Raw genomic sequence first — 72,089 nt, 5'->3', positions numbered from 1 at the left:
TATTTAGCAGATCATTCAGTGGTTTCATGATAGTAGCTAAATTGGGAATGAAATGTCCGTAATAGTTCAGCATTCCTAGGATCGAACGTAGCTGACTGACATCCCCAGGTGCAGGTGCTTCCACAATAGCACGTACCTTCTCTGGTGATTTGTGGAGTCCCTCTGCGTCAATAATATGACCTAAGTATTCCACAGACTCCTGGAAAAACAGGCACTTCTCAGACTTGAGATGCAGACCGTGTTCCTCTTGCCTGCCCAGGACTGCATCCAGAGTTTTTAGGTGTGTCATTTCGTCTGGACCACTAATCAGTATGTCGTCCAGGTAGCAATGTGTATACGGCAGTCCGAGAAGCACTTGGTCCATAGCCTTTTGAAATAAGGCGGGTGATGAAGCTACCCCAAACGGTAAACGATTAAAACGGAATAGCCCTTTTTGTGTCGAAATAGTCAGCAGCTCCCTAGACTTCTCTTCTACCTCCATCTGTAGATAAGCGTTTGATAAGTCTAGCTTACTAAAGCGTTGGCCTCCTGCTAGTGAGGCAAAAAGATCCTCAATGCATGGAATCGGATACTTATCCACGCACAGAGATGGGTTGATGGTGATCTTGAAATCTCCACAGAGCCTACCTGTGCCATCCTTTTTGCTGACAGGCACCACGGGCGTGGCCCAATCACTGTGCTCCACGGGTGAGATCACTCCTGTCAGTCGCTTTAGTTCAGCCTCGACTCGTGGTCGTAGAACATATGGCACATTACGTGGTGGGCAAAATTTTGGAACACTGTTAGGTTAATAGTCAGTGTGGCCTTAATTCCCTTCATTGTGCCTAGACTATTAGAGAAAACAGCGGAGTGTCTCTTTAACACCGTCTCCAAGTTGTCTTTCTCTTTTTGCTCAATTGCATGCACAGTCTTTAAATCTTTCCAGTTCAGTTTAATTACTCTCAGCCACTCTCTGCCAAACAATGCGGGTGCATCCCCTTTAACTACATACAAAGGCAAATCAGCACATTGCTTGTTTAACCTTACTTGCACTTTGATGACCCCTTCTGGTGCCAACAGCTCTCCTGTGTATGTCTTGAGCATTATATCAGTGGGTTGCAGTGGTAGCTGGCTCAGCGTGCTTTTATACTGTTCCCAAGGGATCAACGACACAGCAGCCCCTGTATCCAATTCCATCTCCATTTTCTTGCCATTTACAACAGGCAGCACTGAGATTCGTGAATATTTCCCTTTTTGTGACATGGCATAAAGTCCCAACTCACAGTCAGTGTCAGATTTATTTCCCTCACTTTCACTTTCATCTTCTCTTGTCTCAACGTGATAAATTCTCTTCTTTTTACTTTTTACACTGCGCTTACTTGTATTACATTTCTGTTCAGGTTTTTCCACTTTCTGTTTCTATTCTCGGTCACGACCGTTCTTTACTTTTCTTTTGCACCTGCGCTTCGTGTGGCCTTTCCTCCCACACTGATGACAGTCACGATCCTTGTACCAGCAGTTTTCATCATTATGATTAGTTTTCCCGCAACGCCAGCATTTTTGAGAAAACACCGCGTTCACTTTCAGGGAGCCACTTAACTGCTGCACGTCACGCGCGGCTGTTTCAGCCGATATCCCGTAATCGACTGCTTTCTGAAACGTGAGATCTTTCTCTGTCAAAAGGCGCTTCTGTACAGTTTCACTTTTAAGTCCACACACAAATCTGTCCCTTAGTGCGTCTTCTAAGTAAGCACCAAACTCACAATGTTCTGAAAGTCCTTTCAATACCGCCACATATTGTGCCACTGTCTCTCCTTCCCCCTGGTTTCGCTTGTGAAAACGAAATCTCTCCGCAATCACGAGTGGCTTTGGAGCGAAATGAGCCTGCAACGCTCCCACAATACTGTCATAGTCCATCTCCCCAGGCTTTTCGGGAGCAACTAAACTACGAAGCAGTCCATAAGTTTTTGATCCGAGCACACTCAACAGTACCGGTACTTTTTTGCGTCCCTGATCTCATTAGCCAAGACATAATGCTCAAAACGTTCAATGTACGTTGCCCACTGCTCACCGGACTCATCGAAGGGATCCATATGTCCAATTATTCCAGCCATGATGTGTCTGCTTCTAGTCTCTGTCACTGTAGCGTAAGACTCTTCGGAAGAAGACTGATCCATCAACTCTTTACAGCTACCTTGCTCACTAGCTCGGTGCTGTTTTAGCGTGGTTGTTCTTTTATTATCCAAACTTGACCAACACCGGCATTTCTCTCGCCGATGCAGTGAAAAGTCTTCCGGATTATCCCATCCTCGTAGCCAGTTTATATTATGTTGCCGACTCAGGACTATAGATAAACACTTTTATCTACACATATAGAGCAACACGCACACGTTGTTTTCTCGGTTCACTGCTTCTTCAACTGCTTTATTCAATACAGACTTCAACCAATAATAGAACACTGCTGCCCCCTAGTGGTTCAGTCTTTATATAACACAACATTTAGCTGCATACATAACACCACAAATTCAGTGGTTCAAATTCGGCAGAAAATTCAACATTTCACATCCGGGAACTGCAGGAAAAGCAGTAGAGTACCGATGCATGATCTCTATCTGCTTTTAGTCCTCTTCACCAGCAGGTGCCGCTAGCGGCTGTTTAAGACCAGAGCAACGGCTAGTAAGTCAGCATTCATTCATAAAAACGAATTTACAGAAATGGAGCAAGCAGTAAGTGAATGTGTGATGATTATCAGGGCCAATAAAATGCAGAAAAGCTGATAAAGACACAAAAGCTGCATTTATGTTTAATTCAGTGTCTTTATGGTTACCTGTGTAGTCTACATGTAAGCAGCTTTCTCTCCAGTGAACGAGATTATAACGTTATTCCCGAAGCTGGTGTACAGATCAAATGTTAAATCTGAGGTAGACATATATTTCTCTCTGTTGTTCAGTTTCCTCAACTTTATATCGCGGCACTGTGTTGTAATACTAGGGCTTCCCACATAGCAACATTGTGTCGGCCCAGATCCGGCCCACATCTGGCACATGTGGCATGATGATCTGGCCCACATGCTGCAATGAATTACGGCCCTTGTGTGGGCTGTTTCTGTTTGCCAGATCTGAGCCACAAGCAAGCCACAGCAATGCCACATGTCAGCCAAGAGCAAAGAAATAAACCTAAACTGGACCTTATCTGAGCCACAAAATCTGTGTATATTAAGTATAGAGTGATCTCAGCCTTACTAAGCCTGTTAACAAGCAGAATCATTGAAGGAAAGAAGAGAACAGAAAAAGAGACGAGCAGAAACACAAGAACTACAACTGACTTCAGTCACAGCCTTAAATTAAATCAACTGAAGATAAAAGACATTAAATCTCTCAAGATCTCAACAGATGATGATTAAACAACTCCACAAACAGCATTAACAGATTCACTTATTACTAACCAGATTGACTTTATTTCTGTTAGACATCAACAAAGGTTGTTATTGAGAATTAACAGAGGTTTAACTCTTTTATTTGAAGTCACCATAATGGTGAATAGTTGTTCCATTAGTTGGGCTCTTAACTCTTGTTATACATTTGTCTTTTCTGATCACTGTGATTGTTGTTACAGTAGCAAAGGAGGGTAAAGCAAAATGTCATCAGGTGATGATAGTTGTCTGTTGGTTGTTTTGTAGTCATCATGAAAGTCAAAGTCAAGCCTGTTGTCTTTTGAATCTAACAATTGTGTTGCCGCTAATACATTTACATTATAACCCCGTGTTACTACAGAATGAACTATTGCACCAATCAGAAGATTAGCACTAAAAAATAGTCTATGATGACACACACAGACATCAAGAATCAGCATATTAATCTCAACTATGGTGACAATCAAAAGTGCCATGCTGCAATGCATGCTGGGTGTTTTGTAGTATGCTTGTACCCAGCATGCATCCCACTTTTAATTGTCACCACTGTTGAGATTCATAGGCTGATTCTTGATGTCTGTGTGTGTCATCATGAACTAGCTTTTAGTGCTCATGTCTGTTAAAATCACAGGGTTATAATATAAATTAATAGCACAACACAATTATTAGATTCAAATGACATCAGGCCATTTCATGATGACACAAAACAATCAACAGATAACACCATATGATGTCATTTTACTTCAGCTGTCTTTGTTACTGCAAATGTGTTTAACAAACACACTGTCACAGCAGCCAGAGAAAACTAAAGCATAATAAGAGTTAAGAGCCCAACTAATGGAACAACTATTCACCATTATGGTGACTTCAAATGAAAGAGTTAAACCTCTGTTAATCCTCAATAACAACCTTTGTTGATGTCTAACAGAAATAAAGTCAATCTGGTTAGTAATAAGTGAATCTGTTAATGCTGTTTGTGGAGTTGTTTAATCATCATCTGTTGAGATCTTGAGAGATTTAATGTCTTTCATCTTCAGTTGATTTAATCTAAGGCTGTGACTGAAGTCAATTGTAGTTCTTGTGTTTCTGCTCGTCTCTTTTTCTGTTCTCTTCTTTCCTTCAGTGATTCTGCTTGTTAACAGGCTTAGTAAGGCTGAGATCACTCTATACTTAATATACACAGATTTTGTGGCTCAGATAAGGTCCAGTTCTGGTTTATATCTTTGCTCTTGGCTGACATGTGGCATTGCTGTGGCCTGCTTGTGGCTCAGATCTGGCAAACAGAAACGGCCCACACAAGGGCCGTAATTCATTGCAGCATGTAGGCCAGATCATCATGCCACATGTGCCAGATGTGGACCGGATCTGGGCCGACACAATGTTGCTATGTGGGAAGCCCTAGTATTACAACACAGTGCCGCGATATAAAGTTGAGGAAACTGAACAACAGAGAGAAATATATGTCTACCTCAGATTTAACATTTGATCTGTACACCAGCTTCGGGAATAACGTTATAATCTCGTTCACTGGAGAGAAAGCTGCTTACATGTAGACTACACAGGTAACCATAAAGACACTGAATTAAACATAAATGCAGCTTTTGTGTCTTTATCAGCTTTTCTGCATTTTATTGGCCCTGATAATCATCACACATTCACTTACTGCTTGCTCCATTTCTGTAAATTCGTTTTTATGAATGAATGCTGACTTACTAGCCGTTGCTCTGGTCTTAAACAGCCGCTAGCGGCACCTGCTGGTGAAGAGGACTAAAAGCAGATAGAGATCATGCATCGGTACTCTACTGCTTTTCCTGCAGTTCCCGGATGTGAAATGTTGAATTTTCTGCCGAATTTGAACCACTGAATTTGTGGAAGCGAATTTGTAAAGCGAAATAAAATGGACTGAAAATTGCTAGTCGAATTTTATAGGTTGTATTTTTAAACAGAATGAATATTTTGGAAGTGAAATCTGAAAGGTGAATATAAATTATTGAATTTTTAATAATGAAAATGTGTGTGAAATATTTTTAATTGAAATATTCACAGCATAAATATACAACCATGTTGAATTTCAGCCCATAAAATGCAAACCTTAAAAATACAATGCATAAAAATGCAAGCACAGTTAATGTAATGCATTTTTTTTTTCAATTAGTGCAATTCAACAAGCTTTTTATTTCAAAAACATTTGGCATTAAATTACTTCCATAAATTTTCTTAACAAAAATTGATGTGTATTTAATAATTTTAATTATAATGTATAGTTCATTACAGTTGCATCTAAATGTCATGAACGATCATTACTCTATCATCCTCAGTGAGCCAAACTTCAACATTTATCAGTAACATGTTTCCCAATCCCAGAAAAGACATTTCTTAAAACTGTAACCACAAAACAAAAACAAAAGGTTTTCTCTTTTAACAAGCAAAAGCAAGTAAGAAGTGTCTCTAAATGGTATAGACAGTAGTGAAAATGTGCTTTATATTAATAATATATAAATTAAAATGGACTTTTGTTGCTATAGTGTTCTTTGCTGTAATGGACTATTTTTCTAAGTGTTATATTCAAAATACATATATACATATAATACAGTAATCTAATCGTTTCCAGCTAAATATTAATACTGCAACAATTATGCTGATTGGCTGCAGCTGGATGCAACCAATCTGTGAGATTTGCCACTTGCAGTTGAAAAAAACTGAGACATACATGTATGCTATTCAAAATCACCCCTTATAGTAGGCCTACCCTCATTCACTATTCCCTACATTACTCCACTAATATAGCCCTTTGGAGGAGTGAATGAAAACAAGTGAATGAATACGAACACTAAAGATTTTCAAACAGATCAAAATGTTGAACTCTGCCATGGAAAGTAACATGTATAAACCATTAAAAATTATTTTATACCTGTATGTTATTATGCTGTAGCCACAATGGACCAGCGATTTTGCAAATTAATGGATAGATGGATGATTTAGCACCATCTTCTGGTCGGACGCAGAAATTAATTTAACGCGTGACCCTCACAGTACATTATGCATATTCTGTATCCATTAAGTGTGCATCGGTTGTACACTCATCATTTGCGGTGCATTGTGGGATTGGATGAGTCCACTATAGTTTGGACACAAATACAAATGGCTGTCTCCTCAAACAGTGTCCTATTTAAGGGTATAGGAGGTAATTTCGGACACAGCAATGAAGTTGGACACTTTCTGCTTTCCGTAGTGTCATTTGCGTGATTCTCGCATACGTTAATGTGGATAATGTGTATTCAATACAGTATTTTTTAAATAAATACAGGGATGTTTTCATGTAGTAACTGTCATGATCACCAGTGAGACTGCCCATCATTGCCACCAGAGGGCACTCCATCCTGGATTTCACACATCATTTTATACATTATACAATCACTCATTTCCCATCTACCCTTATACCCTGGACTGATCACCCTGCACCTGCTACCCATTATACAATCACTCACTCACACATAAAAGACACTTGCACCCACACCTCCATGTGAAGTCTTGATTTGCCCCTGTGATCATTTCTGAGCGTTATTGTGGATTGCTATTCTTGTGTTTGACTGGACTGTTCCTTGTGTTTGATTCTCTGCTGCCTGCCCTGACCATTGCCTTTTCCTGGATTCTGTACATTTGCTGCCTGCCCTGATCTCTGCCTGTCCCTGTTTATGCCTCTGCCTTGTCCTTGCCCTGTTGTGTTTGCTTATCAATAAAAACTGCAAATGGATCCTAATTCAATACAACCTGGTGTACCTTTAATTAATGAAACAATGAATCACCATAGCAACAAACGATGCATGTGAACACAGACCAAAGGGAAGCAGGAAAACACAGAGAAGCAAACTAAGTGTCCTTAAATATGTAAGTAACGAAAATACAATTAAAATGTGACATTACTCCCCCATCCCAGAAGCCTGGAGTGGCAGGTAATGGGCAGATGACATGGGTAGTGCCAGCAGGCTAAGAAGCCTCCAGGGCAACACTAAAAAAAAGGCGCTAGTAGCTCAGAGAAGTGCTGGTAGCTCAGGGAGCCAGGGAGGTGCTGTTAGCTCAGGAAAGCGCTGGTAGCTCAGGGAGCCAGGGAGGCGCCAGTAGTACAGGGAGCCAAGGAGGTGCTGGCAGTGGAGGGAGCCAAGAAGGTGCTGGCAATTCAGGGAGCCAGTAAGGATCGGAGAGGTGTCCGACTCATGGAGCAGACTCATGGGCTGGAATGCACTCTGTAGTGGGCTCATGGGCTGGAGCAGACTATGGTGCAGACTCACGGGCTCTAGCAGGCTTTTAACAGATCTCTGGGGCTGGAGTGGGCTCCTGGGTGGAAGACTGGAGGAATGTTTGTATAACCCAGACACAAATAGTAACAGCTACATACAAAAAAGGACCACATCTTCAAATAGGCCAGGGTAAATAGGAAGAATAAGCTCTGATACAGATTTCTCAGGAGGGGGCTCTGGAACAGCAGTCTCTGGAGCGGACTTGGGGTTTTCACTCTCTGGAACAGACTCAGGGATTTCACTCACTAGAAAAGATTCTGGGTTTTCACTCTCTGTTACTGCGCTCAGAGGTTGGAGCCAACACTGGACTGTGCTCAGGGACTGCAGCTGTCACTGCACTGTACTCAGAGGCCAGAGCCAACACTGGACTGTGCTCTGGGGCTGGAGCTGACACTAGACTGTGCTCAGGGGCCGGAGGCAACACTGGACTGTGCTCAGGGGCCAGAGCCGACACTAGACTGTGCTCAGGGGCCGGAGGCAACACTGGACTGTGCTCAGGGGCCAGAGCCGACACTAGACTGTGCTCAGGGGCCGGAGCCAACACTGGACTGTGCTCAGGGGCCGGAGCCGACACTGGACTGTGCTCAGGGGCCGGAGCTGACACTGGACTGTGCTCAGGGGCTGGAGCCAACACTGGACTGTGCTCAGGGGCCAGAGCCGACACTGGACTGTGCTCAGGGGCTGGAGCCGACACTGGACTGTGCTCAGGGGCTGGAGCCGACACTGGACTGTGCTCAGGGGTCGGAGCCAACAGTAGACTGTGCTATGGAGCTGGAGCTGACACTGGACTGTGCTCAGGGGCCGGAGCTGACACTGGACTGTGCTCAGGGGCAGGAGCCAACACTGGACTGTGCTCAGGGGCCGGAGCCGACACTGGACTGTGCTCAGGGGCCGGAGCTGACACTGGACTGTGCTCAGGGGTTGGAGCCAACAGTAGACTGTGCTATGGAGCTGGAGCTGACACTGGACTGTGCTCAGGGGTTGGAGCCAACAGTAGACTGCACAAGAAGGAACTGGCTACCAGAGAATAGTTACTTAGTGGAATCGTTGTTGTTCACCTCACTGGCTTCACCAACTGTAAAGGGAGAGCCACAAATCCATAACACCTAGATCCTATGGATCCAATTCCGTTGACCCAATCCTTATTGCTGAGGATTCAATTGCCTGGTAGTATCAGTTATAAAAGGTGATGGTCTAATCCAGTGGTTTCCAACCACATTCCTGGAGGCCCCCCAACACTGCACATTTTGCATGTCTCCCTAATCAAACACCCCTGATTCAAGCCATCAGCTTATTAGTAGAGACTGAAATGGGTGTGTCAGATAAAAGAGATATGAAACAAGAACATGGTTGGGAACCACTGGTCTAATCCAATCAAGAACAAATCCATGAGAAATTGTGACAACCAGTTACGTTGTCACATCCGTAAAAAGTGAAATTCCTGGATTCATTGCTACAACATAACTTTGTGACGTTGCAATAATTAATAATAAGTAGGGTCGCAGAGACATTTACAATAAGAAACTTCAACTAATTGTTTTGTAACTGCCCAAACTAATCAGTATGACACCAGATATTTCCAAAACTGTTTGATCAGACATTAATCATTTGAAACTTAACAGTGTCTAGCAGTCTGTGTGAAAGATCTGCTTTGAAAAACAATTAATATTTGTGTGCAGTGTGTAAGAATTATAACAGTAAGTATAACAGTAGAAAAAACATTAAACCTTTTCATTTTTGTCTTTTTTTATGCCAGGTGTTGTATGGTCTCTGCTGACTGTCATCTCTTTAAGCCTCTGTAAGTGTAATAAGAAAGTGTGAAAGTATTACATTTTTGTTTAAATAATTGGTTACATTCATATCTTCAGTATTTGGTCACTGTCAAAACTCTAAGCAGTTGTCCATATAAGAACACAATTTAACACACCTGTTAATCTCCCTTCCAAAATGCATTACAAATTCATACGTCCAAATGAGATATTTTGAAAATATTTATTACATTTTAAATTATGGATTCTATGAATCAAAACCAATAAACAGTGCCTGAAGCACGTGTGGAAAATATCCTAATTTTACTGGCTGACAGAATGGTCAGGTGATGTTATGTAAGTGAGTCACCAAGACAATAAATAGACACCTGAAATACATGTCACCAGAGTCTAATTGTCTGAAGGAAGATGTTTCAAACATTATATCAGTATTATACCCAAACGTTTCCTGCCGGGCCCCCCTTAAAGGAACAATTTGAACTTAAAATGTGTTTCAAATTAAAATAAGTGTGCTAAACATGCTGGAAATTCACCTGGTTTGGTTTTTGTGTTTACTTTGATCACATCTTTCTCATCCTCAGGTATAATATCCACCACTGCCGCTGAATCAAGATCAACAGTCAGTTCAGTTTTGGACTGTGAGCTTGATAATGACACGTACATCTGCACTGGTGCTCAGTACCGCATGTACTGCAACTCAAGAATGCATCATTTCTCCTACCAGAGATACCAAAACCAGAACCAATACCAGTGCATGAGTAATAACTGTATCTGTGTTGGCAATAAGGACACCTGTACATGCTACAAAAATACTTCATCCTGCTTCTGTGAGAATTTTCGCAACAACATCACTATCCCTACAGCAGTTAGTCCAGTCTATGACTGTGGGCTTTATAACGACATGTACATCTGCACTGGTGCTCGGTACCGCATGTACTGCAACACAAGTGTGCATGACTTCCATTACAGTAAAAACCATTACCATTGTTTAAATAATAACTGTAGCTGCATTGGTAATAAGGACAACTGTACCTGCTCTAGTAACACTTCCTCCTGCTTCTGTGAGACTAACAGCAAAAGCATCCCTGCAGCAGTTAGTCCAGTCTATGACTGTGGGCTTTATAATGACACGTACATCTGCACTGGTGCTCAGCACCGCATGTACTGCAACACAAGATTGCATAGTTTCTATTACCAGAGATATAGATACCCAAACCAATACCAGTACCAATGCTGGAGTAATAACTGTTACTGTGTTGGTTATAAGGATACCTGTACATGCTCTAGTAGCACTTTGTCCTCCTGCTTCTGTGAGACTTATGGCAATAACATCACTGTCCCTACAGCAGTTAGTCCAGTCACAGACCCTGACTGTGTGCTACAAAACAACATGTACATCTGCACTGGTGCTCAGTACCGCATGTACTGCAACACACAAATGCATGATTTTTCCTACCAAAATTATCAGTTCCAACACCAGTACCAGTGTGTGAACAATAACTGTGACTGTGTTGGTAATAAGGACACCTGTACATGCTCTAGTAGCACTTTGTCCTCCTGCTTCTGTGAGACTTACGGCAATACCATTGCTCTCACGACAGCAGTTACTCCAGTCTATGGCTGTGTGCTTTATAACGACACATCATACATCTGCACTGGTGCTCAGTACCACATGTACTGCAACACAAGTGTGCATGATTTCCATTACGATACATATCATGACCATTGTTTTAATAATAACTGTAACTGCATTGGTAATAAGGACACCTGTACGTGCTACTATAATATGTCTTCCTCCTGCTTCTGTGCTAATTACAACAATAGCATCACTATCCCTGCAGCAGTGAGTCCAGTCTATGACTGTGGGCTTTATAACGACACATACATCTGCACTGGTGCTCAGCACCGCATGTACTGCAACACAAGAATGCATTATTTCTACTACCTGAAATATCAGTACCAAGACCAATACGCGTGTGTGAGTAATGACTGCATCTGTGTTGGGCATAAGGACACCTGTACATGCTCTAGTAGCACTTTGTCCTCCTGCTTCTGTGAGACTTACGGTAATATCGTTGCTCTCAATAGAGCAGTTGCTCCAGCTTATGGCTGTGTGCTTTATAACGACACGTACATCTGCACTGGTGCTCAGTACCACATGTACTGCAACACAAGAATGCATCGTTTCTCCTACCGGAAAAATCAGTACCAAGACTATTACCTGTGCATGAGTAATGACTGCATCTGTGTTGGCCATAAGGACACCTGTACATGCTACAGTAGCACTTTGTCCTCCTGCTTCTGTGAGACTTACAACAATAGCGTCACTATCCCTACAGCAGTTAGTCCATTGAGACTCTCTCAATGTGTGTTTTTTAATGACAAGTACATCTGCACTGGTGCTCAGTACCGCATGCACTGCAACACAAGTGTGCATGATTTTTACTACTTTTATCAGAATCAAAACCAATACCAGTACCAATGCTGGAATAATAACTGTAACTGTGTTGGTAATAAGGACACCTGTACATGCTCTAGTAGCACTTTGTCCTCCTGCTTCTGTGAGACTTACGGCAATACCATTGCTCTCACTACAACAGTTAGTCCAGTCTATGGCTGTGGGCTTTATAACGACACGTCATACATCTGCACTGGTGCTCAGTACCACATGTACTGCAACACAAGTGTTAATGATTTCCATTATGATAAATACCATTACCATTGTTCCAATAATAACTGTAACTGCATTGGTAATAAGGACACCTGTACGTGCTCTAGTAACACTTCCTCCTGTTTCTGTGAGACTAACAGCAAAGGCATCCCTACAGCAGTTAGTCCAGTCTATGACTGTGGGCTTTATAACGACACGTACATCTGCACTGGTGCTCAGCACCGCATGTACTGCAACACAAGAATGCATAGTTTCTATTACCAGAGATATAGAAACCCAAACCAATACCAGTACGAATGCTGGAGTGATAACTGTAACTGCATTGGTAATAAGGACACCTGTACATGCTCTAGTAGCACTTTGTCCTCCTGCTTCTGTGAGACTTACGGTAATACCATTGCTCTCAATAGAGCAGTTGCTCCAGCTTATGGCTGTGTGCTTTATAACGACACGTACATCTGCACTGGTGCTCAGTACCACATGTACTGCAACACAAGAATGCATGATTTCTACCACTGGAAATATCAGTACCAAAACAAATTCCAGTACGAATGCTGGAGTAATAACTGTGCCTGTGTTGGTGATAAGGACACCTGTACATGCTACAATAGCACTTTGTCTTCCTGTTTCTGTGAGACTTATGGCAATAACATCACTATTCCTACAGCAGTTAGTCCTTTGAGAGTCTCTCAATGTGTGCTTTTTAATGATACATATATTTGTACTGGTGTTCAGTACAGCATGCACTGCAACACAAGCACGCATGATTTCTTCTACTGGAGATATAGATACCTAGACCAATACCTGTGCATAAGTAATGACTGCTTCTGTATTGCTAATAAGGACACCTGTACATGCTACTATAGCACTCTGTCCTCCTGCTTCTGTGAGACTTACGGCAATACCATTGCTCTCACGACAGCAGTTACTCCAGTCTATGACTGTGTGCTTTATAGCGACACGTCATACATCTGCACTGGTGCTCAGTACCACATGTACTGCAACACAAGTGTGCATGATTTCCATTACGATACATACCATGACCACTGTTTTAATAATAACTGTAACTGCATTGGTAATAAGGACACCTGTACGTGCTACTATAATATGTCATCCTCCTGCTTCTGTGCAAATTACAACAATAGCATCACAGCAGTTAGTCCAGTCTATGACTGTGGGCTTTATAACGACACGTACATCTGCACTGGTGCTCAGTACCGTATGTACTGCAACACAAGAATGTATTATTTTAACTACCAGAGATATAGATACTCAAACCAATACCAGTACGAATGCTGGAATTATAACTGTGACTGTGTTGCTAATCAGGACACCTGTACATGCTCTAGTAGCACTTTGTCCTCCTGTTTCTGTGAGACTTACGGCAATATCACTGCTCTCAATAGAGCAGTTGCTCCAGCTTATGGCTGTGTGTTTTATAATGACACGTACATCTGCACTGGTGCTCAGTACCACATGTACTGCAACACAAGAATGCATAATTTCTACTACTGGAGATATCAGTACCAAAACCAAGACCAAGACCAATACCTGTGCATGAGTACTGGCTGTATCTGTGTTGGTGATAAGGACACCTGTACATGCTACAGTAGCACTTTGTCCTCCTGTTTCTGTGAGACGTACAACAATAGCATCACTATCCCTACAGCAGTTAGTCCATTGAGACTCTCTCAATGTGTGTTTTTTAATGACACGTACATCTGCACTGGTGCTCAGTATCGCATGCACTGCAACACAAGAATGCATTATTTTAACTACCGGAGATATCGGAACCAAAACCAGTATGAATACCAATGCTGGAGTAATAACTGTGCCTGCACTGGTAATAATGACACCTGTACATGCTACAGTAGTACTGGCTCCTCCTGCTTCTGCGAGTATAATATCTCCACCCCAACCACACTCAGTCCAACTACTACAACCACACTCAGTCCAACTACTACAACCACACTCAGTCCAACTACTACAGGTAAGCATGTTTCTAGACTAAAATGTGGTATTTTATTTTACTGCATTCATGTTATAATGATGAATTCCCTCATTACAGGTCTGGATAACATGCTGGATCAATGCAGGGTAAGCTGAATATTTCAATTTACACAGTGCAGTCTCTTAAAGTCTTATTCATGAAGCTCAATTGTGTTTTCAGAGTCAGAACTCTGGAGGATGTTTTCAAAATCTTATTGACCAGATAGAGAACATTACAAATCAAGAGCTTCCTTTGGATGTAAGTTTTTTAAAATAATAATCAAATCTGTCACAGCTACATAATAATTGACAGTTCTGTCTTATTGCCTCTCTTAATATTTACACATACAATGACCAAATTTCTCTGATCAATAAATTAGACTGTGACCGAAATTCTGACTATGGCCATCGATGCTTCAGAGAAGATTTTAGAGTCATCCTCATCAGTCAGCCCAGCTGAACTAGCCTCCTATGGAAACCGTGTGTTAAAAACTAGTGAGAAACTCATATCTACATTGGTGAAGCCAACAGACACGAGTGACAGTGTCAGTTTTACTCTTCCCACCGTAGGTAAGTGAAAAAGGGTTATTACTGATGATGAAACGTCTCGGTTACGTATGTAACCCTCGATCCCTGAAGGAGGGAATGGAGACGTACGTCAGTAGTGACCGACGAATTGGGATATCGCTTAGAGAGCCCTATCAGCTTCGTGTAAACTAAAACAAGCCAATGGAATTGGCGTGCGATATTTGCATAATGCGCACCGCCTCCGACAGGTGTATATAAATAGGAAGCAGATGCAATCGCACTCTGTTTTTCGCTGAGGAGACAACTGGTGTCCGCGCTACAGCGAGGGTACAGAAACTGTGGCGACGGGACGTACGTCTCCGTTCCCTCCTTCAGGGATTGAGGGTTACATACGTAACCGAGACGTTCCCTTTCAGTCGGTCACGTTCGACGTACGTCAGTAGTGACCGACGAATTGGGATCCCAACTAAAGCGCCACACTTACGAAACCCCTTCCAGTGCCCAGCGCAGGCTCAGCCGCCCATAGCACCGGCTGGCGGTGAAGGGGGCGAGCTTACACCGAGAGAGTCTACTGCTGTCTAACCAATACCCACTAAGTAAACTAGACTACACTGGGGAAGCGAACCCGTAAGGGACGCTGCGGAGACCACTACCTACCCAATGGGGGAGGAGTTTACGTGGGAAATACACATATGGACTGGCCCGGGGGGCAGTACGCATATGGAGTCCCTGGGATGGCTCCACCTGGTAGGGGGAGACTCATCTGACAGGTGACAGCAGAGCTGGCTCTGCTAAGGGAAAGACACGGACTCAGCCCGTAGGGAGTTTTAAACCATGGATAATTACACATATGGGACCGCTCACGTAGAGGGGTCACGACATATGGGCCCCAGCCAACAGACAGCGTCAGCGATGGATGTAGGCCTGGCATCAGACACTCCGCAATGTCCGAGCCGAAGGGGGAGGCGGAGGAACTCGACAGGGTTCGCCAGGCGGGGAACACGACTGGACTGAAAGTATGCACGTATCCGGCCGGTGGCGGGAATGGCATTGCAAGCCGACACTAGAGTGGGTACAACACGTCTACCGACTAGTGGATGCGAGTACACGTGAGGATACCGGCTCTACACGTAGGCTATAAAACCTAGCTAACGTGTTTGGTGTCGCCCAGCCCGCAGCTCTACAGATATCTGTCAGCGAGGCGCCATGAGCCAGCGCCCAGGAAGAGGCCACCCCTCTGGTGGAGCGGGCTCTCAACCCGAGCGGGCAAGGCACGCCCTGGGATTCGTACGCCAAGGCGATGGCATCCACTATCCAGTGGGCCATCCTCTGCTTGGAGACAGCCTTTCCCTTCTGCTGGCCTCCGTAACAGACGAAGAGCTGGTCTGAGGTCCTGAAGCTTCGCGTTCTATCCACGTAAACGCGCAGAGCGCGGACGGGACAGAGCAAAGCTAGGGCTGGGTCTGCCTCCTCCGAGGGCAGCGCTTGCAGGTTCACTACCTGATCTCTGAAGGAAATGGTAGGAACCTTGGGCACGTATCCAGGCCGGGGTCTCAGGATGACGTGAGAATCACCGGGCCCGAATTCTAGGCACGTTTCGTCGACCGAAAATGCATGCAGATCCCCTACCCTCTTCAGGGAAGCCAATGCAACCAGAAGAACCGTCTTAAGAGACATTAGTTTCAGGTCGACTGATTGCAAAGGCTCAAAGGGATGACCCCGGAGAGCTGTGAGAACCAGGGTCAGATCCCAAGAGGGTACGGAGGAAGGGCGAGGAGGATTCAGTCTCCTGGCCCCCCTCAGGAACCTGACGATCAGATCGTGTTTCCCCAGGGACTTACCCTCAACTGCGTGGTGATGTGCGGTGATAGCGGCAACATACACCTTCAGGGTGGAGGGAGACAGCCTTCACTCCAACCCTTCTTGCAGGAAGGAAAGCACGGATCCGACCGAACATGATCGGGGGTCCTCTCGGCGAGAGGTGCACCATTCGACGAACAGGTTCCACTTCAACGCGTAGAGACTCCTAGTGGAAGGAGCTCTAGCGGAAGTGATGGTGTCTACGACCGCTTGCGGGAGATCACTCAGAACCTCCGCATCCCGTCCAGGGACCACACGTGGAGGTTCCATAGATCGGGACGCGGGTGCCACAGGGTACCCCGTCTCTGAGTCAGGAGGTCCTTCCTCAGAGGAATCGGCCAGGGAGGGGCTGTCGCGAGGAGAATGAGGTCTGAGAACCAGGTCCGAGTGGGCCAGTACGGAGCCACTAACAGAACCTGCTCCCCGTCCTCCCTGACCTGGCACAGGAGTTTTGCGAGAAGGCTCACTGGGGGAAACGCATATTTGCGCAGACCCGGGGGCCAGCTGTGTGCCAGGGCATCCGTGCCGAGCGTGCTGCCGGTCAGGGAATAAAACCACTGGCAGTGGGCAGTTTCTGGGGAGGCAAACAGGTCTACCTGGGCCTTGCCGAAATGCTGCCAAATCAGCTGGACCGCCTGGGGGTGGAGCCGCCACTCACCCGCAAGTGGAGGCTGCCGTGACAGCTCGTCGGCTGCACGGTTGAGCACACCTGGGACATGAGTGGCCCGAAGGGACCTCAGATACTTCTGACTCCACAACAAGAGATGGCGGGCGAGTTGCGACATGCGACGGGAGCGTAGACCACCTTGACGGTTGATGTACGCAACAGCCACAGTGCTGTCTGAGCGGACTAGAACGTGCTTGCCTGACAACAGCTTCTTGAAGCGGGCCAGCGCAAGACGTACTGCTAGCAACTCGAGGCAATTGATATGCCAATGCAGCTGAGGCCCCGTCCAAAGACCTGCCACTGCATGCCCGTTGTACGTGGAGACCACAGCATGCCTGGACACTTGTTCGAGGGGTACTCTGGCCCGCAGGAACGAAGGGTCCGACCACCGGACAAGGGTGCGACGGCAGCTCGGTGTCACGGGGACACGGAGCGTGCCGCACTGCCACGCCCATCTCGGGACCCGGCCGCGGAGCCAGTGTTGAAGCGGTCTCATATGAAGCAATCCAAGCGGCGTGACCGCGGCTGCAGATGCCATATGCCCCAGGAGCCTCTGAAAATCTTTCGCGCTTGAGCGAGCTCAGGCAGTTCAACACCGACTGGACGCGCGCCTCGGTGAGACGCGCAGTCCGTGCGACCGAGTCTAGCTCGAGACCGAGATAAGAGATCCTCTGCCCGGGGGCGAGTTTGCTCTTGTCCCAGTTGACCCGAAGACCCAACCGGCTGAGGTGAGCTAAAACCATGTCCCTGTGTTCGCACAACTGCTCTCGCGAGCTGGCCAGGATCAGCCAGTTGACGAGATAGTTGAGAATACGAACGCCCTGTTCCTTGAGGGGAACAATGGCCGCCTCCGCAACCTTCGTAAAGACGCAAGGTGACAGGGCCAGCCCGAAGGGTAGGACTTTGTACTGATATGCCCGACCCTCGAACGCAAACCGGAGAAAGGGTCTGTGTCGAGGCAGAATCGAGACATGAAAGTACGCGTCCTTCAGGTCTATTGCTGCAAACCAATCCCGGGGACGGAGGCATTCGAAAATACGCTTCTGCGTGAGCATCTTGAACGGCATCCTGTGAAGATACCGGTTCAGGACGCGCAGATCCAGGATTGGCCGTAGCCCACCGCCCTTTTTCGGTACAATGAAGTAGGGGCTGTAGAACCCCGACTTCATATCGGCTGGAGGGACCGGCTCGATTGCATCCTTCGCCAGTAGGACAGCAATCTCCACCCGGAGAACAGGTGCACTGTCCAACGACACTTGAGTGAAGTGGACACCCCTGAAAACCGGGGGATGCCGGGCGAACTGAATCGCATAGCCGAGTCTGATGGTGCGAATGAGCCAGCGGGACGGGCTGGGAAGCGTGATCCACGCCTCCAGACTCCGAACCAGCGGGACCAAACGCACCACCGACGCACCGGGGTGGGGCAGCAAGGCAGAGAGGGACCCGACTCGGACGGCATGGGAGCGGCCCGGAGTGAGGTCGGACTCTGCGAGGCAGCAGTGCGAATGGGAGACGGCGCACGGGACGCGGTCTGCGCCATCACACTGCCGCCTACTGGCGGAATGGGAGGGGGTTGCGAGCGGCGAGGCGGAGCCTGGCACACTGGCAAACACGCCCTCTTGTGACCTGGAGTTTGAGGAAACTGCTCTTTTTGTGGCAAAGTGGGTACCGCTGGACTCCGGAGAGCCAGCGGCGGTAGATGGACAGACGCCACAAAATCCCCCCGGCCCTCCTCCGGGGGTGGGAGAGCAGATGGAATACTCTCCCGAAGAGCAGGAACCTTCCGCTCCAGGTCGCCCGTCTCAGGGCCGAGTTTTCCTCGACCGCTTGCCACCTGGCTTGGCAGAGACGGGCTGGGCACCACGTCCGCGACCGGCACCTTGCTGTTTGGCTGGTGTAGGCTGCTGCTTTGCCGACTTAGCAGGGGCAAGGAAGACGCAGGCGGGCGCCTTCGGCGACGAGCGGGCTGAGGCTGAGCCACGGGCAGCTGGGTGGAGGCAGCAGCGGACCGCCGTGGCATGACATGTCTGATAGCCTCAGCCTGCTTCTGTGCAGCGGAGAACTGTTGGGCACATCTCTCCACCGCGTCGCCGAAAAGGCCGACCAGAGACACGGGGGAATCCAGGAACCGATGTTTGTCGGTCTCCCTCATGTCTGCCAAGGTCAGCCAGAGGTGGCGTTGCTGGGCTACCAGAGTAGACATCGCCTGGCCAACAGAACGCGCTGTCACCTTCGTTGCCCGGAGGGCAAGGTCAGTGGCAGCGTGCAGCTCCCCAAGCAGCTGTTGGTCAGGACCTTCCTGGGGCAACTCCGACAGCGCTTTTGCCTGGTAAACCTGCAAAAGGGCCATCGCGTGCAGGGCGGAGGCAGCCTGCCCACAGGCACTGTAAGCCTTCTCAGTCAGACTGGCTGAGAATTTACAGGCCCGGGACGGGCGACGCGGCTCACCGCGCCAGCCAGCGGCCGTTGGACACAACTGCATCGCAACAGACCGTTCGACTGGCGGGAATCCTGCGTATCCCCTGGCTTCCCCGCCGTCCAGGGAGGTGAAGGCGGACTAGGGACCAGGCCTTGTACGAGCCCTATACGGAGCTTGCCAAGACCTGGTCACCTCATCGTGTACTTCCGGGAAGAAAGGCATTGGGGCGGGACGCTGGGTTTGACCAGCGCGACCCCCCTCCCAAGTACCAATCATCCAACCGAGATGGGCCGGGACAGGGTGGAGGGTTCCACTCAAGCCCGACGCACAAAGCGGCCCGGGAGAGCACAGCCGTGAGCTCGGGATCCGACTCGGTCAACGCTACCGTCCCGGGCGGCAGCGTGTCCGAATCTTCCTCCCCCGAGGACTCAGGCTCACCTTCCGATGCAGCGATCGACATCCGATCCGCCGCCGGCACACCAAAGGTAACGGCTGGACAGTCCATAGAGGGCCCAGCGGAAACCAACGGTGGCACGATGGGTTGCGGTGCTGATGAGGCGGCAGGGGCCCGAGGAGCGTTTCCGCTCGGCGGGGAAGCCCTGACCGTAATCCTCAGATCACCCTTCCTATACACCGCTGAACCGTCATTCCGGCCCGGGCAGGAAAAAACGGTCGAACGGGGCAAAGGGGAGGGGACCCCCGCTTCCTGAGACTTCAGGAAGGAGAGTCTCGACCTCAGCACTGCGATAGTCATGTTCCCGCAATGGGAACATGAACCATCCACAAAAGCTGCTTCAGTGTCCTGAATGTCCAAACACGAGATGCAACGATTGTGCCCATCAGCAGGGACCAGGGAACGACCACACCCATTTACGCACAGACGAAATGACATACTGTCAGGGTTCGTCTGTAAAGCTCTTTTAGAAGGGGAAAACAGTCAACTCGCTCGTGCCGAAGCACACAGGGAGTGACGCGATGTGCCAGGTACACCACTCCCTGGACACACCGAGGAATCGTCCCAAATCGCAACACACACTTCACTCTTAGGCGTGTGCTGTGAAAACAGCAGTTGAGAGCTATAGCTCGGATCCTCGGGAGCTCGCGACCTCGCTGTAGCACCGTCACACCGGCACACACGGCTTGCTGTGAATCCTCTTCGAGGCAGTTTAGTTCACACAAAACAGTCTTCTTAAACAGGACACCACTGAATGGCTCCGAAGCGAAAGACAGAGTGCGATTGCATCTGCTTCCTATTTATATACACCTGTCGGAGGCGGTGCGCATTATGCAAATATCGCACGCCAATTCCATTGGCTTGTTTTAGTTTACACGAAGCTGATAGGGCTCTCTAAGCGATATCCCAATTCGTCGGTCACTACTGACGTACGTCGAACGTGACCAACTGAAAGGGAACTGAGATTATAGTATATGATGTCCGGGACCCTATATAGTCTAGAAAGCAGTGGTTAGAGAGCAGAAAACAATGCCTGAATCTTTTGTTGAAGATGTCAAAAATAAGTATTTTGGTGCAATTTCATCTGTCTATTGTTATATGCCTTGAAAAACCAAGAAAAAAAGAAAATACAACAAAACACCACAATGTGTTTTCTGAATATATTGCCTAAAAACAATCAACATTCACAAGACATTTATTAAACAATAAAACTGAAAGTCTGTGCAGATTAAAGTAATAATCAATTACATTGTATGATTTTAAGGTCATTTTAGATTAAACAACAATAGAGATGAAAACCCAACAATAGTGAATAGTCATTATATTTGTTTGTCATTGTCATCAAAAAAAAAAAAAAAAGAGAAGAAAGGGACTGCAGATAAATGAGTATAGCCCAAAACTGCTTGTTTGTTCATTATCAGAGGGACAAGTCTTCATGGTTGGACCACAGGTCACCTTAGATAAAATCCCTCGACTTGACACAACAAGTTCTTCTGTGGACATCGATCTCATTGGGATCGCCAAGAACAACAAAGGTCTGAGAAATATTTAAGTCTGATTAAATAAAAAAAAAGAAAATTGTAGAAAGAGACTTCAGACCATCACCACTAAACCTCATTTACTTAATTTTAAATTGTTGTTGTTTTAACACAGTATTACATGAATGCTTCTGTCACACAGGATCAGCTGCTGTGGCTTTCTTGAGTTATAACACAATGGAGAATCTACTGAAGCCCGACTTCTTCAACAAATCAAATGATACGGTTAAAACCATGATGTCCACTGTGATCTCAGTTACTCTTCCCAAAACCACCAACACCAAACTCACCAAACCAGTCAACTTCACCCTCAAACACATCAGAGTGAGAGACCAACCTGAGATCTGATGAACATCTGAGAACATCTAATATTCAAGGTCGTAATATTTTCTGCATGCTCCTTCTTCTTTTTGCAGGACTCCAACCCCAGCGGTTCTCTGTCCTGTGTGTACTGGAACACCAGCGAGTGGATTGTAGATGGTTGTGCTGTTTTAGAGACCAACAGCAGCTACACTGTGTGTTCCTGTGTTCATCTGTCGACATTCGCTCTTGTGCAAACCAGCAGTTCATCACAGGTAAGAAAGAGAACAAGTTAAACCTCCTCAAACGATTGAAGCATTGAACGCACTAGCAGAATTCAAATGCTATCTATAGTGGATGGTCAACATTTATAGTGACCGTTGAAGAACAGCACAGATTTGGCACTCATGAACTCTGACATGTGTTTTCAGAGCAATCCACCGCTGGACCTGTTGACTTGGGTGTCTGTGATCTTGGGGCTGCTGTTCTTGAGTGTGGGCCTGTTGATCTTTGCCCTTTGTCGGTGGACTCGTATGTCTGATCAGATATGTGGTCGCTCTGGTTGTGTCCGGCTGGTTCCTGAAGGCTATGTCAGGGAACTGTGAGTTGTTTTTGTTTGTTTTTGTTTAGAAGGAGATAAAACAGCTCAGGCTTTTGTGACATTTCTATCTGATAAAAATACAATGTCGCATACAACAGTGTTAAAATGTCGTCCTCAGTAGTGAATCTAGCCATTTTATCATCCTGTTCCATAGGAAAACAATTTCACTGTCTCCAGAGTCAGTATATGAAAGAAAAAAAGCATCAGTATTTATCAGCATTTACTTCTGAAAATGCAAATCTAATCTTTTAAAACACCTTTTATTACCTATTTATTACAAACACATTCCAGTGTGGTTCATGAGTTTCAGAGGTTAATTGATGTCATGAAGTCACTCAGCTCCTCTCGTCTCATTCTTGTCCAGGTCTGGCAGCAGTACAAGAAGTGCTTCAGATGTCTTTGATGTGGACTCAAAGCCATCAACATCGAAAGTGTCCCAAGAAAAACACTGCAACATCATGTTATCCCTAGAACGCGTGAACCAAAATACCAACAAGAGTGCATAAAGCAGGGTCAAACATTTGAAATTAATGGTTTTCTTAAAAAAAGAGCATTATTAATGATGCATAAATAATCAAGAATGAATGTGTAGTATGATTGCAATCTGAATGTTCTACACCCACCACCATTTTAACATTATCATGCGAGATATTTATTATTCCATATGGATAGTAAAATATCTATTGGATGTGAACTTCATAATCTTGGCAGAAGTTGTTATCCGAGTACTTTTGTTTTTTGTCTAATGTTATATGAATACTGTGAATTCAGACATGTTACTCATTTCCCATACTTCTTTTCACCTGCTTTATTGTAGGGAGATTCAGGCTCATTGTGGGCTCAAAAAAGACACCACAGACTTTTAAGTAATCCATAAAGACAAAATATTATTATTGACAAAAATGTATCCAAAAAAATACTGTGTTGAGTCAAAATTCCATTGGAAATAAATGTTGACCCCTCTTTATGAAGAATTTCTTTTTTAAGAATTCATGGAATATCAAATATATTTTTTAATTGATATAATATAATTAACAAATCACTGCATGGCAGGTTGATTTGACCCCATTTATGCATTCTAGGGTTCAGAAATACTTTTGTTTTTGGATGTTAAATGTCATAAGGCCAATTCACCCTGTTGGTCAACTGAATAAGCTGAATCTGCATATCACACTGATCCAACAAAACTCAACGAAGTGTCTGTTGCCATCTGGTGGTTCAGTGTGAATTGGCCTACAGTCTCAGCTTCTTTCTGCAAATAATATTAAAACATGTTATACAAGTTTCTTAATATTACAGCTGTTAATACTTCTGATGTAAAAGAAATGACTCATTTAATTACTTTTTTTGGTGGAGGGCAGAAGTATGTTTACAGACTAATAGTTTTTGTTTACTACAATTATATTGAACTTTAACTGTTTTAACTGTTTAACAATTATATTTTATTTTGTCAAGCTCAGAAAGCCATTCATTAGATGATCATTTCTCTGTAAAAACATGTTATATAAGTGTCTTATTTTATACCTTTTAATTTAGTCTTTTTTAAACATATTTTACAGATTCCTCTGAATAATCAAACTTAAATATTTTCAAGTAAATATTGGCAAATAAAAAGTAAAAGCCTAAAAACTATTTCATGTGTGCATGGTGAAGGGAAATAAACGAATTTACACTGTATGGAATCATAGTTGTTTAGTTGTAAAGTTACGAATTTGTTAATCTTGCACAATTATATTTTTGTTTGTCAAGCTCAAAGTTATTTCTTCTGTAAGGATTCATTTAACAGTATGTTACTTTAAATATTCATATGCATTATGCAAAATATGTCATTTTTGTTACAAAATATCTTAATAAACAAAACAATAAACAATAGTATAAAATTTGTATTTTAATCTTGTTTTTTTCAGGTTCCACAAAAGAAAAAAGCTCCAGTGACTCGAATTTGAGAGGAATAACATAGAAATATGAAATACTAAATCAAGCCATCTTCCACAGCATTTCTGTATTTAAAATGCAACATTAATAACCCTTAGAAATGCAAATGCTTTTTATTTATTTTATTGTATTTTTTACAACAGAAATCAATCATCAGAGTTTGAGGGATGGATGAGACTTGAAATGTACATCTTATTGAGGAAGTTAAGAAGGGAATGTTAGGATTTGGTTATAACGGGTTGTGCCAACCCTTGCGGAAAGAAAATATATTTTGAACAATTTGAACAATACATAAGGAATTAACTCATTTCATATATTGAAAAATATGACAATATATTTACAGTATATTATGTTATACACTGTTAATGAAATGTAATTAGTTGAATTTCTCAAGCATGTTTTAGTCAAGTTGTAAGTTTTTAATACTAACACGTGCAAGAGTGTTGGGACAGCAATATATTGTGCAATTTTTCTTTGCATTTATTAAATTGCAAATACGTTGTGTGCAAATTCTTAACCAAAAAAATCAAATAAACAAAGTAGTTCATACACATTACTGCAAAACAGTTACTAGCAACATGCAGCATATTTTCAATGTTCCTTGGTCTTCTCCAGGACTGAACCACTAAAGTTCTACTCTTCAGCACAATGGTGACCCACAAAAGGGAAGGGTGTGCACTTAACAAAATGATTTAGTTTTGTGTTGTGTCACGTTTCAGATCAGGGACGTAACCATTGAGGGGGACAGTGCTCATCAACGTCAAAATGATTGAGACGGCTAATCAAATCAAAGATGGTGGGCCTTAGAAGACAAGTGTGAATTCTAATGCAATGCTTTAGTTTTAATGGTGAAAGAGTGCATGGTAAGAAGTGGCTCCTCATGCAATTTTTAAGGATTTCGGCATTGAAAAACACTGGCATTATACTTCAAATCTTATAGTGAAGGATGGTCAGTCTGCAGGTGATGAACTAATTGAAACCAGAGAGAAGGTGAGGAGAATCACTGGACATTTTAAGAGCAGCTGAGTTCCTATGGAGAAGCTTTTAAAATATCAGTGAGAAATTAAGCTTCTGGAGTGGAACGCCACATACCAGCTGCTCGAACGCTTCCTAGCCATTAAAGTCCCCCTGTCTGCTGCCGTGTCAACTATAGATGCTGGCCTGCCGGTCCTATTCAGCTCTGACTGGGATGCAGTTGACAATGCTGTGAAGGTAAAGCACAGTGCCATAACTCTGGTGGAGAATTAGAGCCTTTTGCATTTAGCAAATTAGAGCATTTTGATCATTTTGGCATCATTGAATCAGCATCTTTAGCTTTTACAGAGGAAAACATTTCTGTGCCACAGCTGAGGGAAAGTCTGACTCTGAGTGGATGTCTGAACAGAAGAGGAAAGCTGCTGCTGACAATGTTAGAGATGTTCCTTGGACAACAGCTTGGAGGAGAAAGAAGAAGCCATTGCAAAACATTTACCTGCAGCCAAAGACGAAGGAGTACGGACATTTGCAAAGCCTTCTGCAGTACTTATGAAGGGAAAACTGTGGTGCTTTGGTTGGCAGACCAGTGGGCCCTTGCTCCTGCTGAATTAATGTCTTTATGGTTTTATCTTTATAATTAATCTTCAGTTCAGTTTTTCCGCTTGCACATTCCACCATGTAAACTGCGAATCCGCCATGGCACGAGCACAACTGGCTTTTAAAGGCAATGAGAGATAAGACTCTGATTGGTTTATTTCTTTTTACGCCAAAAACAAACCTGTTACTCATTAAAAGAATAGGGACAACCCTTTTAGACCATGATCTGGGCGTGTCGACCATTTTTCCCATCCTTAAACTAGCAAAAGTGGATTTGGACATGCACTAAGTACACTTGCGCCGTACATTTTAGACCATACGCTTAGAACGTTAAAATAGGGCCCGGAGTTTTGCAAACCGCATCGGCCTCCAGTTATTTCTGCAGTGGAAAGAGAGTCTGGAAAAAGACACTTCTCTAGCCATCTCATCCTCAAGCAAGCAGTGGCCTTCAAAACTGAAGACAGCGGAAGATTTGTATGAAGTATGGATCAATGTAAGAGAATGAAAGTCAACAAATGTCTAAACTTTATTTTATGATTATTATTTGTCTTTTACAGCATCCTTGGCCGTGCTCCCTCCTCCATCAGCTGTTATACGAGTGCCAAGGGCCACAGCCTGGAGACGAAGGAATGGGTCTAAAGAAGATAAAAAGGCCCTAAAGCATGGCAAAGCCATCACACGGAGAAGGGATCCAAAGGGGTATCCCTGCAGGCTTTGTGGACAGCCCAAAGACTTGAGTTTGGGCATATATAGCTACGACTTTTCTTGCATTCGCTAGCTTAATCTTAATTGCTGATTGTAATTGAAAGGTAGACTTTGATTTACCTGTGAAGATATTTATATAAATTTCAGTAATAAAAATATATAAATTACATTAATTTATGATAATTGGTGTAGCTATAATTGTCAAATTTATGAAATTTTTTTCACTAGTCAATCTCTTGAAGAGTCCATGTACTCAAAATGTACAACCAAGTGACCTTAGAGTCGATGGAAATGAGAGATGGTCATCGATAGAAAAGAAGCTGATCCAGTGTGTCAATATGTGTATCATGCTTGATTAATCTGTGATCATGTGATCATAATCATTTAATCTGGTGTAGTAGGCTGTGTTAATTTCATGAATGTAAAATGTGTATTTTGTGGTTAGGGTTCGGGATGATCCGTGTGTCAGGGTATTACATGAAAGATGTGCTTCACTAGCCAGCCCACTAGCCCACATTTTAAATCACTGAAGATCACAACAAAGAAATTTTAAACAATTGACAATTGAGTTAATAGAATAAATAAATTAAGCAAATCTAAAATGTGGTTCAGTGTCAATTGATTTATTTTGTTAACTGACAAAACATTTATAAAAAAATATAATCATTTTCCTTTGATTTGTGGTATTTGTTGTTTGCAACATTCGGTTTTTAAAGGATTAGTTCACTTTCAAATGAAAATTAGCCCAAGCTTTACTCACCCTCAAGCCATAATAGGTATATATGACTTTCTTCTTTCTGATGAACACAATCTGAGTTATATTAATAAACATCCTGACCTCCTTCTGTCTTTGCCTGATATGTCCTTTTGACTTAAATTATGGTCCCAATCCATTGTTTATTATTACTTTTTAAATCAATCTTTCTCATTCATTTGCAAGGGTTATGTAAACATATGAGCTTAATTTTCACCCAGCATTTTTAATAGGTAAATCAATGACCTACACGAAGAGCTGTGAGGGCTGGGGTGTCTGTCAAGAAGTGTGTCATCATCATGGACTGCTTCTGGGCTTCTGCAAACTTTTCCAAAAACTCAAAACTGTTAGTGTCTGAGAAAAGGCAGCACTCAGAACTGTTAGTTCATATAACCAGAAAAATCCTCAAAGCAAACAAGGACTTGGCCAAGGGGTGCGTTCTCTGTACGACGTTCAGTACATCTGAGATGATTTGACAGATGCCAGATCTTCTTCAACTTGGTAAAGAAATACAATGATGGCTTGGACAAAAAAGCATCACACATAGACACATTTGCAATGTCTGCTGTGTGGAAAGGGAAAAGCCCAAGAATCAGAGTTACTATTATTTTTTCATTTGTTTTACAGTCGATGGTAGCTTGTTATAAAAGAATGCCATATGTTTGCTATTTCTTTTAGTGGGACCAAGTCAATTACAACTTCAGTTCTGACGTTGTCAATGAAAACCATCACTGGTTTCTGGTTGTAAGTATTTTACATTATTATTATTTCTACTTTCGCTTAGGCTGAAAATGTTTTTTTTTAACTTTTACTATTGAGTTGGATCAGCTCCAAAAAAAGAGAGGTGCTTACCAGTGAATTCCTCTGTGTTGTTAGATTTGCGGTTGCTCTGGCTGTGGTAGACGTGTCTGTCGGGCTGGTTCCTGACTGCTTCGGCTGTGAACAATGAGTTGTTGCTTTGTTTTGTTTTTAAATTTATTTTATTACGAGGAAACAAAACAGCTTGGGGGTTTTGTGACATTTCTGCTATGAGATAACAATGCAGCTTTGACACAAGCTTTATCAGAGTCATACATACATATGCGTAATATTTCAACAGTCAACACCTGTATTTTGGAAATGTTCATTCAGTTTATCGTGTTTATCAGTTTATCAGTATATCGTGTTTTCCTCTAATTAGCTGCTGGACTAAAGGGGATAAAGGTTTTATCTGTAGTGTTCTGGGACCTGTTTGTGTCACGCTAGCAGCAAGTTCTAGTTATAAACGTTCTTCACATGGGCTGTTGAAGTCAAGAAAACTCTTTCTTTCTCAGTTTCTCTCATAGCATTTAAAGTAATGGCTCAGTTTGTGGTTCTTGGTTGATCCTGGATTCTGAGTATCTTCACTAATGGCAGGAAGGAGCTGGAGATCATCTTCCTGATCTTGAACTCCAAGCAGGGAACTTTCATCTTCCTGATCTGTTCTGTCCTCAATAATGAGGTCAGATATTTTCCCATACATCCTACCATTTTACTGTCTCCAGAGAGAGTACAAGAAAGAAAAGCATCAGTATTTACTTCTGAAAATGCAACTCTACTCAATTAAAACACCTTTTATTACCTGTTTATTATAATCAAATTCCATTGTGGTTCATGAGATTTAGAGGTTAAAGTCATAAGGCTGAAAACAATCGTCATTTAAAAAAAAATTAAATACTAAAAATTCACGGTTTAGAAACCTCACCCCTAGAGTTTATAACACAGAAACGTAACCCGACAAAGAAGAGGAAGTAAACTCTTGAAAGAGAAATTCATTTTACACCAAAAAAACTCCCTCAAAATTGCAAACAATTACATTAATTTATATGGATATTTAATACCGGTAAATAAAATGAAACATTCATAGGCCTATTGTAGTTTCCTCCACAGTGTCACGATCACCATCTGTCCCTGTTACAATCCTGTCAGTTCCTGGACTACATTTCCCATCATCCCCCCTGTCAATCACATGCACTCACTCATACTTACCAGTATGCAGGGCACACGATCACTGGAGGATTACATAGCAGAATACCTGAACATTGCGTATTATTCAGATCTGCCTGACTGCGCACTTATTGACTTTTTTTGTGATGGAGTAAACCAGCCACTCAAAGAACAATTTGTTCGCAATGGACCCCGTTCCACCCTCAGTCACTTTTTGGATTATGCTTTGTTGACTGTTGGCTCTCCATTTTCTGTGGGTGTGGCGGAGGAACGCGATTCCTCGTCTGGTTGTGTAATGGCCGCCGTGCCAGATGACACTCACAAAATGGCGGTCACCACAATAACAACATCAAGTCAGGTCAGCACTGATTACCTTGAACCAAGTCACGTCTCCGCTGATCGCCCAGAGCCACGTCACGTCTTCGCTGATCACCCAGAGCCACGTCGCGCCTTCGCTGATCGCCCAGAGCATCGTCACATCTCCGCTGATCGCCCAGAGCAACGTCACGTCTCTGGATCAGTCAGAAAGTGGCTAGGATTGCGTTCCAGTGTGGCTGATCCACCGCTGATTTCAGCACGAGCGGCTGGTATTCCCAAGCATCCACCAGCCACTTCGCTCTAAAGTCAGCCGGCCGCTTCGCACGTGAGCTCGCTGATTGCAACGTACTCCGTTGATCTCCCCAAGAACTTTTTTGGGGGGGGCAGTATACCTAGGGGTGGGGAGTTTGTGGGTGGGAACCCTGCACGGCCGCGGTCATCAGCGGCCTCCGAACTGCCTGTGCCTCTGACCAGCCGTGGCGGCCCAAGCCACCTGACCTGCCGTGGTTGCCCGAACCACCTGACCTGCTGTGGCTGCCTGAACCACCTGACCCGCCGTGGTCGCCAGAGACTCTTGACCCGCCATGGCCACCTGTGGCACCAGACCCGCCAGGGCCACCTGTGGCACCTGACCCGCCGTGGCTGCCCGAGGCACCTGACCCTCCGTGGCTATCTTGGAACTTGCATTGGAGACCCTGCTCCCGTCCAGACTCCAATGCACCCATCCCCCCTCCCTATTCGTGCCATTTACGGCACGAGGACGCGCCTTCCGGGAGGGGGACATTCTGTCACAATCACCATCTGTTCCTGTTACAATCCTGTCAGTTCCCGGACTACATTTCCCATCATCCCCCCCTGTCAATCACATGCACTCACTCCACCAATCACCTGTTGCCACATACAGCCATGCACACTCCACACTAATCACCACACCCAGCTGATACGCATTACCTGGACTATAAAGGACTCTTACACACACCACCTCACTGCAAAGTCTTGATTCCTTGTGACAATTCTGAGTGTTTCCTTGTATCCTGTCTGCCTGTGTTTGATCTTGCCTGTTCCTGTTTATTGACCCTTTGCTGCCTGTCCTGACTCTTGCCTTGTATACTGTTCTGTGAATGATATCCGCCTGCCTCGATCTACTGCCTGTGCCCTGACTACGATTCTGCCTAACCCTCTGCTGTACCTGATTTACCTTGCCTGTACGACCACGCTTACTTTTGTAATAAAAGCTTGCATATGGATCTTACCATGACTCCCGCCTTGTTACACACAGCAAAACCGTTGTACAGTTTAACTGTATTTAGAACAGAACAAAAATGAAAAAAAAGTTATAAAATTATATATTAAACTATAAAATAAAACATAAATTAGTCAATAAGTCAAGCCAAAATATTTTTTTTTAGGCTAAAGCGAAACTGATAGGCTCACTTCTCTCTTTTGCCAAGAATCCAGATATGTCTCTATATTTGCATGTAACATTTATTCTGTAAACAAATAAGGCTTTGTACTTCACCCATGTTTCAATATCAATGTAAAACAGCATCATTCACATTCACAAAAATGTGTGTGGTTGGGTGCTGGGCAAGACTTCTGCTATAGTGGAACTATGTGAGTTTTAAAATTAAGATGACAGCTTTTTAGTGATTATAAAGGAAGCGAATTTCTGAAGCAGTCGTCAGTAAAATGACAAGAACACAGCAAAAGGTTGGGATTATACTGCTGTGGTATCATTGTAAAAATAAAGCCTTTGAAAGTGAAAATAACTTCTTCAAATTTTGCAAACAAATTTGCTGTCACAGCAGAGAACACAGCATCTTGACATATTGTAGACCACTTGAACCAGCTACGGTGGGTCAAAGTAGATGTTCGCAGTCAGCCAATGGAGACCACAGGCGAACACAATCCAAATGTGTTACCGTGATACGCATGCAGGTCACGGAAGTGAGACTGGAATTCCCGACAACTCGTTTAGGTGGTTCGGAGTTGATGATGTTTATTCGACAACTTTATTTATAGTGCTTTTTCGACTTTACAACTTTGCAAACCGCTATATTACACACTGCATGAAATGTAATATTCAAAAAAGCATAATAGGGGTACTTTAAATTTAGCAAGTTGGTTCAACAATACATTATTTGTTTAAATGAACTTGTTTTGTTCTTGTTGTACAGACCTAAAATTTTCCATAATTTACAAACCATTTTTTCGAGTGCAAATAAATGATCTTTTTAAATTGTTCTTATATTTCAATTGTAAATAATTTTTATTTTAAATGTAAAATAGTAATGTTTTGGTTGGAATTTTTTTGCATTCCCATTTAAATAATTTCTACTGCACACAATATGTGATCTGATGTCAGCCATTGATACATAACCTGCAAATTTCTCAAGATCTCAGCAGAGGGTGATTAAAGAACTTCAAAAACGTCATTAAAAGCTTATTACTTGGTTGGGGGGCAGGAGCACCAGCTCATTTGCATTTAAAAGGCCAAACACAAAAACAGTGCGTTTTGGCTCACACCCTAAAGGTGGAAATTTCAACAAGCTATAAAAAATTATCTGTCTGGCATTTTGAGTTAAAACATCACATACACACTCTGGGGACATCAGAGACTTGTTTTACATCTTGTAAAAGTGGGCATAATAGGTCCCCTTTAGAGAATTCACACTGCTCGATTGTCACTTGCATGAACGAGCACCGATTTGCCTCCGATTTTGAGCATTTTTCACAAAATCTGTCAGCGAGTGAAAATCGGGCCTAAAATTGTGCAGTGTGAACTCAGCATAAGGTTGTAGCTGGAAATCAGTTGTAGTTCTTGTGTTTCTCTTTTATTCAGTGATGCTGCTTGTTATCATCAGGTGTCTGCAATAATGCTCAATCATCCAATTATCCAATTAACTCTAACACTGCTTCAGTGTTAATTTAACACCGGGGATTTTACTGTGATGACACACAGATGATGTCTTTAGTCCTATTTGGACAGTAATTGGTTCTCATCTGGATGTCTGTAAAAAATACATTTGCATTGCAATTTATTCACAGTGGAGGAGTGAGTTCTATGGTCCTATGAATCCGAGAACCCGCTGTTCACGTGGTCAGCCACATGATTGTCCGCTGTAAATAAAATGTTATATGCTTGTAATAATAAGAATAAATTTGTATTTAGTTCAATTATAGGAAAATAATGTTCTATTTATTTTTTTTTGTTTGTTTGTTTATGTTCTATTTATTAATTAAATCATTTAAAAATAGGAAGCTAGACATGCTATATTATGAGGTAAACATAACTATATGGGGAGGCTGCAGACCTGGAGCCGGTAGATATACGCCCCAAGCAGTTTTACGCCCCAAGAAGTTTTACGCCCCTGTTATAACTCATGCGTCCAGTAGGGGGAGAAGGAAATACGGCGAATAACACTATATGGGGAGGCTGCAGACCTATGACCTACTGTAAAATGTATTATTTATCTTTATTTATAAACTGTTTTTATATATAGGAGACTGACAGACATATGATGTTGTGAATTTATATTAAGCTACATTTAGATATTAACCATACTTAGACCATTAGACATATAGTACTGTGTAATCATATGGATCCTAAATGAAATATCTGCTGTACAATTCACAATTGGTTGTCATACAGCTACATGTCCTACATAGCATTTTATGAAGACAAACACAATTTAACCCTTTTTTTTTTTTAATTCCAAGGGTCATTTAAAAGAAAGAGACAATATTGTTGTTCACAAAAAAAATTATTTATTAACACCATGACTTTTATTTCTTAACAGCATGACTCCAGATGACTCTCCTATGGCTTGCCACTCTTCTTTAATTGTTTTTTTTTCCTGCTGTCAAAGTGCTCCCGCTCACTGATAAAAATAAATAAAAAAGCAAAAGTTGCATAGTGGTAGAAACAATGGTTCATAAATAATGACAGGATGTCATGTTTCAACATTTTTTTTTCCTTTATAGGATACTTACAGTACCTTGCGTCAATGACAGGTCCTCACAGGAATTTCTCCTCAGATGGACACATGTCCACAACAGCAAGAGCACAGATGATGGACTACCAGAGAAAGAATTGAGATTTATCACAGCCCAAATAAGCCAAGCATCATTTTGCATGTTTATTTATTTATTTATTTTTTTTTTTACAACAAAATCAAAAATGCCTTTTCTATATAACAGTTTTTTACAACCACTTTGTTACTATTTTCAGAACCTTGATGTCATTTTTCACAACTCTAGACACAAAACTCACAACCAATGATCAAAATGCACATTTTTCAAAACTCTAACCCTTTTCTCAATTGCTTGGATGCAATACACATAAAACTTCATAGAACAATCATTTGTTCAATATGACACAAATTAACATCAAAGTACTGCTATTTCAAAAGGCAATTCACACATTACACTTCAAATGAGTGTCTGTTCATTTCCTTACAATGATCTAACTATCAATTGATAGCAAAATAGACACTGTGTCCATGGCCCCACATACTGTACAACCTTTTCAGACTATTTACAGTATTGACAGTACTGCACTGTATAGATGCAGGCCCTTGTAATGGATGATGCCTGCAATGACATCACAGCAGACCAGTGTAAGGCCTGGATTCACCATGCCCGAAGGTTTTTTCCAAGATGTTTGGCTCATGAAAACATCCATTGTGATGTAGATGAGAACCTGTGGCCAAATGTTGTGATTGTACTGTAGTGTTTTGCATCACTATATTACAAACTTTGTTCAATGATTCCACTGTGTCTGTAGTATTCTCTCTACTACTGCAGTACTTTTACAGAAATGTATTTATTGTACATGTAGTACCATAATGAAACCTGTATCACCTATTTTGTCTACAATATTTAATGATTGTACGAACAATGACACTGTGAAACTATCGGTTGCTTGTGTGTTGGTGATCAATAGTTATGTTTCAATGGTATTTCACAGTAAATTTGTATTTTGAACCAATGATTGTGCGAGTGCAAGGTTTCTTTGAAGATGTGAATGCACAATGCAATGTTTTGAACCTTAGACAGCCTGTGTTACAAGTTTTGAGTTTTGTGTCTAGAGTTTTGAAAAATGACATCAAGGTTCTGAAAATAGCAAAGTGATTGTAAAAAACTGCAAGCACAAAACTATTATTTTTAGCGCAATGGTCTAACATTATGAATAAACTATTTGACATTAAAAACAATGTGAAAATGATACCATGCAGAGCACAACTAACACACAAGACCTACCTCTGGAAAAAGGACATCCATAACAAATCTGATCTGGTCACTGTGGGTGTGTGTGGGTGTGCTGTTCAGAATTGAAGTCAGGTGAGTGTAGATAACATCAATTCTTAACATCAATAACATCAATAACATCTGATCTTCAATGAACAATGGCACAGGCACTTTCTTGATGGAACACTTGAAAAAAGTGTCAAGCCACTTTGATTTTTTTTTGTCCATTGATGATGGACTGTGTAGAGAAAATTGAAAATTACATTAAAAACATTTCCATGCATGTGTAAGTCAAACCATATGAGACCAAAGTTTTTAATGTGGGTTTTATCATGCATGACGTATGCATGTATTATTTGACAAAATACTTGAGTGTGCAATTCAACTCTTTTTACTTTTGATTTGCATACATACATACATGCCTATTATAAATGTGTATTTTGTTTGTTCACATCAAAGACTGTCAAAATAAATAAATAAATAAAAAAAATCACACATTTGTGATTATTCACTCTAATGTTGCTCCAGAAACTATGTGGAATATGTTTAAATGCAAGGAGTAAACAGGGTCTTACCAGAAGAAGCCATGTCACGGAAGCTAAAGACAGACAAGATAAAAATAAAAATGTAATTAATTTTAAAAGTGATTGAGAGAGGGCGGTTAAAGAGAAGACTAGAGGCAGCTTCACCTACACGTGGTTAGCTAAGTTTATATCAGACAGAACATCTGACTCAATACTTTTGCCTCTCGAAATAAATTGACCCATCTTTTGAATTGATATCGCATCAATCATTTATAAATAATAAATGTGGCATCATTACAATACAATCAACAACAATAACTTTAGCAGATTATTTAGCATACCTCAATTCGTATCGCTTCAAAAAGGTCTGCTGGTATCATACATTTAGATATGGTCTGCTGTTATGATATATGACTAGGCTCATATACTAATTTACAGCCTCCCCTACTGGACGCATGAGGAACAACAGGGGCGTAAAACTGCTTGGGGCCTATATCTACCGGCTCCAGGTCTGCAGCCTCCCCCTACTCGTGTGACATGGTACAAGTAGTATAATACAATGGATAAAACTCTATAGGGCAAACTGCCAAAACACCTGATTTTTTTTATAGAGGTGATCATGCTTGCGTATGATCAATGAATCAAAGCATTTGTGTAGCAGTGTGTGACTGCTACTTACCCTCTTTATTCCTATGAAAGCAGTAATTTGTCACACAAGGTTTCCCCATTTTGTCCCAATAATATGTGGTGTTGTTCATCTGAGGTTTCATTTACTTAACGTGGCGAGTACGGGGGCGGTGGTACAGGGTAACACACACAAGTTCAAGTTTGACTACTTGTAGAAAATTCGACTACGCCACCTGGGAGGGTTTCACCCAGGAAATAGAAATAAACCCCAAGTTTGTTATTAGGTCACACAGGTTCGATTCTCTTAAAAAGGAATGTAGGCAGGAAACATGGGCATCATATAAAAATACAAAATTTATTCACAACTTGAATTCAAGATAGAAAAATCACTTAAAATAGACTCAATGATATGGTACCATTCATAACAGCTTTCTCTCAGTGACAATGCAAAATAAATTTACACAAAATGAAAATTTCAAAAAGACAAAAACAGCACACAAAAATAATCAAACTTAAATTATACCAAGTTACAAAAAACAAACTTAACAAAAAAAGAAATTGTAAAAAAGGTCCAGTGACAGACAATTACACAAATAACAAAAACAAACAACCAGAAGGAAGAAACATTAAACAAAACCAATTTACACAACTTCCAAATAAACAAAACAATATAATATAATTACAGGGCTGGGGTTACCCACCAGAGTGATCACCAGCGCTAGCTGTCTGTCACAAGAAGATTTGCTTGCTGCACACCAACATCCGGCGTTTCAGAATACCAAGTACGCAAAGTTAAGACGTCTATGCAGCAGCACCTACCAGCAAGCGAAGAAGCAGAGAAATCCCCCGTAATTTAAAAATGTCATGAAATGTAGTTTAAAATTTTTTTAGACGAGAATGTAGTTGTTTAAAGCTCAAATCTGTGGTTTATTTATAAAGATAGCGCCTATTTAAAAATGTGATCTGACGTTGTCGGAGTTGTGAGATCCAGGTGATCACTGGGCGCTCAGTGCTAATGTACCCAGCCGAGAGCAGCTGTACCACGGCTAGTCCTTCTGACATTCGCCGCTGGCTCAGATATCTCTGTAGTGGTTAAACACGAGATATCATTCATCTTGTGTATAATGGGCAATCTTTGGTCTTATGAATTTATAATTTGTTCCTGGACGATTATCTGTCAACCAATCAACATTCTGCAGAGTGTAGCTCCACCCTTTTGGTACAGTACTGTTTAGCTTGATACCCCAATGAAAGGGTCCCAAAAAATGGTACACCTTGATCAGGCAAGTTTGATCAGACAAACAGTCCGGTTCGGAATTAGAGTACCATTCACAACTTTTGACAATGGAAACGGCAAAAATTGCGTACCATACTGTACTGAACCAAACCGTACCACTCAGTGGAAACGAGCCATAAATGAAGCGCATCACGTGCGCGCCACCTACTGAAGCGTGCAATGAAGTCATGTATTCAATTTCAGTATATCACAGCATCACCGACGGGGCTTTTAAATCGCTAATTTATAAAGTACAAAAAAATTGTACGAAAGTAAAATGCTTATGCCCGCACTGGCATTCATAACGGCTCTGAGCCAGTGGACATGCACTGTTACGAATACCCGTCAACGCATTTTAATGATGGGTAATATTATATTTAATGAAAAACACAACAACACAATCTCACTTAAATAGGCGTTTACATTTCGCTTGAATACCAAATCTTCCTTCATCTTATCAGCCAAAGTTGAGGCAAAATTGGTGAAGTGAAATATAATATTAATTTTTGTTAGCAAGTTTTATTTAGAATTTTTGTTTGAATATTATTAAGTCTATTTGTTTGAATTTTAATGATTTAATTAATTGCTTGTCATCAACTAACAAACCCCCTGGGAAACCCTGCAGTAAAGGATTAATATAAAGGTTTTACAGAATATTGAGTAGTTTAGTTTCTAAACTAATATTGAGAAAAATATTTGTTCCATAGTGTTACGGTACACAGGAGGCAGACACAGATGTAAACAGGTATTGGTAGTTTATTGACCACAGTAGAGCATGAGATATCAGACAGGTGAGTAAACTGGATGCATATGATGTTAAGATGGTTATATAGGGAATAGTTACTGTCCTTTCCGTTGCAGGTAGAGATACGTTGGAGCTTAGAGATCGCTGGAGTTACTTGGAGCTGACTGGAACACACCCACACAGCAGACGAGGCACACAGAGGGAAGGAGACACACTGGAGACAGGTGAGTATACAAAGAGGAGTCCTTGAGGTAAGCATTACAGGAAGTATATGCGAATGAGACCGGACATGGAGTGCTGTGTGTGTGCTCTTTATGTTGCTGCTGAGTGAGGTGATGAGGTGCAGGTGGTGGTGATCAGTACTCTGGTGATGGTGCGCGCTGTGATTGGTTGATGTTGGAACCTGACGTGTCTGTGACACATAGTGAGTATTAATTATTTTTTATTACTAAAACCATATCCACAAATAGCCATATTTAATGGCTTATTTGCACTGAAATCATAGTAATGTTAATCTGGAAAAAAATGTTTGCATAAAATCCTTTAATCATAGTTAATTTAAGGGATGTTTAGTTAAGGAATAATCTCAATCTGCAATCACGTTGAGGGCAAGCAGTGAAAATTAGAATGGAAGAGATGGGAAAAAGTCCTTTCTGTGCTGATATAGAAAGGTATAAACAGAAAATCACAACATATGTTGGACGTGATCCTTGTGTTATGAAGAGGAGCGACTTTTCCACTGAATTGAAAGACGTGTTTGCCATCGAGGAAGTAGATATAGAGAATGCCGTCACAGCGCGTTCAGGTCTAGTCTGGTTTGTTTATATCGCGCTGCCTTTCAGCTAGTGAAGTTAGGGCAGTTTTTTGATTTTCGCAAAAATATCGGCATTGTAGTTCATTTATGCTGAATCGAGAATTGCAACAGGAGCTCACATCATTGTTCAGGAAAAAAACTGTAATATGTAAAAATTAACATTACATTTGCGAGTATGATTCTCACTCGGCTTGTACAAGTATAACCTGCACACAGCCACTTCAAAAGCACTTCTATGGGTTTGATTTTGGTTGTCATTTGTTGAAATAAATTAAAAAAAGGGTGTCTGTCCGCTGAATGACCAACTGATTCTCCTCCGTTGTCATATGGTAAAGTGAATATTTAAAAAGACAACATTAAAACTACACTTACATTTAACGTAACACTTAACATTAACACCCTTGGAACAAAGAAATGGATTGACTTCTGTCAGCTTATTAAACATTTATTTATTTGGACATTTTCTACCATATGATGGCTGAAGCAGCACCGTGTGACACTTTTCACAGTAACCAGATCAACATTGTGAACTGAATTCTACAAAACTGATGTGAAAACATTAAATTACCATTCAATGGGATAAAATATATTCTCTTCCCTGCAAATGATACCATGAAGAATGTGAATATTTAACCAAGTCAAAAACAAATAAGGTAAGTAGGTATCCATATTAGGTATCCGTATTCAGGCATACATTTTAGTATCAGCAGATGCAAAACGCTATCAAAAGGTGACAACTTTTAAATTTAAACAACAATATAATTTATGTAAATGATAAAAGCTCCTTGTGGGTTCTCGGTTTGAGCAACCATAAACTATGCAAAACATAAAAATTGAGTTTTTGATAGGATTCCTATATAGAAAAATCAGTCCCTGCCCTCCAGACTCTTTAGCGCTGCCGCTGTGATGTCGTGTGCAAACAACCTATTCTTAAGGAAAATTTCAGTTAACATTATAAACTGGACCAAATGCGAACCTAACTGAAACATCACCCGTTTGTTTTCATCAGTTAGTTTCCTTGACTGTGTTTCTGGGTTTCTCTTGCTCTTCACCTTGTTTCCGTCACTCATCCTTAAACCTTCTCTGACTTTTCTTTTTATTTAGCAGGGTATATTATTGTTGCGAGGGGGGCGTGGTTCAGCGAAGTCTGCAGCGGGAGAGAGAATCGGGAGACAAACGTTGAGTGAGTGGGTTAAGCGCAAATAACAAACACCTGTGTCTTGTTGCAGTAATTTGCGTGGAGAGACCTATATAACGCCAGGAGAAACAGGAGTGTGTCAGAAAGAGAAGGACTGCTGACTGGTGGACCTGCTGAGCACGGAGATACCTGTGTATTTATAAAGTTATTGTGCTTGAGAGTGTTTATGTTGTGTGCTGTGAGCACAACGTTTTGTTTGAGTGTGAATTCTTTAATAAAATACCACCGTCAGCAGTCACGCCGACCCTGCCCTCTTCCTTCCTTACACAAACTTTACTACACTGGTGCCGAAACCCGGTGAAGGAAGAAGGTGAGCTGCCGCCATGCAAGCATCATCCTCCACGCCATTTATGGTTGCCTCTTGGGAGGAAAATGCGCATGTGCAGTTGGGAGAGACTGAACGGGGACCACTGAGTTCTGATTAAGGCGAACAAAGCAAAATCGGGAGACTCATTCTCTCTGAGCGCGATGACTTTCACCTGGAGCAGTCTCAGGATGAGTTATTAAAACATGCTTTTGAACAGGTACCATCGACAGTCAGCCTCTCCAACCTGCTCACGCGCTAACTTATCCGTATTTTGCAATTATAAAAGATTGGTTGTATCGAGTGACCCAAAACGCTCAAACAAAAAAACATACAACCCAATTATTAGTTCCAAAGAGCTTTCGGGAAATGCTTTTCCTGGCGGCTCATTTTAATCCAATGGCTGGGCATTTAGGCAAACAACGACACCAAATCGCCTCATGAACCAATTCTTTTGGCCAGGTATTCATGAGAATGTGCGCAGGTGGTGCGTGTCTTGTCCTGAATATCAGTTGGTGAATCCACAGGCCTCTCCAAAAGCACCTTTGCGCCCCCTCCCATTAATGCAGGTCCCCTTCGAAAGAATTGGTATGGACCTCATCTGGCCATTAGAGTGATCAGCAAGGGGACATTGTTTTGTTTTAGTCCTGGTGGATTATGCAACACGATATCCTGAGGCAGTGGCTCTCCACAGCATCACTGCTAAGAGTGTTGTCGATGCACTATTTCATTTAATCTCCTGAGTGTGGATCCCGAAGGAAATCCTCACTGACCAGGGCACAGCGTTTATGTCACGTACTTTACGCGTACTTTACAACTTATTGGGCATTAAACAGATTCGTACCAACATCTACCATCCACAGACTGACGGGCTGGTCGAATGTTTTAATCGCACCCTTAAATCACTGATTTGTAAGTTCGTTCACGAAGACGGCAAAAATTGGGATAAAATGGTTAGATCCATGAAGAATTTGTTACAGGCAAGTATCAAAACACAATCTCTCGCTCTAGCCACGGGAGGAGATCATCTCTCGCCTTCCCAGCTCACTGATGTAGCTAAGTTGCACTCTGAGTTTTCATACATGTTCTCACCCCTACCCGGCTGTATGAATCTTATTCAGCCCCATATCGAGACAGAGCCGGGCGTGGTGGTACGCAGCCGGGCATATCGCTTGCCTGAACACAAGAAAAAAGTGGTTCAGACAGAATTAGCCGCGATGCTTGAAATGGGAGTAATAGAAGAATCCAAGAGTGATTGGGCGAGCCTGATAGTTTTAGTTCCGAAAACGGATGGCTCAGTTCGCTTCTGTGTGGATTACCGCAAGGTGAATGCTGTGTTGAAATTTGACACTTATCCAATGCCGCGGGTTGACGAATTGCTTGATTGGCTCGGTACGGCTCGCTTTTATTCGACATTGGACTTAAGGGGATCTGCCAATATCTTTTCGTTATCTCCTTAATCCAAAGAAAAGACAGCTTTCACAACACTGTTCGGATTACACCAATTTGTTACCCTTCCGTTCGGGCTGTTCGGGGCACCAGCCACCTTTCAGCGTCTCATGGATCGAATCTTACGGCCCCATGCTACATATGCTGCTGCCTATCTAGACTACATCATTATTTTTAGAAATGATTGGCAGCGGCATATGCAGCATTTGAGGGCTGTCTTGAGATTGCTGAGAGGAGCCGGACTCGCGGCCAACCCAAAGAAGTGTGCGATTGGGTGTGTGGAGGTCAGGTATCTAGGCTTCCACTGGGGTCATGGACAGGTGATGGTGACAACTCATCACCATCACTGTCATGTTATCTAGTGTATTTAAACCCTCAGTCATCTTATGTTCATTGTTTTGTGTTAATGTTTCTGCTGGTGTTTATTAAAGGTGCCCTCGAATGAAAAATTGAATTTATCTTGGCATGGTTAAATAACAAGAGTTCAGTACATGGAAATGACATACAGTGAGTTTCAAACTCCATTGTTTCCTCCTTCTTATGTAGATCTCATTTGTTTAAAAGACTTACGGAAAACACTCGGATCTCAACATAACACTGACTGTTATGTAACAGTCGGGGGCTCCGCCCCCAATATTTGCATAATGCCAGCCCCTGTTCGACGCATTAGACGAGGAAAGGCAGTATTAACGTCTGGATTTGTGCACAGACGAGGTAAGCAAGCGAGAACAACAGCGAAAAATGGCAGATGGAGCAATAATAACTGACATGATCCATGATATCATGATATTTTTAGTGATATTTGTAAATTGTCTTTCTAAATATTTCATTAGCATGTTGCTATCGTTTCTTACTGTATTCACGGAGACAAGAGCTGTTGCTATTTTCATTTTTAGACATGTGCAGTCTGTATAGTTCAAGTTCAAGTTCGGTTTATTTCTAGAGCACATTTAAAAACGGCCAAAGGCCGACCAAAGTGCTGTACAACAATTAGAAGAGGAGTGTACATAAAGTATGAAAGAAACAGTTAAAAGACAAAGAAACAGAAGGCAGAGAAATATAGACACTATATACACACATATCTACATATACACATATATATACACATCCATATATATATACACATACATACACACCTACGTATATATACAGATATATGCACGTACACACACATGTATGACATACATGATATATACATACGCATACATACACATGCATAAATACACATTATATACACATATATAGACATACACATACATGCATAAACATATACACATACATAAATACACTCAAATACCTACATATTATATACCAAATGCGAGAGAGAAAAGATGAGTTTTAAGGCATGATTTAAACTCAGATAAACTGGAAGCCATTCTGACAGAGTTTGGAAGATTGTTCCAGAGCGTGGGGCCAGCCACTTCAAAAGCTCGATTTCCCCTCGTCTTTAGACGGGTTCTGGGGATCTTTAAGAGTAGTTTTCCCTCCGATCTCAGTTCTCTCACAGGAGTGTAAGGGTGAAGAAGATTGGTCAGATAGGAGGGAGCTAGATTATTTAAAGATTTATAAACAAGTAGTAGGATTTTATATTCAATTCTAAACTGGGTAGGCAACCAGTGTAGAGATCTCAGGAGGGGCGTAATGTGATCGAATTTATTACGCCTCTTCAGAAATCTAGCTGCAGCATTTTGAACTACTTGTAATCTAGAGATTTGGGTCTTTGAGATCCCGTAATACAGGGAATTGCAATAGTCCAGTCGTGATGTAATGACGGCATGGATTGCAGTCTCTAAAGAGCCCTCCGAAAGGAAGGATTTAATTTTTGAGAGAGAGCGAAGATAGAAAAAACTTGAACCAACAACGGTACTTATTTGTTTGTCAAATTTCAAACAGTTGTCAATAACCACTCCCAGATTCCTCACTTGGGGAGAGATAAACAAACTTAATGACTCAAGATCAATTTGATTTTGTGTTCTGGAGTCAGAGGGGCTGAAGACAATGACTTCTGTTTTATCTGAGTTCAGGAAAAGAAAATTATTGGAAAGCCATGATTTAACATCGTCCAGACACGCTAATAGAGTATGGAGAGCAGATTTTTCTTTTCTTGTTACAGGCAGATAGATTTGCATGTCATCTGCGTAACAATGGAAAGAAACGCCGTGTTTCCTAAAGATGGAGCCCAAAGGAAGTAAATAAAGAGAGAAGAGGGTGGGAGCTAAAATAGAACCCTGAGGAACACCGCAGCTTAGATTGCCTAAGGAGGAGGTGAAATTACCGACTTTAACTGAGAAGCTTCGATTAGTTAAAAAAGATTTAAACCAACTTAAGACCTCCCCCCGTAGACCGACGCAGGATTCCAGGCGAGAGACAAGAATCTCGTGATCAACAGTATCGAAGGCTGAGGACAGGTCAAGCATAACTAAAATAACAGAATCGCCTGAATCAGTAGCCATTAGGATGTCATTGAGGACTCTAACAAGGGCAGTTTCGGTACTGTGCATTGTTTTGAACCCAGACTGAAATGTCTCATAAATGTGATTATTAGCTAAAAAGGATTGGAGCTGTAAAAACACAATTTTTTCCATCACCTTAGAAATGAATGGTAAAACAGATATAGGCCGGAAATTGGCTAAGACAGATGCATCCAGTGAAGGTTTCTTTAAAACTGGAGTGACCATGGCCATTTTTAAGCTGTCCGGGACAGACCCTGAATGCAGACATTTGTTTAACAGGGACACCAGTCCCGGTCCAATAATGTCAATCAATTGCTTCAAATAACGAGGGTGTATTGTATCAAAGGGACATAGGGAAGGTTTAAGTTTTACAATTACTTCCTTAACTGATTGTAGAGAGACAGCATTAAAAGTAGTCCAAAAGGCAGGTGGGTTTTCAAGCGTCAAGATTTCACGATCAGTTGCTTGTATCTGGGCCCTCAGACTCATCGCTTTGTCACTAAAATGTCTTAAGAAACCTTCACAGAGTGCAGAGGTAGGATTTTGAAAAGTGTTTACAGGAGGATTTAACACTGAATTTATAACAGAGAAAAGAATTTTAGGAGTGTGGTGGTGTTTGTCAATCAAGTTAGAAAAGTAGAGAGACTTGGCTTTCTTAACAGCACACTGATACAAAGTCAAACAGTTTTTAAGAATATCGAATGAAATTTGCAGTTTGTCCTTTTTCCATTTTCTTTCAGCTTTCCTACATGATTGTCTTAGAGAGCGAATATTTTGATCAACCCATGGCTCGGATTTAGGTTTTGGCTTAAAAGACTTAAAAGGAGCAGCAACATTCAAGACATCCAGCCATACAGTGTTTAAAACTTGATAATGTTGTTCAGCATCTAGTTCAGCTAATGAGGATTCAAGTGACATAGAAATGCTGGCTTCATTATAAAGCTTAGTAAAATCCTCGCAGAACGGTGGTGAGTAAACACGGGTCTGTCTTGTGTCAGATGCTGCTTTATTGGAGATGGCAGGAAGAGACATTTTAAATATGATAGGAAAATGATCAGATATGAGAGATTCAATCACTTCATTGTCAGTTATCAACAGGCCAAGAGACAGAATTAAGTCCAGAGTGTGACCTTGGGTATGTGTAGGGAGTGTAACCCATTGTCTTAGACTGAAAGAGTCAATGATGTTCAAGAACTCTGACGTTAGTTGTTTCGATGGACAACACACATGGACATTAAAATCACCTAGTAAAATAATCCGATCATAATTAGTGATGAGATCCCCTATAAGCTCTGTGAATTCTGTATAATGCATAAACACAACTTCATTCTTTATAAATCTCTCCAACAGTGTGTAATGTTAGCTTTAGCCACAGAGCACAGCCTCAAACTCACACAGAATCAAACGTAACCATCTAAATAAATACTTTACTCACATAATTCGAAGCATGCATACAGCATGCATGACGAACATCTTGTAAAGATCCATTTGAGGGTTATATTAGTTGTGTGAACTTTGTTTATGCAATGAATATAGAGTCCAGAGCTCATGTGGCAGAGGTAGCGCATCTCTTAAAGGGGCCACGCTGAAAAAAATCTGTGCATAGTTAATGATGCCCCAAAATAGGCAGTTAAAAAAAATTAATTAAAAAAAATCTATGGGGTATTTTGAGCTGAAACTTCACAGACACATTCAGGGGACACATAGGACTTATATTACATCTTGTAAAAAAGCAAACTAGGGCACCTTTAAAGTGTTCGTCTTTCTGCATCAAGCCTCTTATCATGAATCATCTAGACAAGTCTATGATTTATCAGTCACTGATTTATCATGAGCTCAAAGCATTATGGGTACAGTCTCTCTACAGTCTATTCTGATTCATCAACACAGTTTCACTGATCCAGTATAAAGCCTAAACCCAGGATAGAGCGGTTGAGTGAATGTGGTCTGAACTGTGTGGATGAGGCTCATTGTGTCTCTAGAGACGCTGTAGAAGGACAGAGTTCCTGCACTGTGATCCACATACACTCCTGTTCTACTGCTGATGGACTCTACAGGGAGTTTAGTCTCTATCTTATTGTGTATGAATGAATAACTGGAGGAAGAGCAGAACAAACTCCAGGACTGATCATTATATCCAAACCAACACTCATCATCCGATTTCTTCCTCCTGATTCTCTTATATGACACTGATATAGACACATGTCCACTCCACTCAATCTCCCAGTAACAGCGTCCACACACATTCTCTCTACACAACACCTGATACTCATCAAATCTGTCTGGATGATCAGGATACGGCTGCTCTGTGACAGTGACGGTAATCACTCTGTTCCTCTCAAACAGACAGAGGTGTTTATTCACTGTGTTCAGATCCAGAGTGAACTGATGATAATCTGATGGAGATAAAACACATCGGAATCATGAATTATGAATATTTTTTTTAAAAAGTTCACTGTAAAAATTATTTTATAGAAACTTTCTATCTTCAATCTTCAGATCTGACCAGTTAATTAATGATTTTTTTTTTGTTTTGTACAACAGAAACAAATCTGAAATTGATTTAGGATTTTTATCCTATCTTACAAAATCTAATTTTATCTGTAGTTCGGAAATCTTGAGTTCAGTACTCAACTCTCAGGTCTGTTACCAAGCAACCAACAAACATGAGAGAGTTTATGTGTATGTGTCTGAGTAGACGTACGTTTGTGTAGTCCTGCTGTAATCCAGATCTCTCTTCCATGATCCACACTACAAACACACACAGCATCAATCAGTTTATATAATATATGATATATGATAAACATTAATATTTGTTCATGTATTTTAGCAATAAGTTCTTTCTTTTGATTGTTGATTTGATTGAATCTTGAACAACGCACACAGTTTTCGACATGAGAAATAATCCATAACCATTTGCAATATGGTTATTTAGTATAAAGTTGATTATTTGTGCAGTCTTACCATACTGGTATCACAGATTACAATATTTGGTGGTTTAAATGTCCACTTGAGGTTTCTGTGAAAGTTTTAAAGCAGTCTTTTAGTGCCATTTTAAGAGCGGTAACGTCCATAACATGTTTTTTTCCTCATAAATGTAAAAACGAAAAAATAAATAAAATTATTATTTTATACTCCGTTGAGAGCCAACCCTTCATTTGGTGGGCAGTATTACTTTTTGTTCACGTAGTTTAATCCACAGAATTCCTAAAAAAGATATGTTGTTGCATCCATAAAGCATGTATATTTCCCTCATTGAAGATATAAAACCATTGTATAGACTGACATTTTTCTAATGTCTGGACTCCTTTAGAAAGGCATTATGAATATATAAACATACGGTTCAATATGTTGGTATTAAATGCATTCTCTGAGAATTTATATTTCATGTTTGCCCACCAAATCCTTGTTAATACACATAAAGACTTCATCCTAGTATGTAAGATTATATTTAACATCCTACTCTGTAAGACTGTACATTTTAATATTAGAAACAGTAGGCTTATAATATGCCATATATTATATATTCTTTAAGATTAATTTATGCCAGTTAATCTGTATTTTTGTTTAACACTCCGAGGTCTGAAAACGCGCCGGCGCGTTTTGCAGGTTTTTTTTCACATTGCAGCAAAACAGATTTAAAATACTCCGTCATTTTTTGTCATAGAGACATAAGTAATATATCAATTGAAACTATAGAATATCTTCTTTTATTTGTATACACTCAGAGTAAGAACAAAATGTTGTGCTTATTGTAAAATAAAGAAAACTAACATGATGCGTGATTTCTCCTCTCCCACTGAACGAAGTCCAATCTGATAGCTCTCAGAAAATTAGCTGTAACTTAGTGAATACTAATCACAGAAAAATTACACTTATGTCTAAAAAAATGTTAAGATGTCAGGTTTTAAATCATGTAAGTCAAATCGAAAACAAACCTTCTGTGTTTATGTAATCTGTATGAAAAGAGAGCCATGTCAGAAGTCCGTGATTCAGCTCATTATCCGCTAATGCGGCCACGCCCACGGAGCGAGCGCTATTCAGATGCAAATTCAGAGGCAACACATGCATTCATCATCTCAATCGTGTATTTATTGTCTTGAAAAGTGTTTATCTGGATGTAAAAGTCATGGTTAGTGAGCTCTAGAAGACATGCAGTTAGTTCCTGTTTTCTTTTCTTCTATAGATGATTTTAGATGAGTTTTTGTTTCTTTAGCGCCCTCCTGCTGCTGTATGAATTGGAAACTCCATTCATGGAATAGCCTCTTCTTCTTTTAGATGAATTTGTGGACTAAAAAAGCACAGAGCGCCCTCCGAGGATGAATTGAAAACACCAGCGCTCATAGTAATGACAATGAATATTAAATAAAAATAACTCCTCTGTATAGAAAATTGACATAAACATATGAGAATCCAATATTTCTCCATATGTGCATGCTTTTAAACTAAAAGCCTATATTCAGACTCTTTGCATCACAGAAATACATTATATTTTAAAGTATAATATAAAACCATTACTTTATATTGTAATAATATTTTTCTGTATGTTTAATATATCATGATGAGCTTGAGACACCACAGAAGGTTTTTTTCACAGCCTGACTCAAATGCCTCATTAATATGCAAGTCATTTCAACTCATTACTATCCAATTCTTTTGTCTTCTCAGGTGAGAATGGCCCATTTTAAGTGGTGATTCACGCCTCCTTGCATACTGTGTTTCTTGGCAAAAAGTGTCTTACAAAAACTAAATCAATATATTGTTTTATAAGAAGGAATAGTCAGCATAATGTTTACATAATTTTTAAGCAAAAACTCTAGTCTACAACCTCAAATACCCAGAAGTCTTGTAAACACAGATTTACTATACTTTTTTTGGCCTTATTTCAGTGACTTAAGTTTTTTGTTTTTTCAATAAACACGCATAAATGTTATTCCTTCAAAAAAACATGTACATACATGTTCCTCACATATTATTGTAGCCTAGTTTGTGCTGAATACAGTGTAATGACACTTTTGTCATTAATATGTTTATGAACCACTGAAAAAAGCACAAATATCAGGGCATGTCAAAACTTCTCCAAGCCCCAAATCAGCCTCAGACTCCAGAGGGTTAAGGAAAGAGAAAAATAGACAACCTAACAAAAGAAAAGTTCTTCTGACAACTGTAACGCAGTGGGACTGAGACAGAGATCCATGTGCAAGCTTTTATTTACAGTGTAAGCGTTGGTCGTACAGGCAGGGTAAATCAGGAGCAAACAGGTACAGCAGAGAGTAGACAGAATCGTAATCCAGGTACAGGCAGAGGTCGGGACTGGCAGATATCACTCACAGGTCGGTAAACAAAGCAAGGGTCAGGACAGGAAGCAATGGGTCAATAAACAGGGAACAGGCAGGAACGGTAACAAGGAACAGGCAGACAGGGAATACAGGAAAACGCTCAGAATTGCAAAAACAGTTAAACAATACTTCGCGGTGAGGTGGTGTGTGTGGAAGTCCTTTATAGTCCTGGTAATGAGCTGCAGCTGGGTGTGGTGATTAGTGAGGAGTGTGTGCATGGCTGTATGTGGCGACAGGTGATTGGTGTGGAGTGAACATGTGACTGGCAGGGAGGATTTGTGGGAAGTGGTAGTTTGTGGTAGTTCGGGAAATGACAGGAGCAGACGGTGAACATGACATAACGCCCCCCTCCCGGAAGGCGCGTCCTCGGGGCGTAGATGACATCAATAGGGAGGGGGGGTGGGTGCATTGGAGCTCTAGTAGTGGACAGGAACGGAGTCTCCAATGCAGATTCCAGGGCAGGGCAGCCCTGGTGAGTCTAGAGTGTCCGAAGGCCACAGGGGATCAGGTGGCTTGGGTAGCCTCGGCAGGTCAGGTGGCTTGGGTAGCCTCTGCAGGTCAGGTGGCTTGGGTAGCCACGGCAGGTCAGGTGGCCTGGGTAGCCATGGCAGGTCAGGTGGCCTGGGTAGCCACGGCAGGTCAGGTGGCCTGGGTAGTCACGGCAGGTCAGGTGGCTTGGGTAGCCACGGCAGGTCAGGTGGCTTGGGTAGCCACAGCAGGTCAGAATCCATAAATGACCCCAACGGGTCAGAGTCCATCACTGGCCATAATAAGTTGCAGTCCACAGGTGGCCATAACAGTTCAAAGGCCCATGCCAGTAGTGGTCGGGCAAGGTCCCCACCCACAAGCTCCCCACCCCTAGGTATACTGCCCCCCCCAAAAAAAGTTCTTGGGGAAATCAACGGAGTACGTAGCAGGTTGAAGGGCAAGGAGCTTGGATGACGCCAGCAGGGCAAGGCGTTTGGGCGGCGCCGGCAGAGCAAAGTGGTTGGGCGGCGCTGGCAGGGCGAGGAGCTCGGGTGGCGCCGGCAGGGCAAGGAGCACAGGTGGTGCCGGCAGAGCAAGAAGCACAGGTGGCGCCAGCAGAGCGATGAGCTTGGGTGTAAGAAGGGGAAGAATAGAAGGAGCCTTCTTCTTCCTCCTCCTCCTCCTCATCCGAGGATGAGGCGATGGTTCACCGGTTGGAGCGTGTTCAGGAGCAGACTCACTAGTTGAAGCAGGTTCTGGAGCGGACTCAATGGCTGGAACGCCCCCCACATCCTTGAGCACTGCAGGGGCGGCCATCTTGGCCGTGGGCACTGGCAAAGCATCCATCTTGTCCAGCACGTCCAGGGCGCCTGAGAGCGTTGCGCCCGGCGAACTTGAGAGCGTTGCGCCCGGCGAACTTGAGAGCGTTGCGCCCGGCGAACTTGCGTGCGAAGCGGCCGGCCGGCTTGAGTGCGAAGCGGCCGGCTGGCTTGAGTGCGAAGCTGCCGGTTGGCTTGCGTGCGAAGCGGCCACCGGGCTTGAGAGCGAAGCGGCCACCAGGCTTGAGAGCGTAGTGGCTGGCGGATGCTTAGGAATGCCTTAGGAATTATAGTAGCCGCCATTTTGTACGTGTTGTCTATAGCGGCCGCCATTACATGGCTCAGTGTGATGTCGCATTTCTCCGCGACCCCCACAGTGAAAGTTGAACCAACTGTGAGCAGGGCAAAGTCCAGGAATTCCATAAACGATCCCCGGTGACCATTGGTAAGTAAATAATCCTTTAATGGTTCATTTAATCCATAAACAAAGAAGTCTATGAGGGCATAGTCTGGCAGATCAGATAAGTGAGCAAACTCCAGAAACTTTTGAATATGTGCCTCGAGGGTACTGCTACCTTGATGCAGGTTGACGAGACATCATGCTGGGTCCATGCTGAGGCTGGAAACGCTTGTGGAAGCTGCTCGATTGTAGATGGAGAAGTATTCTGTAACGCAGCGGGACTGAGACAGAGATCCATGTGCAAGCTTTTATTTACAGTGTAAGCGTGGTCGTACGGGCAGGGTAAATCAGGAGCAAACAAGTACAGCAGAGAGTAGACAGAATCATAATCCAGGTACAGGCAGAGGTCGGGACTGGCAGATATCACTCACAGGTCGGTATACAAAGCAAGGGTCAGGACAGGAAGCAATGGGTCAATAAACAGGGAACAGGCAGGAACGGTAACAAGGAACAGGCAGACAGGGAATACAGGAAAACGCTCAGAATTGCAACAACAGTTAAACAATACTTCGCAGTGAGGTGCTGTGTGTGGAAGTCCTTTATAGTCCTGGTAATGAGCTGCAGCTGGGTGTGGTGATTAGTGAGGAGTGTATGCATGGCTGTATGTGGCGACAGGTGATTGGTGTGGAGTGAACATGTGACTGGCAGGGAGGATTTGTGGGAAGTGTAGTTCGGGAACTGACAGGAGCAGACGGTGAACATGACAACAACTAATGGTTCTCTGAGAATTTATCTCAAAGGAAGAGCATGACTGGTTTCAATTTCATTTTGAGGATCAGCTTGATCAAGCCAATGATTACAGACAAGTTCACATGTCTGTGCCATCAAGTCCAAGTCAAGTCTCAAGTCTTTAGGGGTCCAAGTCAAGTCTTAAGTCAAGTTTTTGTTCTATTTTTATCAATAGATTTTTTTCCAGCTAGTTGTTATTGTAATTAACGGTGTATTTAAATATAAAAACAGATTACTTTTACTTTTAAATGACCAGCCTGAAAGGCTCATTATGTCGGTCTTTGAATCCTCAGGCATGAATAAAAGGATTATTCAGGATAATTCACACCTCCACATATACTGTCTTTCTAAACAAATATCTACAAAATCAATATATTTTCTCATGTCAATGAGTAGGCAAAACGATTTTCACATCATTTTGAAGAAAAAATTCTACTTTTTATACAAAAATTCAACTCTAGTTTTTGGAGTTGTTTAATCAAAACTCTTACTGTTCTACATACTTTAGTTTATCCAGTCTGTAGTTTGGATGCTTCAGTTTGTCATTGAGCAGTTTGACTCCTGAATCTCCTGGGTGATTGTAACTCAGATCCAGCTCTTTCAGATGTGAGGGGTTTGAACTCAGTGCTGAAGACAGATAACCACAGCCTTCCTCTGTCACCATACAGCCAGATAATCTACAAAGACACACAGCAACAGTCCACTTCACATTAGATTAGTAATCAGATGTTAAAGTCACACACTGACCTGTGCAGTTTCTATTTGCAGCTGTTATTTTCTGTAGATTCAGTAACGTGTGTCTGTGGAAGTGTTCCAGAGTAAAAGTATTTGTTTACTTTTCTAAATATAGTTAAGTCATCAGACACATTTATACTTATTTGTATTATAGAAATTGTAGTTATGAACAAATTCTTTGTTTCCCTAAAATATCTTCAAATACTTTTTAAATCACTTTAATTTAAAATTTTAACAGAAAACCTCAGTGAGCTAATGACAATAAAACACCAGTGACAACACCAGTGACTTAATTGTTGAGAACATTTATAAACAATTCTCATGACAAAATTGGGAAAATGTTTGGCACAAGTTGGATTTTCAGAACCATGTTATGAGTGGCCCAAACTCACTTGCAGGAGTTTATGTGGAGTAGCATTTACTGCAATAGACTCAAACTCAGCTCCTGGAGGGCCACTGCCCTGCTGAGTTTAGCTCCACCCTAATTAAGCACATCTGATCTAGCTAATCAAAGTCATCAGGATTACTACAAACTTCCAGGTAGGTGTTGTGGAACTGGCTGGATGTAAACTTCTTTGTACACCGTTAACTTGGTTACCTGGATTTGATTGACGAAGATTTGGCATGATCTTGGATTGCTCGGTTCTTTGACACTCATCCTGGACTTGCTGCCATAGCAACAGGTCCGTAAGCTTAAACCTGCTCATGAGCAAGCTTATTTCATGTAAACAGGATTAGATCTGGAATTGATACTTAAGATCTGTCCCAGCCAATGTTAAATTATTTCTACTTATCCAGGGACAATAATTTAATATGATAATAATTTACAAATTAATTTAGAAAATAATAATGTTGCATAGTTTATAACACTATAGACAGCTAATTTTACTCATTGGAAGATTTATTTCTGATGAAATAATAACTTTACAGTTTTATGAGTTTTACACACATGCTGTACAGTTATTCTGAGCTGTGCATTAATTTGAATGGTGATGCTATTATGGGAGTGGCTTGATCCAGCACAGGAGATGCAAATAACTTGACCTTGACTTTAATTAATTTTAATTGACTTTAATTAATGCTGTTACGTAACAAATCTGTTTTAAAGATGAAATTGAATGAATTGCAAATTACAACACTAAAATAAAAATGACTGTATAGATGCTCGTGAATTGAAATAAAATTTAATTAAATCTAAACAAACAACAACAAAAAAAACAGTGCACCTTTAATTTATCTATTATAACATATATGTTGTTCTTTCATTTTGTTTGCTTGGCTATTTCATTATAAAGGTTCAGAAATTCGTCAAGTTTTTTGTCAGGTGTCTATTCTAATTATATGATGTCATTACGTTGCTGCCTTGCCACCAGCCAATAGCTGCATTACTGATTGTGGTTTCGAGTATTGATACATCTGCCCTTTTCAAAGGGACTCGAGAATGCGCAGTGTTCTCAGACAACCTAATCCTGATATTTTAATCCAATCCATGTTGATGTCAACAGTCTTGTGCGCTCCTTTTTCAAAGCATTCATTAAGCAGCTGTGTTAACTCGGATCAGTCTACAAACACAGTGAGTCATGTCATCCTCTCCCAGTGTTATTTCGTGTTCAGTTTGTTACATGTTCAGCATAGCTCTCTCTGTCAGCGACGAGGGATTTACATGTCATAAATGTAGGGAAATAGTCAGGCTGACAGAGAGAATCTCAGAATTAGAGACACGCATCCGAACTTTAATCAAGGATAGTAAGAATGCAGGGGCTTCAGATCCTTTTTTCGATGCGACTAGCTTAGTGAACTCTGTACATTGTTCGGTTCCGGCTGTAGAGCAGGGCAATTGGGTAACGGTGAGGCGGCCTAGCCATGGAAAACACCACTCTTCCGTTCCAGTAAGAACATCAAACAGGTTCTCCCCACTCAGTGACGCACCCACTGAGAATCCTGTTGAAAGTGCCCTAGTCATTGGCGATTCTATTACACGGAACGTGAAAATAGTGACACCAGCCACCATAGTCACGTTTGCCGGGAGCCAGAGCACCTGACATCAAAGCAAATTTAAAAGTGCTGGCTAATGCTAATCGTAAATACACTAAAATTATTATTCACCTCGGCACAAATGATGTTCCACTTCGCCAGTCGGAGACACCCAATCCCAACCCAGAAACTCTTACACCTAGATATTATCACATAGAGACTGTGGGCCCTATTTTAACGATCTAAACGCAAAGTGTAAAGCGTAGTCGACTAGATCAGTGGTTCCCAAACCTGTCCTGGAGGACCCCCAGCACTGCACATTTTGGATGTCTCTCTCATCTAACACATCTGATTCAACTCATCAGCTCATTAGTAGAGACTGCAAGATCTGAAGTAGGTGTGTCAGATAAGGGTGACATACAAAATGTGCAGTGCTGGGGGTCCTTCAGGACAGGTTTGGGAACCACTGGACTAGATCATCCATTGTGGAGACATCATCAACACGACAGCCAGTGCCACAGTTCCTCAACAAACCGTCCATACCGGCGTGATGAATACGATCCTCAACTGGACATGACCACAACGCGCAGCCCTGAAGTATCAGCAGAGATCGAGTCAACTAAATCATCCATTGTGAAGGCCTCATCGACATGACAGTCAGTAGCACAGTTCCTCAACAAAGCATCCATACCAACGTGATGAATACGATCCTCAACTGGATGGAACTGAAATAAATACTTTGATTGTTGCGATCCTATTAGACTTATGATAGCAACCTGATTCGTAACAAAGCACTGTTCGCCAGAGACGAACTGGCCCCCCGACTAAGCCTGGTTTCTCCCAAGGTTTTTTTCTCTATTTTAACACCTATTTGCCACCTGGTGTCACCTGTTGGAGTTTGGGTTCCTTGCCGCTGTCGCCTTTGGCTTGCTTAGTTGGGGACACTTGACATTTGACTTGACATTTGATATTCAACCATGTTCTTGACATTTATTCAACAGTGCTTTGATCTGCCTGCATTGACACTATTCTTTAAGAGCTGCTGTGCAGCCAAAATTATGTACCAGTTATCAATGTAAAGCTGCATTGACACAATCTGCATTGTAAAAAGTGCTATATAAATAAAGGTGACTTGACTAATGTTTAATAATTTAATATCAATCACATTTAAGAATGTGTTAAAAAAATGTTCTGTGATTTCAGAAGTGAAAAAATATTTCTACAACAATGGAGGGGAAATGTCCAAGGGAAACTGCTGACAGAGAAGTAGGAAACTCAGGTGAACTGTGGAAGCTCAGTACGCATTTTTTCCACATAAGGTAACACTTTAGTATGGGGAACAATTCTACTTTTAACTAGGTGTTTATTAGCTTGCATATTGGGTGTTTATTAGTATTATAAAGCACATATTAATGCCTGACCTGCATCACCTTATTCTACAACATCCCTAAATCCTACCTGATAGATACCTAAACTTAAGTGCTACGACAACCTTACTATCTATTAATAAGCAGTATATTAAGAATTTGAGGCAAAATTTATTAGTAAATATGTTTCACATACCAAAGTGTTACCCCACAAAATATTTACCTATATCAGCATGCATGTATGTTCTGTATATTTGACTTTCACCTTTGCTCTAGCTTGTTTCATTCTAATAATCCTGACATTATATAGGCTCTGTGATAAACTGTTTGCTATGTTCCTAGATTCTTCCATGCTGATGGCCTGTACTATTGTCAAAGAAAATCTCAGGCTAAAAACCATATGACTAGTAAGCAAAATGTCAAACATACAGGAGCTGGTCATATAATTAGAATATCATCAAAAAGTTGATTTATTTCACTAATTCCACTCAAACTTGTATATTATATTCATTCATTACACACAGACTGATATATTTCAAATGTTCATTTCTTTTAATGATTATAACTGACAACTAAGGAAATATGTATGGAGGGGGTACCACTGCACTATCATCTCACATTTTAAAATCATTAACCCCAAGTTGTATCAGTGAGACTGTCTGTGAAAAGTCTTTAGAGTAAAATAATCAGCAAAATGAGATGAGGTGACAAATTTAATGTTGTATTTATGATTAACTATTATGATAACAGGATGTTATGGTCAATAATATATTCTCTCTAGGTCTGTTTTGAGTTTTATTTCTCAGACACCATACTACAGTGTTCCACTCAAAGTTATTTAATTTTATGTATTTTTTACTGATATATTCTTAAATACTTTTTACTAAATACTTGGTAACATTTTACAATAAGGTTTATTAGTTAAGCATTAGTTAATGTATTAACTAACATGAACTAACCATGAGCAATACATTTGTTACTGCATTTACTAATCTTCGTTAACATTAGTTAATAAAAATACAGCTGTTCATTGTTTGTTCATGTTAGTTCACAGTGCATTAACTAATGTTAACAAGATTTTAATAATGTATTAGTAAATGTTAAAATGAACATTAATAAATATTAATAAATGCTGTATTAGTGTAGTTCATTATTAGTTTATGTTAACTAATGTAGATAATTAATGTTAACTAATGGACCTTATTGTAAAGTGTTACCAAAATCTTTAAAAGCTGACTGTGGTTTACTTGTTGACTGTCAACAACGTTAGGCATTTAAGTTATTTTTCACATAAATCTAGTCAGCTCACTCACCGCTCATACTCTCTAAAATGTTTGAATTAAATCTCCAATACAATATCAGAGGGTAAAGATGCCATTGGAGTTCTTGGAGTTATGTTTATGCTCTTGTTACCAGAGTAATCCCCAGTGCTTGGTGCTGAAACTCTAATGTTGTAGAGTCCTTTTATGATGACATCATAATCACAAGACAGATCTCCAGCAGCAGCAGAGAAGAACATGCGGTTATGGCTGTTATTGTTCCCCGATTTAAGTTGGTCAGAAGGCAGATTCTATATGAAAGTATTTCTATATTGTGATTCTATGTGCTGTATGTTTAGTTAATTCTTTATTTATTTGCCGGATGTTAACCTTATTGCCTTTATCGTACAAATTGTGCAACCTTTTTCTGATTGTGCAATATTATTCATTTTATGTATAAAGAGCTTATATTTCTTTATTTATATTATATATATTTATATATTTCTTATATTTATATTTTTTGCATGATTCAGTTTTACGTTATTCCAAGACCGACAGTAAAGTTGGAGAAAAGATTTCTTGCGTCTGTTGTTATTGATCCAAATGAGGTTTGTAAATGCATGAATTCTTTATATTTTACATTAATCATTAATTCTGTATAAAAATTACTCATAGAAGAAAATGTGACTAGGGCCTCTCACAAAATGCCATATTAAAGGAATATTCAGTCAAAACTCTTTTGGGCAATATTACAAATAAATACTACAAATATCATCTATTGAGCTTAAGTTAAATTGAACCTGGAATGATAATTTGTGTTACCAGATGCGATACTTTGTAATCGGCATGTACAATGGATTTTGAACTGTACTATTTTTATTGCAGGGTCTCTGGGATACCCAGCTGAAGGCATGAAGACATCAGATGTCGGCCTGGACAGATGTACCAACAGTACACCACACCGATCTCTGTTTTTGCATGGATGGCTGATTACTACCATGTTCTGAGAGGATATTACTATAGCAAAACTGAGCACCTGTGACACTGGGATTTGTAGTTGTAAAGAAGAGTCACACAACAGTACACTTAAACTTCTCTCTCTCTCTCTTACAAACGACACAACAGTTAAACCTTTTCAAATTCATTTCTGGTGGTGCACAAGTCTTAATCTACAAATCACAAATTAAGATATTCATATGCTCACATTTAAGCTGTGGACACACAACTTTGAGCATACAAAATTTCTTCGGACACTGTAACCGGCGTGATATGATACTCTGCAGACTCTTTTTTAATAAACATGAATTCAACATTTTAACAAGTAGTATATTCAAAATATACAATCTACTCAACTTTACTAAAAAATTTTTTAATTCAACCAAGAGTTCACACCTTTGTGTATCTATTTTTCTACTCTTTACACATATTTGCATGGTGATGTGTTTGTGACAGAGAAACGAAAAGAAATATTACTTTGTTTATTTATTTTTTTAAATTTGAGACTGTTTATATTAGCCTGTAATTTACTTGTATACCTCTGTGTGTACTTGAAAGTAAATGCCTTCTCTATTAGTAATATTGACGGTTTGTATATAGAAGGTTGTATGCTCTAAACATGTAGGCAATCTGTAATGTTGAAGGTACAATAAGTAATAATTTTGGCCACTAGATGTCGCTAGAGGGCTATTCAAAATGAAGGCGTAGCTTGATGACGCCAAGTTTTAGAGCGGAATCTTGGGACATGTGGTCTCCATCTCAACGTACGGTGCAAAAGAATAGGTATAGGACTCGGGAACAAATCATGTTCATGGATGATGTTAATAATGTTACTGTATTATGAAGCAGAGCAAGACCTTGTGTTGTGGGAGCTGAACGAGGCCGCTGGAGTGATTGAGCAACACACGAGCAGCGGAGCATTTATGTCACAGTCACAGTCCCTGGCGCCGCTTCTGCTTTTCTGGTCTTGAGTATGAGTTAAAGCAGCTCTGTTCATCATATTAAATACATTTGAGTGTGTTGAAAATTATATTACAATGTTACTCTGTGCGTTCACTCAATGGCTGCTGTGAGAAACTTGTTTATGACACACTGCAATAAGATAGATTGATTTTAGAATATCATATTAAATGCTGGATGGTGTCAGGTGGTTTGGGGTGGAAGGAGCGAGGACTCAATATGCAGGAAGGGAAGGGCTTTATTAATAATAAAAACAAAAACACAACAAAAACAACCCAGAGGGGGAAAACAGACAAAAACTTAAACTTAACTTGACTCGACTTGACTTGGACTTGACACACAAGAAATAATATGACAACGAACCAGCACAGGACTGCGAACACAAGGAGAATAAATAGGAGAGCAAACAAGACAGGTAATGAGGGAGGACTGGTGGGGCAAATCAACCAATAATCAGGTAACAAGGTGGGCGGGGTCAAGACAATAGACATGAGCACATGGCTTGTCATGTGTTTTTGTGCCATGTGCTCACACCAAACAAAACAAAAAACACAAGCACATGGCCAATGAAGACAAATCACAAGCCATGTGCTTACACAAGACACATGAACAAGTGACTATGAAAACTCATAAGCCACGTGTTCACACAAAACAAGACAACATGAGAGCACACAGCCTGTGAAACAGACTGCGTGCAACGCAACACAAGACAAAAAACAACATGAAAGCAAGAAACATGACAATACAAAAGACAAAGCATGAGACAAGAATGCACGGCAAGTGAAAACACTTGACCGTGCGCTCACAATAAAGACAGGACTGGGAGCGCGAGTGTCCGAATCCCGACACAAAACCGAAACCAAACTAGACACGAGTGCCGGGATCCGAACGCCACGCTCCCAACATAAAAAGGCACGCAGACAAGAGAGCGCACGGCTTGAGAACACTCAAGACCGTACGTTCACAAAAAAAGGGAAAAGAACAGGAGTGTCAGAGCTCTGTCACAAAACCAAGAAATAAACTAGACAGGAGTGACAGATGGCTTGTGTTGATAAATTGCATGTATGTATTATATCATACAAAATGTATTGTATGATAGAGAAAATTATGTATTACTGTTACTAAAAATAAAGCTGCATCTGATTATGCTATGTAAGCTACTTGACAAAATAGTGTTTTTCTCTGAGGCATGGTAAAGCATGGTACTCGCAAAAAAAATCATGAAAGTTAGGACTAAACCTGTTGAGCTAAAATGTGTAATATATTAAAGCATCTTTGGTGTTTCCATGGTTTCTACATAATAAAACCAGAAACCGAGGGTAATGCGGGCAAGACATAAATTATAGACGACTCCTCACACGTCCCGGAACATTTGGTAAAACTGCAATTTTCTCAAGATTTTCAAATAATTGGAAACATTTGGGATATTGTAAGTACTCAAGTAAACAAAATATATAACACTGGTCTAGTGGTTTTTGGATATTTTACTGCAAAAATATTACATATTGTACCTTTAACTGAATGTGATGTGTGATTATTACATAAACATGCTAATTTATATATTAGTTTTAAGTATTTGAGAAACCTCGATTCTAGGTTGATACTATGTCAGTATGCTAATAGGTGTAGCCTGAAAGGTTCAGACTAAATAAATAAAGGTCCTAGAAAGCCCATGCAAAGCGGTCAGGATTTACAGCTTTGCATCATCCACACATTGGCCGAGAGCATTCGCAATAAGATGCCGACATCTTGGCAGCATTCTCCCAATTAGCAAACACTCCCTGAACTACATCTTGGCGATGAAACTTTGTGCATCGGGTCAACATCGGCCCAACGTACGTGTGTTATCTGGGTAGTTAATTATTTTAAAACCATTTACCTCAATATCTCCAGCTGACAGTTTGGACTCTTCAGTCCATCAGAAAGAAGCTTCACTCCAGAATCCTGTAGGTCATTGTTACTCAGGTCCAGCTCTCTCAGGACAGAGTTTGAGGATTGTAGAGCTGAAGATATACTTTCACAGGACTGAGCAGTGAGATTACAGTACTGTAGCCTGTGCAGAGAACAAAAAAAAACAAACAGCAACAGTAATGCTTATAATGAAGCGTTTGTAATAAGGAAAATCATTTGAATGTAGTAATGTAAGCAAAGCTAAAACAATTTTCTCTTCATAAAACATTAAACCTGTAGACATCACACACATTACATTTATTCATTTTTCTGAACAGTCTAGGCCAGTGATTCTCAACCGGTGGGCCGCGGCCCACTAGTGGGCCTTGGGGCGCCATCTAGTGGGCCGCGTAAGCAGTGTTAGACTACACCCAAATTAATTAATTCTTTTTTTTTTTTTTTTAATTGACAAATCTTGATATTTTCTAATTATCTAATTATTCTTATGAATTTATGTGACCAAAAACACATATTATGTGACAGTCAAGTCATTATGCATTATCTAAAAGGTAATTTATTTTAAATATCGCAACACCAATCACGTTGCAATGTCAAATTCTGTAACATTATGTTACTATAAAATGGATCATTTTCTGAAAAGAAATGCAGATTTCCCCTCTTCTGGTCTATGTATCGCCTCTGCTGAATTATTTTTATCCTCGGTGGGGATCTCCCCAAAAATCTCCCCTGTGTTATGCTAGGCCTACTCCACAAACCACCAACAGAGCACATAAAATACCAAAAATAAAAATCTTTTTTTTTTTTTACATGGCAGAGTAAAACACTGCATTTATATAGAACTTTCTCTTTACGACCACAACAAATGGGACACTTTTCAGACGCGCATTCCGGCTTCACCTCAGTGCCAGGTGCCAGTCAAATGAGCGCAGAAAAGGTGTTGGGTAACTATGAGGGAGCTTCGGTTGAACAACAGTGAACTGCGGTCAGATGAGATGTTGTCAGTAGGGATGTCCCGATCACGTTTTTTTTGCCCTCGAGTCCGAGTCATTTGATTTTGAGTATCTGCCGATACTGAGTCCCGATCCGATACTTAATAGCCTACATAAAAAAGAATAAAGAAGAGCGAAAAAACAGATCCAGGAACAGTGCTTTTCAGGTTTTTCAGGTATTCAGTTTTCAAATAGTAATCAAATATAAAATATCACTGCATATTATCTTTACTGTATAAAATAAATAAAGATTAATCATTATTGAAGTTACAAAAACTATTCAGTCAAGAGCAGTGAGTGATTTCTTTGTTTTTTGTTGTTTGATTTAACATTAAATACAGGCAGCAGGAATAGTTGTTTTCCCTTTAAGACATGCACGATCCAGTTCATATACTGTTACACATGCGCTGTCTTTCTCGACTAATATACGTTCACTTAAGACATAACCGACTATGTTTGCTAGGATACTCACTAGGACGGGCATGTGGCCGCCGAAGCGCAAGACTTGAAAGAGAACTCAGTATTTGCGCGCTGACTGGAATAAGCGTGTGCGCGCTTCGGATGAGCGCACACAAATCTTCTCACAGCGCGTGCGAGTTCTCTTTCGCGTCTTGTTCTTTAAGGTTTAAATCAGCAAGGCTTAAATGAGTTAGTTTAAATACAGACAGCAACGTGTGCTATTCAGGTCTCACCTGTGCTCGCACGCTATCAACACCCGGGTGATGACGGCGTATGACTGGACATTAGAGCAGACGGCACTCGCAGTTAACAGTTTACAAAGAGTGACTGTTTTGTCCACGCTTTCTGATTATCATTGTTGTAACGTTTTGTGCATCCATCGACTGAAACATACATTATCTGAACTCTGTCTGTTTTCCACGTTGCTATTTTAAACAAACCATATTAACCAATAGATGCATCATCATGGACCGCAATGCAAGTGCGGTCCGTAAGTGGAGAACCGTATGGTTCGATTTTTTACCGAGAACCGTTGCACCCCTAATACATATATATCCGAGTCCTGATCGGGAGGTAATGTCCGATTCCGATCGAGTCTGAAACCACATGATCGGGCCCGATTTCCGATCATGTGATCGGATCTGGACATCCCTAGTTGTCAGGCTATGTCGGTATGTCGGTAAAATTAACACGACTGCTCACGACGCGCACTCAAGAATTGCATGCGCAAATGCGCCGGCACACGCTGCATAATTACTTTATTATAGCTTAAATAAAGCGTAAAAGAAACTACGAGCAATTACCGTCATTTTTCTGTTGTAAGTTAAGTCATGAAATTACCACACATGCAATTAAAGCTGCCTCAAAACTGTGCATGTTGTTTACATGGTTTTAAAGCTATTGTTATCCAATTTGTTGGACTTAAAACGTCTTAAAAATGCACATATGTACACCAAAGAAATCTAAATTTTCACGGGGGAGCATGTCCCCGTACCCCCCTAGCAAACAACATTTTCTGACCTCGGTAATTACACCCTGTGTATGGTTCAGTTTGTATTCTATCTAATGAAATCTGAGGTATACGTGTATGTAAACATTTTTTTTTTTTTTACAAGAATAAATGGTTAAAGTTACTGAGTACACCTGCCAAGTCTTTTTTTATGCAAGGACAGTTTTCATCTATATAGCTGATTTGACCTAGTCTGCTAAAGTGGCATAACAGATTAACAGTGAAGTATACAATTATACTTTTTGAATTTTCTGTTATTCTTTGTTCATACCATCATATTTGGAAAGGTGGTCCTCGGAATGCTTTCATTGGTGGGCCATGAGTTGCAAAAGGTTGAGAACCCCTGGTCTAGGCCAACAAGTCAACAATGTAAAATGAAGGCCCAATTACAAAAGACTAAAGTGTAAATGAATTCAAAGAAGATCCTCACAGTGCTCTTCTGGTGTTTTTGATCACTGGCAGCAGTCTCATCAGTGCTTCATCAGATCTTCTGTATTTCTGCAGTTCAAACTTCTCTTGAGTCTCTTCTGAAATCAAGAGCACAAAAACAAGACCAGACCACTGAGCAGAGGACAGCTTCTGTGTTGAAAGATTTCCTGTGCTCAGATTCTTCTGGATTTCCTCCACAAAGTCATCTTTCAGTTCACTCAGACAGTAGAAGAGATTGATGGTCCTTTCCACTGATTTCTCCTTCTCTATTGTCTGTTTGATATACTCAACAGTGTCTTTAACATTCTCTGTTTTGAGTTCCAGTTTTGGCAGTATTTCCTTCAGGTCACTCTGATTAGACTCCAGTGAGAGACCCAGGAGGAACCGGAGGAAAAGGTCCAAGTGTCCGTTCTCGCTTTGTACAGCCTTGTTGATGGCAGCCTTATGAAGCTGAAACAGTGGCTTTCTTAACAGTTTCCATGTGAATTTTTCTATCCAAGACAGAAGAAATAGGTCAGCTCTCTCATCTTCACATATCAAAAACACATAAAGAGCAGCAAGGAATTCCTGTACACTGAGATGTATGAAGCTGTACACATTTCTTGCTGAAATCTTTTCCTCCTGAAAGATTCGAGTGCATAACCCAGAGTGCACAGACCCTTCGCTGACATCTAATCCACATTTCTCAAGATCTTCTTTGTAGAAAATCATGTTTCCTTTCTCCAGCTGTTGAAAGGCCAGTTTCCCAAGCTTCAGAATAATCTGATCAAAAGATCTTAAATTTGCTTTAAGTTCAGGGTCACAGTATTTTTCTTCCATCTGTTGCTGCTGAGAAATTAAGAAGCTTGTGTACAACTCTGTGAGTGTTGTGGGAGTTTTGTCATTGTTCTCTTTAGCCAGTAGAGGCTTAAGAACAGTGAGAGAGATCCAGCAGAAGACAGGGATATGGCACATGATGTACAGACTCCTAGATTTCTTAATATGACTGATGATTTTTCCAGAAACCTCAGGACTGTTTTTGATGAAGTATTGCTCTTTCTGTTCATCGTTGAATCCGCGCACTTCAGTCACCTGATCAATGTAGTTTCGGGGTATCAGACCGGCTGCTGCTGGTCTGGATGTGATCCAGATGAGAGCAGAGGGAACCAGGTGTTTCTTGATAAGGTTTATTATTACCTGGCTCACTGTTGTTTTTTCATTTACACTTGTAAATACATCATCTTCTTTAAAGCTCAAAGGAAAGCGACATTCATCCAGCCCATCAAAGATGAACATAACCTTACCGTCACCTTCAGGAAGAGAGGGCAATTCTTCAGGACACCTAAAGAAGTACTTGTTAAGCAGTCCCATGAGACTAAACTCTTTTTTAATCAAATTCAATCTACGGAATGGAAGTGGAAATATGAACACTATATCCTGATTTTCTCTTCCCTCAGCCCAGTCAAAGATGAATTTATTGACAGAGACCGTTTTTCCCACTCCTGCGATCCCCATTGTCAGCACTTTTCTGTTTCGTCGACCTGTGTCACACTGGACTTTAAACATGTCATTACACTTGATTTGCATCTCCTTGGCAGTCAATCGGTTGAGATTTGATTCGATCTGTATCACCTCATGGTCGTTCACTCTTCCTCCAGTGTCATTATCGACCATATATAGATCAGTGTAGATATCAATCAGGTATTTCTGATGACCTGTCTGTGAATTACCAACCAATATCTGCTCGTAGTCCTGTTTTAATTTGTTCTTCAGATTGAATCTGGTCTTTGTGTAATCATGGAGAGAAGCTTGAGTGTCATCTGCAGTTGAGCCTTTAAAAAATAGGGAAAAAGACTAAGTGATCATGTTTTTCATAAGTTCAAGCTTTACTATATTCAAATTAATCACACTCTTACTATAGTTGTGTTTACATGCACATCTTACACTGATTATGCTGAGGATGGTAACATATGGTGTGGAACTGCCTTGACTAATGCAGACTTGAATGCAATTGGCTTCAATATTAAAATTTTATAATAACTTTCTTTTTCTAATTTATTCCAAATCATTTATTGGTTTGTCACTATTGGACTCGGATCAACTTAAGGCCGTGCTGACCAAAATTATTAAAAACTTTTTGATCAAACCGTTGAACCTCTAGCACACCACACAAGACATGAGACTGTATAAGGGTTAGGGTTATTGCAATGGCCCTTTGTATGTGGAAGCTGCTAGTGTAACAGACGTGGGCTAGTGAGAGCTGTGTATGTAAAACTCACTCCCCTGATCTCAAGAGGCGCTTTAGGGACTGACACTAGAGACTACAGTCTTTAGCCTCTTTGTGAGAGCTCCGACTTCCCATGTCGATGGGCCTGGGTTTGAGTCCCATTTAGAGCAGATGGTTCGAACTGGAGGGGCTTTACTTGCAGAAGTTGTAATTCAGGGTGTAAGACCCTTGTAAACCATTTGTAAAATCATGGCTAGACACTCTGTTTTGTTAAATGGTCATGTATAAGATCTTTCACTCTTCTGTATTTGCAGTTGTTGCTTGTTGTTATATTTAGTCTTGTTCCCATGTACAGGCAGTGATTGTTATTTACCCCGTATCTCTTTTGAATGAGCTCCAACAGTGGTAGATGTCTTTATATTGCCTTCAGCCTGACCTGCGTGTGAGAGAGAGAGGATCACTCATTGGGAAATATAAATCACAAAAACACATCACAGCAGAGTGAAGAGCAAAGATTAAAGGTGCTAAAGAGGATGTTTTCTTCGACTGAGTTTTTGAAATGAGCGCATGCATAAGAACAACCCCCCTCCTTTACAGCTCATTTCGTGTGAACGCCTCCCAAAACTCGTGCACGAGTACTGAACACGAGTGTTTACCACCGGCATTCGCTGTGTTATTAAGCCGGGCACACATTAAACATAAAACATTCTAAGACTGTGCTCAACATACAGCGATTGTTTCCTGCTCCTGAAGCAGATTTATATACTTTCACATGGAATTTGAACACCGAGTGTAATCGCATACTGAACGCAATTGGCTCTGACTGGACGCGTTTGAACGCAATCAGTCATAAGTATCAATTTACATTCGCTTAAAGCTGTGCACACACTTAGTGGATTCATTATGTTGGACTCACCGCAGGTAAGTCATAATCTGCAGTTGTTACTCCTGTCTTCTGACAAAAACATTGTATGCGGCGCCTGTGGTTACTGGAGCGCGCAGCCGCGCATCTCTCACAAGGAACGTCATGGGAGTGATTGACAAGCCAGAGGGTCAATCGTTTACGCGATGATCGCGTAAACGATTGGCTGATGTTTTTAAGGCCCTACCTCGTGCACAGATGATGTATATTAATAATATTCCTTTCAGTGCACCTAATAAATAGTCTTTTATCAGTTAGTAAAGACAGTTTCAAGTAATATTGCAAAAATGTATTAAACAAAACATCCCCTTTAGCACCTTTAAGTCAAACCATCACACTGGTCAACAGTCAATCACAATACAGTCACTGTGAATTAAACGTTACCTTGCTTGTGATTGTTCTCCACCTGCCGAGCCAGATTATTTTGGTTCATTTTCCTCAGGATGTTCACCGTGATCTTCACAGCTTCTTCTGGTCCAAAACATGCTACCATCTTATCCACTGTGTCTAAGATATCTGCATTCTCCATGTCAGAATTTGATATATACTTATGGTCATTTTTTAAGTGCCACTGAAACTTCTTCAGTTCAGCTTTTTTTAGTTCATTCAGTGATTTATCAAGCAGTTCTTCAACAGACGCCATCACCCTTCACAGATTCACAGCTGCAGGACAAAAAGAAAAAGATCTGAAGTGGTTTCGATCTTAACATGTGGACCTAAGCACTCAAATATTATGGATTATGAAATGAACCTGTGATCAGATCAGGACTCTCATCCAAACTCATTAAAGGGGTCCTAAACTTGTTAAAGGGGTCCTAAAATACTCCTTTTGCATGGCATCTATCTGAAACATGCTAGTAATGAGAACCCTAGCAATCACCCAGAATTTCCTAGAAACACCTTAGAAACCATTTAGCTTAATCATTGAATGCATTCTCACAAAGTTCTGTAATATTAATCAGTGAAGATAACCACAAAATGAATCTCTTATTTACATAAAGTCTACACTTCATTAGAGAAGATTTTCAAGCTTGCAGAACTGGAAAACTTGAGCGGTGAGTGGATTCTAACACCTGTGATTGGCCATTGTGTTCAAGAAATCAGCAAACAAGCCTGTAATTGGCTACATTGCTCAGAGATGCGTTGGAAATTAAATTATTTGGTGCTCTCCAGAGCGCAAACACATATATTCTGGATCATTTGCCAACTATTTTTCAATAATAATCTGATAAAATTACGAAAAAAAAACAGATCCTAGACCAGCAGTTATGGATAGCTTTTCCCTCTAAAAGCAATCAGAAGCAGCAGCAGGCAGTGGTTCGTTTGAGTGAGAAAACTATCAAGTCTGTCTCCCTCGGTCCGTAGGGGGGCACAGGGATGTGTTTGTTTTTCAAGATTGTTTTTGTTAGCCACCATTTCAGTCCTGTGTGTAATGCAGCTCACAGATACCTAACGCGTGTGGGTTAATGTAAAACGTTTTATGAGCGCGTCCGTTTTTAACTGTCGTACAGTCTGAATAAATGACAGCTAAGATCCCACAGTGTGACATGACGATCATGAATGTACAATCTGACAAGCAACCATCATAAAGGATTGTTATAAATCGCATGGTGTGTACCCGGGTTTAATTTGTATTCATCAGTTCCTGTTTTCCTTTGCTCAGTTTTCCTATTACTCCTGTAACGAATGGAGACTCATGGTAAGATCCATTTGCAGCTTTATTGAAGTAGGAGTGGTCGTAAAGGAAGGATCAGACAGGAGCAAACAGGAATCACAAGGAACAGGCAGAATCGTGGTCAGAATACAGGCAATGGTCAAAGGCAGGCAGATATCAATCACGGAACAGGATAACAAGGCAAGGGTCAAAGACAGGAACAGACAGGAAAACAGGATAACGCTTGGAAATGACACACTGGGTAATCAAGACTTCGCGGTGAGGTGGTGTGTGTGACAGTCCTTTATAGTCCTGGTAATGAGTGGCAGCTGGTTGTGGTGATTAGTGTGGAGTGATTGTGAAGTGAGTGCAGGTGATGAGCAATGGAGGATCATGGGAAATGTAGTCCGGGATGTGACAGGAACAGACGTGATTGTGACAACTCCTTTGTTGTCATGGTTACTATTTTTTTATTGCAACCACTTACAAGCAAACAAACAACAAACAAGTTACATAATCAATTCACTGAATATCACAACACATGATCTGCCATTGCTAATAACTAACAGAGATCATAATAAAACAAACTGACCAAAAAAAATCTAATAATAAATAAATAAACAAAATAATATATATGTTCAAAAACTTAGATAAATCAGCTTGAGGGCTTTCTTGTTTTTTGTTTTTTACCAATTCTAAAGATTTGAGTTTAACCTCAATTATCCATTGGTTAAAGTATGGTTACTAATATAACGTTCAGCTGTGTTACCCTCATTATCGACTGTATATTAGTTCTTGTGTTTTCAGTGTTCTTTGTCCAGTCTCGTTAATGCTACGTGATGTCTGTTTGTCTGCCTGCCTTCTGCTGGAGTTTATCAAAGACAGCTTCATGTGTATTCCTACTACGTACCGTGACAGTTACAAATATATCATATTTTTACTTGTATCATTAAAAAGATACAAAGTTCCCTGGCAGGATCAGAGTTTTGCCTTGAGAAAAATTAGCATGTATGTACTGTACCTGATATTTACCCAAATGAATCGATATTGAATTAAGATCAGAATCAAATAGCAAGCTTATGAACTGAAATGGCAAAATGTGTGTGAAGCACTAATAAAAACAGCAGCCACCAGTCATTTTGCATTGTGACATGTTTTCACCAAACTTAATGAAATTCCAAACATCTAGATCAATGTGAACGGATACATGACACTTTTAAATCTATACATGTCAGTATTTTATAAAGTAGTATTTACTAACCATGAATGATGACGATGAGGATCTTTGTTGTTCCTCCACTGAACTTGTGTCTTGAGCAACTCCTTACAGTTCTGTGTTGTTATAAAGGAATGTGTTGGGGGAAGTTTTTTACAGAACTTATACCTGTTAGACAAGAACTTTTTCAGAAAACTAATAGAACTGGTTTTGAAGAACTGTGGAGAATCACTGTCTGTTGTCAAAAGATCCACACACAGACATCACTGAAATATATTAATATATACAAAAAGCATCTTGAAAAAGCATGTGAAACTGCACCGGACAAATGCTCTGTCCGCTCTTCTCAATTGTTTTGGGCACACTCAGGTTAATGTGGACGGGGGTTAATTGTTGAATGTCACACTGATAACCACCGATGCTGAAGGATATAATATATCCAGTGTTCAATGATGTTGCACATGCAAAGTTAAAAACGGTATGGAGATGCAACTTTGCATTTTGGTGAAACTTTACAATTGGGTTCAGTGTACATGTGGGTTTAAACAGGAGTTTTTTATGTTTATTCAGTGAATCTTTATCCTTAAAAGCACTGAAGTTGTCGTGGATGCCATTATGTTTTATATCTTCTGCAGTGAACATAGTAAGGACAGTAATTTTGAGCCATATAGTTGTCCAAACTCAGTGAAAAGTAGTCACAGAATATCACTGGCATAGTCAAGGTGAACTCCAGTTAGGCTGTTATCGCACAAGAAAAAACAGCATAAAGTTTTTGTACTTCTTATCTGGTTGGATCTTTCAGCATAACACATTTCAGGCGAGGCGGATCTCAAACAAGTCTAATGATTGTACAGGTAATGTACCACAACTACATCAGTGTAGGATATTGGGTTTCACGTGTGAAATCGGCTGTTATTTATTTATATATTTATTTTTGTGGATAAAAACATCTAAAAAGTAAATTCACATTATATCTAGCGTTATATTTCCCTGGCAAAAAAATTACTGGCATTTTTAACATAGAACATCTGATAAAAAAAAAATGTATGATGAATATTTTGTGACTTACCAAACATCCAAACAATGCTGTGTATGTGCTTGTATGATGGTATTTTTATCAACTGAGAATGTGTAAGAGTCAAAACAGTGACAGGAATCCCTCTGTCACACACACAGAGATCTGCTGGGAGGAGAAGTGGTTCTGACGCCTGTACTGAACTGTGTTGGGCAACATCACCACTATGAGGAGAAAAAACTGGTATCCTTGAATGGATCCCCTTCATTTATATATGTGACACAAATTTAGAGTGTAATTAATTAGTGTAAAATTGACATCAGTGAAAATAACGAAAAGCACAACATACAGTGCGGTGCTTTCAGGGGGCCCCCGGCCCTGCTATAGGAACTTTAAAGGGAAATGTGTGCATGGGAGCCTACTTTTAGAAGGCCCTCTTAGGCCCTCCTATTATGGTCCTGGCTTCTGGCTACCATAGGGAGGATGGGGGCTTTGGGGGCTTTTAGAGGGCCCTCTGATTATGAGGGCCCTACTAGGAGGCCCTAGGCTAGGGAGGAGGGTGTAGTGTACCTTTAGAGGGCCATCTGATTACAAGGGCCCCTACCATGGGGCCCCTGGCTTCTGGGGGGAGGGGGGCGTGTTAACAGCCTTACAGAAGGTCCTCTGACTAGGGAGTGGTAGCATGGTGGGGTGGAGGCGGTTAACCTGCCCGCTGAGTGGCCCCCAGACCAGTGTAGCAGTGTAAGAGTTTGACCAGTGTAACCACTCCCAGGGCTGTAGTGGAGGCTAAACGCAAGTAA

The 72,089-nt window shown here is 41.3% G+C and overlaps 2 protein-coding genes across 2 annotated transcripts; one reads left to right on the top strand and one right to left on the bottom strand.

The window, feature by feature from the left end:
* The first annotated feature begins 14,504 nt into the window (after window positions 1-14,504).
* Window positions 14,505-22,991, top strand: LOC137025144 (adhesion G protein-coupled receptor E3-like). The gene is made up of 6 exons (XM_067393174.1): window positions 14,505-14,688; window positions 21,468-21,581; window positions 21,727-21,908; window positions 22,001-22,159; window positions 22,316-22,485; window positions 22,850-22,991. Exons 1-6 carry the CDS (start codon window positions 14,520-14,522, stop codon window positions 22,989-22,991), a joined length of 936 nt encoding a protein of 311 aa, XP_067249275.1. The 5' UTR covers window positions 14,505-14,519.
* Window positions 22,992-46,255: 23,264 nt separating this feature from the next.
* On the bottom strand, window positions 46,256-68,047 carry LOC137024724 (protein NLRC3-like). Its single transcript, XM_067392575.1, has 6 exons — window positions 67,789-68,047; window positions 64,278-66,087; window positions 61,359-61,532; window positions 52,692-52,865; window positions 47,079-47,125; window positions 46,256-46,770 (listed from the first exon to the last, which is right to left on the bottom strand). Exons 1-6 carry the CDS (start codon window positions 68,045-68,047, stop codon window positions 46,256-46,258), a joined length of 2,979 nt encoding a protein of 992 aa, XP_067248676.1.
* Window positions 68,048-72,089: the final 4,042 nt, after the last annotated feature.

This window comes from Chanodichthys erythropterus, chromosome 8 (genome assembly GCF_024489055.1).
Source record: "Chanodichthys erythropterus isolate Z2021 chromosome 8, ASM2448905v1, whole genome shotgun sequence".
NCBI lineage: Eukaryota > Metazoa > Chordata > Actinopteri > Cypriniformes > Xenocyprididae > Chanodichthys > Chanodichthys erythropterus.
This window is presented reverse-complemented; position numbering and strand designations above follow the sequence as displayed.

Coding starts and splice junctions, on each gene's coding strand:
- LOC137024724 (XM_067392575.1), bottom strand. CDS start 68,047: ATGGCGTCTGTTGAAGAACTGCTTGATAAATCACTGAATGAACTAAAA. Junction 61,533..64,277: donor AAAAACACCAGAAGAGCACT/GTGAGGATCTTC, acceptor TTCTCTGCACAG/GCTACAGTACTGTAATCTCA. Junction 47,126..52,691: donor TACAGACTGGATAAACTAAA/GTATGTAGAACA, acceptor GTGTGTTTGTAG/TGTGGATCATGGAAGAGAGA.
- LOC137025144 (XM_067393174.1), top strand. CDS start 14,520: ATGGCCATCGATGCTTCAGAGAAGATTTTAGAGTCATCCTCATCAGTC. Junction 21,582..21,726: donor GATCGCCAAGAACAACAAAG/GTCTGAGAAATA, acceptor TCTGTCACACAG/GATCAGCTGCTGTGGCTTTC. Junction 22,160..22,315: donor AAACCAGCAGTTCATCACAG/GTAAGAAAGAGA, acceptor ATGTGTTTTCAG/AGCAATCCACCGCTGGACCT.